Source organism: Myxocyprinus asiaticus, chromosome 1, assembly GCF_019703515.2.
Source record: "Myxocyprinus asiaticus isolate MX2 ecotype Aquarium Trade chromosome 1, UBuf_Myxa_2, whole genome shotgun sequence".
Lineage (NCBI taxonomy): Eukaryota > Metazoa > Chordata > Actinopteri > Cypriniformes > Catostomidae > Myxocyprinus > Myxocyprinus asiaticus.
The window spans coordinates 69,098,188-69,170,276 of record NC_059344.1 but is presented as its reverse complement, the minus strand read 5'-3'; the positions used below and the strand labels follow the sequence as shown (position 1 = coordinate 69,170,276).

Genomic DNA, 72,089 nt, shown 5'->3' with positions numbered 1-72,089 from the left:
AAAAGGCTCCCTCACATACAGCCCGGGTGATCTATATACTGTAGCAAGGGCAAAAGACAACAGAATTTTTATTTATATCTGATGGTGTCACATTAAGCATTATTAGTTCAAAAGACTTAAACTTATATCCTGTCCTCTCATCAACAAAGTGTTTCCTGATCGGGACATTCTCACTTCCTGTTCCAGTTGCTGCCGGCACACTGCACGAGTCTGTGTTTGTAGCCTGCTTAGCATTGCATATTCTTATATGTTCATCATTTTATCCTTTGCCATTTTACCATATGCTTAATTTTTTCTCCCCACTTTTCTAATGTTTCAACTGCATGTGTTTTACCACGCACAAGTTTCTATCTTTTTTTACTTTTTTTCTGCTTGTCTACATCTCGTGTCTCGACTGCATGCATTAGTTTTCTCCTCTGTGTTTTACACGGATTATTGCATTATTATCAAACATCTGCTGATCAGGAACCATATCGAATCACATCGATCTCAAACCCTCGCCGCTCCAGAACAACCATAAAAACAACAACAACAAACAATTGCGGTAAGTCATGGCATCTGTTCATGTTATTTCTTCCTGCATTACATGCCACATGTTTACTATAGCTTCTCCCATCAGCATTGAGGGATTTACATGTGATAAATGTAAGGAATTAGTGAGGCTGATGGAGAAGGTTAATGAGTTAGAGAGTGAGAAAGAGAAGCTGGTAAGCAACACACACACTTTGGTTCCGGCTGTAGAGCCCCCGCAGCAGGGCATTTGAGTGACGTCTTGGCGGCTTACTCGCTCAGCAAAGTGGCACCACTCTCCCATTCCTGTTAGGGTTTCCAATCGATTCTCCACACTCAGCGATGCACCCACTAAGAATCATTATGAAAGAGCCTTAGTAATAGGTGATTCTATTGTAAGGAACATGGTAATAGAGACTCCAGCCACTATTGTTAAATGCATTTTGGGGGCTCGGGCGTCTGACATCAGATCAAAAGACATGGGTTACGTCTCCATCCTCTGACTGGCATCGCCAGCAGGTGGGTGTGTCTTTAAGACCAAGCCTATACAATCTAGAGGGGGTCCAATAAAATTGATGTAAAATCTTGAATTGCATAAGGCACACCCTTGCATCTCTAGATGGAGACCTGGTGTTTTTTAGAATCCTAACCCACTCTCACTCCTCCAATACCAAGTTTAAATCTGTCTCCCATAATCTCTTCAGGGTAGTTGAAGCTCCATCCCCCAGACTCTGAATTAGCAGGGAGTAATACACTGATGTCTCCTGACCTTTTCCAAAAGCAGTAATCACAGCTCCCAGAGTATCTGCCGCTTTAGGTGGGGTGTATGCTACTCCCAAAAATAGTACAGAGCAGCTGTAAATACCTATAAAACTGAGATCTGGGGATCCCAAAATGTTGAACCAGATTTTCAAAGGATCTCAACCCTCCACTCTCATATAGGTAACCAAGTGTAGTAACCCCCCTCACAATCCACTCTGACCAGCAGAAAGGGGACTTATTAATACATATTTTGGGGTTAAGCCATAAGCTCGAGGCAACATTTAAATTTCATGTCCGAATTCATGTCCGAATTAAACACTTTGGACACTTTTGTCCATACCGAGTGTAAATGCGACATAATGGGGTGTAACTTATCTTCTCCAATTAGTTTGATAGAAAGGCTTTGCAATGGAGAAATAGGGGCAAGAACCTCCTGTTCAATACAAAACCAGGGAGGGGCTCTCTCAGGTGGAAGTGACCAATGAGCGAGATGTCTGAGACCGAAAGCATAATAACAAAACAAAATCTTGGGTAGGCCTAACCCACCTTTATTAATTGGCCTATGCAGTTTACTGCAATGTAATCTGGGACGTTTCCCATTCCAAATGAAGGACTTTACTATGTTATCAAATTGCTTGAAATAAGAGAGGTGAACATCTATAGGGAGTGACTGTAGCAGGTAGTTGAATTTTGGAATACAATTCATTTTAATAACATTAACCTTCCCAATCATCGATAAATGTAATGAAGCCCACCTGCCCACATCACTCAAAAACCTTTTTATTAAAGGGTCAAAATTAACTCAATCACACACATTTTCTGGAAATAAAATACCCAAATACTTAATGCCCTGTTTGGGCCACTGGAAGGCACCCGGCTGAAAAGCCGTTATCGGGCAGTACGCTGTCAGAACCAAAGCTTCGGATTTAGACCAATAAATCCCGAGAACCTAGAAAAGGAATTAATAATTCTGTGGAGGCAAGGCATAGATCTAGTGGGATCAGAGACAAATTATGAAATATAATCTGCGTAAAGCAGAAGCTTATGCGCCACACCTCCCACCATCACCCCTAGAAAATCATCCTCCTCTCTTATTGCAGCTGCTAATGGTTCCAGGGCAAGACAGAACAATAATGGGGAAAGAGGGCAACCCTGCTGAGTGCCCCTATCCAGAATAAAATAATCTGAAATTAATCAATTTGTTTGTACCGCCGCTACCAGGTGTCTATAAAGTAACTTAATCCATTCAATAAAAGTATTCCCGAACCCGTACATTTCCAAAATCTTAAAAAGATAACCTCATTCTACCATATCAAATGCCTTTTCGGTGTCAAGTGAGATGGCAGTGACCGGAGTCTGATCATTCGCCACTGACCACATGATATTGATGAAACGCCTAATGTTATCGGATGACCTACGGCCCCGAATGAACCCCACCTGATCTGTATGTATAAGAGATGTCATAACTTAATCGGTTAGCCAACATTTTTGACAAAATTTTATCGTCTAACTGGATCAGTGAAATTGGACGGTAACGCTTACACTCGCTTGGACACCAACTGGCGTCCATCCGTCTAAACTCAAACAGTCCATGCACCCCTACTTTTCCATCAGATTGCTCATGTTCGGTGCTTTTGTACAAATTTTGTGAGACAGAATTACATAACAGAAAATAATCTATAAAACAAACTCCAGGATAATAGGCAGATTAAACACAAAGAACGTGTAGATTCATTTGCAAAACTGTCTCAAAGGTGTGTTCCTCCACAAAACAAACTCCAGCCGCTAGCGGAACCAGCTCACACAAATGTTTTTTGTTTTTTTTGTTTGTTTGTTTGTTTTTTAAATAAATAGATAAATAAATAAAAATAAATAGATAAATAAATAAAAATAAAACCATTCAGTTTCCTCGATCAGTCAAATTAGTGTTCAATGAGCCTGCTGTTCATGAGTGCAGGAGATGACCTAATCATTCCAATGTCCTACAAAAAATGCTCCACAAAAGAAACTCCAACCAATAGGAGAAATAAGCACAAAGAAAGAGCAGATTCATCCACAACTGTCCTGAAGGAGTGTTATTCCACAAAACAAACTCCAGCCACTAGGCGGAACCAGCACACACCATGACTTCCTCAGTCTATCAATTTTATAAAAGACAACGCTTGTTGTGGGCATGTAGATATTTTGCGGCCATCCTTAGTATCTATTCTCAATTTGGCTGGAAACTTCAGTGTAAATGCGACCCTTCGTCGATGCAAAATTTCTTGAAGGAGTGTTATTCCACAAAACAAACTTCAGCCTCTAGGCAGAACCAACACAAAAAGGTGCCCATCTTTCTCAGACATTCAAGTGTATGTACAGCGATACAAGCTCACTTGGGGGCCATATGAAAATCACCAAATGGTTTACTCACCCCATTGTCTCTATGAGAGACAATGCTTGCTGTGGGCATGTAAATATTTTGCGACCATCCTTAGTATCTATTCTCAGCTTAGCCGGGAACATCAGTACAAAAGCGATCTTTCGTTGATGTAAGAGTTTCTTGCATTCCTTGAATCGGTCACGTTTCTCTCTTGTCGAATTTGCAAAGTCTGGGAACAAGAAAATGTTGTGATTCTTCCATGAAAGCTTTCCTTTGCTCCTCGCCTCGCACAACACTAGATCTTTATCGGATGATCTCCGAAATTTGGCCAGAATTGATCAGGGCCTGTCTCCCTCAGTGGATCTGTGAGCTGGAACTCTGTGAGCTCGCTCGATTTCCAGCTTATGGCCTGTTATGTCGAGCAGACTCGGGAACAGCTTGTCTAGGAATTTTACCATATCTCGGCCCTCCTCATGCTCAGGAATTCCAACAATTCGGACGTTATTTTGCCTATTATGATTCTCCAAATCCTCCAGTTCCAAAACTGTCTCTCGATGTCCCTGATTCTTGTAACAAACTCAGAGTATTTCGTTTCCATCGCAGTAATTGATCGACGTATTACAGCAAGATCCTCTAAGTCAGCAACAACTTTCGTTAGCAACTTTCGTTAGCAACACAGACACAGACAGGGATTGGACTCAAGATGGCGCCGAGTATGGCTGCTGCGTTGCGAGCTCCGACACAACATAATAGTGTTTTGTTTGTTTTGTTCACAATTCTTATGTTTTTTTGTCTTGGATGTTGTCTGCCTTATTGTCTATGACAGACAAACACTTTTGGACATTGGTTCAGCAATTTCACACCATAAACCGGACTTCACATTCCTCAATGCCGACCCGCTGTTTACAAACACGCCAGCAGAGCCCTTTGTCTGGGCTGCCTGGCCGCGGAAACACAAAAGGAAAAGGGGAAACAGAGCCTGCGTTCTCATCAGTGTAAGACGCCACGCAAATCGACCCCTGCTACCCACTATTCTACTGGCAAATGTTCAGTCTCTGGATAACAAGCTCTGCGAGCTGAAAGCGCGGATCTCTTTCCAACGAGATACAAAGGACTGCTGCATTATCTGCCTTACGGAAACTTGGATGTCTGCGAAGATTCCAGACTCAGACATTAAACCTGCGGGGTTCTCCATGCACCAAGCAGACAGAGCAAAAGACCTCTCAGGTAAAAGTAGAGGAGGTGGTGTATGTTTTATGATCAGCAAATCCTGGTGTGATCAGAGGAACATACATTCTATCAAGTCTTTCTGCTCTCCTGATCTGGAATTTCTTATGATTCTGTGTCGACCATTCTGGCTACCGAGGGAATTCACAGCAGTCATTATCACAGCTGTGTACATCCCGCCACAAGCAGACACAGACCGCGCACTCAAGGAACTGTATGGGAGTATAAGTGAGCAGGAAACCGCGCACCCTGAGGCCGCGTTCATTGTGACCGGGGACTTTAATAAAGCCAGTTTAAAATCAGTCGCACCAAAATACCACCAGCACATTAGTTTCAACACACGAGGGGACCGGGTTTTGGATCATTGCTACTCTCCCTTCCGGGATGGCTACAAATCCCTCCCCCACCCACCATTTGGCAAATTGGACCACTCTTCCATTCTGCTTCTGCCCACTTACAGGCAGAAACTGAAACAGGAAGCACCCACCCTCAGAATGATCCAGTGCTGGTCGGACCAATCAGATTCTACGCTACAAGACTGTTTTCATCACACGGACTGGGAGATGTTCCGGTCCGCCTCTGATGACGACATCGAGCTTTACGCTGATAGCGTAATGTGTTTCATCAGAACATGCGTAGAGGATGTTGTTCTGACCAGAACAATACGGATCTATCCGAATCAGAAACCTTAGATTAATAGCGATGTTCGCACGGCACTAAATGTGCGGACCTCCGCTTTTAATTCCGGGAACACGGAGGAGCATAAACAAGCCAGTTATGCCCTCCGAAAAACTATCAGAACCGCAAAACGCCAGTACAGGAGCAAGATTGAAGGACAGTTTAACACCACCAACTCTAGAAGCATGTGGCAGGGAATTAACATCATCACGGACTTTAAAGGGAATAAAAACTCCGCCATGAACACCGCTGCCTCACTCCCGGATGAGCTAAATACTTTTTATGCTCGTTTCGAGGGAAATAACACTGCCCTCGTGGAGAGAGCTCTCGCGGCTGAAGCTACAGAGGTTAGTTCACTCTCCGTCTCTGTAGCGGATGTAACCCGATCCTTCCGACGGGTGAATATCCGCAAAGCCGCGGGTCCAGACGGCATTCCGGGCCACGTCATCAGAGCGTGCGCGAACCAGCTGGCTGGTGTTTTTACGGACATTTTCAACCTTTCCCTCTCTTTAAAACATCCACCATTGTGCCTGTTCCAAAACAATCAAAAATAACTAGCTTAAATGACTGGCATCCTGTTGCTCTGACCCCCATCATCAGCAAATGCTTTGAGAGACTAATCAGAGATTACATCTGCTCTGTATTGCCTCTCTCTCTTGACCCGCTGCAGTTTGCTTCCCGCAACAACTGCTCCACTGATAATGCCATTGCATCTACAGTACACACTGCTCTCTCCCACCTGGAAAAAAAGAACACTTATGTGAGAATGCTGTTTGTAGACTACAGCTCAGCATTCAACACCATAGTGCCCTTCAAGCTAGATGAGAAACTCCGAGCTCTGGGCTTAAACAGCTCGCTGTGCAGCTGGATCCTGGACTTCCTGTCAAGCAGATGCCAGGTGGTTAGAATAGGCAGCAACATCTCCTCCTCACTGACCCTCAACACTGGAGCCCCACAGGGCTGTGTTCTCAGCCCACTCCTGTATTCCCTGTACACACATGACTGTGTGGCAACACATAGCTCCAATGCCATCATTAAGTTTTCTGATGACACGACGGTGGTAGGTCTGATCACTGACAATGATGAAACAGCCTACAGAGAGGAGGTGCACACTCTGACACACTGGTGTCAGGAGCACAACCTCTCCCTCAACATCAGTAAGACAAAGGAGCTTGTGGTGGACTTCAGAAGAAAAGACAGAGAACACAGTCCCATCACCATCAATGGAGCACCAGTGGAGAGAGTCAGCAGCTTCAAGTTCCTGGGTGTCCACATCACTGAGGAACTCACATGGTCCATGCACACTGAAGTCGTTGTGAAGAAGGCTCATCAGCGCCTCTTCTTCCTGAGATGGCTGAGGAAGTTTGGAATGAACCTCCACATCCTCACATGGTTCTACACCTGCACTGTAAAGAGTATCCTGACTGGCTGCATCTCCGCCTGGTATGGTAATAGCACCGCCCACAACCGCAAAACACTGCAAAGGGTGGTGCGAACTGCCAGACACATCATTGGAGGTGAGCTTCCCTCCCTCCAGGAAATATATACAAGGCGGTGTGTGAAAAAAGCTCGGAGGATCATCAGAGTCTCCAGCCACTCGAGCCATGGGCTGTTCTCACTGCTACCATCAGGTAGGCGGTATCGCAGCATCAGGACCCGCACCAGCCATCTCCATGACAGCTTCTTCCCCCAAGCAATCAGACTTCTGAACTCTTGATCTCCCATTATCAAATACATCAGCACTGCACTTTATTACCCTTACTCTTATATCTCACACCGGACTGTCATAAATTATATTACTATTATATTATATTCTCTCTTAACAACTGACTATCAACCGACAGCCTGAATGTCAATACAGTACAATACTGTACATTCTATATATATATATACTTTTTTAATATATTTTATTTTTTATTTTTTTATTTTTATTGAATAATGTGTATCTATATAGTGCGTATTGTATACTGTACAGTGTATGTTATTATTTGTATATTGTTGAGTGTAATTATGTGTATATCAGATGTTTAAATTGTGCTGTGTTAATCTGATGTTATTGTAAATTGGTATATGTCTCATCACTGTCACGACTGCTATGTTGATCGGAACTGCACCCAAGAATTTCACACACCATATGCACTTGTGTATATGGCTGTGTGACAATAAAGTGATTTGATCTGATTTGATTTGAGACATGCTCGCCAGTTGCCGTTGAATTTCTCCCACCACACCATCCAAACCGAGTCCTGTTGTGGCTTCTGCCACCTCTGTGAAACATCACTCTTGCAGTCTTAGGGTTTTGATGCCAGAAGATAGACTTTATTATCAGAGATAGCAAAGTCGAGTTGCTCCCAGCACAACTGACTTTCTGTATTCAAACGGGCCTATATACACATATTCACCTAGGGCGTGACCAATACACCCCATACATTTTGTTCTGTGTCTTTAGTCTGCTTAGAGAACATTAAACTGTGAGAGAGGACCCTCTCCATCTGGAATGTCTTTACGGGGCCTTATCCTATATTTTCTCTAGTGTCAAAACATGAGACTCAAGTTTACCATATATGAGTACCATATGTGATTACACATTCCATTTTCAGGGGCCTCATTCCCACAGGCCTCTAAACACACCCAAACACACAGTAAAATCCATGCTTGACCTTTAGAAATAATTGTAGACAAAAATGGCTATATTTACATTGATTATACTTAATTTATATTTAAATTGATAAAAATATTCCACAGTCCCTGGTCTGCAGGCCTGTCAGAAGTTTCAGCTTGTCTTTTAATATCTCCAGAGCCAGAGGATTTTGGATTCTTTGCCATGCTGACTTCAAAGAACAGACAAGTAGCAGGGTGTATTGAATCTCACTGGTTTATGACATAAAAATAATTAAAAACTAGCAAAGTGCACAGAGCTCGTCGTTTACACGTCCGACTCTCACATGGCATCACGTGACTACCACTAAAGATAATGTTAAAGAGGTGTGTGAATTGCAAAAACGATATCGGACACTGTAATATGCTCTGGCCCCCTCCCAGCTCGTCATGCTTACAAGGTTTATAGTAGATCAGTAGATCATCTATAGTAGATGACTGGATGTCTGAGTGGTGTCTCGAGAATAGCAAAGGGATTTAAAGACAGTTGGAAGAGTTTTTGGGGTAGACCTGACCTCCAGGGAATGTGCCGCTTTCCTCTCTATTAATTTGGCTTATAGTCTTAATAGTGATAGTATTTGACTAACTGGGGCCCAGGTCAGGAAGCAGACAAACTGGTTAATCTGAACATCTGCTAGCTGCCTTGAGATGTCACACAGGTCACATAAACTACAACACATAGAGACTGTATAACCTAGATATCATATAGAGACTGAGTCTGTTCCCTGAACTTCCAAACACAAACCCCTCACTAAATAATTTAGAATTTTTTTTTATTAAGGTCAAACTTTAAAAAAAAAAAAAATTGAAGATAAACATCATATAAAGATAGGGGCTACTAAACATTAGATCTCTTTCAACCAAAGCACTAATTGTAAATGAAATTATTACAGATCATAGTTTGGATGTGCTCCGTTTGACTGAAACCTGGCTTAAATTGAATGAACATTTTAGTTTAAATGAATCTACTCCCCCAGGTTATTGTTATAAACATGAGCCTCGTCTGAAGGGTCGAGGAGGAGGTGTTGCTACAATTTACAGTGAAGGTTTTGGTGTTACTCAGAGGACAGGATATAAGTTTAAGTCTTTTGAACTAATAATGCTTAATGTGACATTGTCAGATATAAATAAAACATCTCTGTCATCTTTTGCCCTTGCTACAATATATAGATCACCTGGGCTGTATTCTGATTTCCTTGGTGAATTTGCAAATTTTCTATCAGATCTAGTAGTTATTGAAGATAGAGCTTTAATTGTTGGTGACATCAACATTCACACCGGACTGTCATAAATTATATTATTATTATATTATATTCTCTCTTAACAACTATCAACCGACAGCCTGAATGTCAATACAGTACAATACTGTACATTCTATATATACTATATATACTTTTTAATATATTTTTATTTTTTATTTTTATTGAATAATGTGTATCTATATAGTACGTATTGTATACTGTACAGTGTATGTTATTATTTGTATATTGTTGAGTGTAATTATGTGTATATCAGATGTTTAAATTGTGCTGTGTTAATTTGATGTTATTGTAAATTGGTACTGTCACATCACTGGCATGACTGCTATGTTGATCGGAACTGCACCCAAGAATTTCACACACCATTGCACTTGTGTATATGGCTGTGTGACAATAAAGTGATTTGATTTGATTTTGATTTGATTTGATATGTCAACCACCAAGGCGGTCTGTGCTCTCGTTGTATGTCACAACTCACCCGCCATCTCAAGTCGCTGCGAGCCACTCACATCCCGAGCAACCTCAACACTACAGCGGACACGCTGTCATGGCAGGTTACCCTCAGGGGAGAGTGGAGACTCCACCCTCAGGTGGTCCAGCTGATTTGGAGTCGATTCGTCGGGCACAGGTGGTCCTGTTTGCTTCCCAAGAATCCTCCCACTGCCCACTCTGGTACGCCCTCACCGAGGCTCCCCTCGGCATAGACACGCTGGCACACAGCTGGCCCCCTGGCCTATGCAAATATATGTTTCCCCCAGTGAGCCTTCTTGCACAGACCCTGTGCAAGATCAGGGAGGATGAGGAGCAGGTCGTCCTGGTAGCACCCTACTGGCCCGCCCAGACATGGTTCTCGGACCTCACGCTCCTCATGACAGCTCCCCCCTGGCAAATTCCCCTGAGGAAGGACCTTCTTTCTCAGGGACGGGGCACCCTCTGGCACCCGCGATCAGACCTCTGGAATCTCCATGTCTGGCCCCTGGACGGGACACGGAAGACCTAAGCGGTGGTAGACATGATCACTCAGGCTATGGCCCCCTCTACGAGGTGCCTGTTTGCCTTTAAGTGGCGTCTGTTCGCTAAGTGGTGTTCTTCCCGACGCGAAGACTCCCAGAGATGCGCAGTCGGATCAGTGCTTTCCTTCCTGCAGGAGAGGTTGGAAGGGAGGCTGTCCCCTTCCACCTTGAAGGTGTACATTGCCGCCATAGCAGCACACCATGACACAGTCAATGGTAAGTCCTTAGGGAAGCACGACCTGATCATCAGGTTCCTAAGAGGCACCAGGAGGCTGAATCCCTCCAGACCGCGCCTCGTTCCCTCATGGGACCTCTCTGTAGTTCTTCAGGGTCTACAGAGAGCCCCCTTTGAGCCTTTGCAGTCAGCCGAGCTTAAGGCACTCTCCTTGAAGACTGCCCTCCTGACTGCGCTCACTTCCATCAAAAGGGTAGGAGGCCTGTAAGCGTTCTCTGTCAGCGAAACATGCCTGGAGTTCGATCCAGGTTACTCTCACATGATCCTGAGACCCCAACCGGGTTAAGTGCCCAAGGTTCCTACCACCCCTTTTAGGGACCAGGTGGTGAACCTGCAAGCGCTGCCCCAGGAGGAGGCAGACCCAGCCCTGTCGTTGCTGTGTCCAGTGCGTGCTTTACGCATCTATTTGGATCACACACAGAGCTTTAGAATCTCCGAGCAGCTCTTTGTCTGCTTTGGTGCACAGTGGAAAGGAAGCACTGTCTCCAAGCAGAGGATCGCCCACTGGCTCATGCCGCCCCTGGTAGGGCTACGAGCCCATTCTACCAGAGGTGTAGTGGCTTCCTGGGCCCTGGACAGGGGTGCCTCTCTAACAGACATTTGCAGAGCAGCAGGCTGGGCAACACCCAACACCTTTGCAAGGTTCTACAACCTCCGGGTGGAACCGGTTTTGTCCCAGGTAGTGGCACGCAACACAAGCGGATATGCCTGGGCTTGCACTTAGCACCTTCCACCTCCTTTTGAGCTGAAGACGTGCACCATTAATTCCCAGTAGTGTTCACAAGTTTGTTCCCTGGTTGACTTCCTCTAAACCCTGTGGCAGTCAAGTTTTTGGAGAGATTCACTTCCGGCTCAGTACACGTGCTAACTAAGAGTCCTGTTCTGGGCTAGGTGCTCCGCATGTGGCGGTTCCCTGTAAGGCTAACCCCATGCGATATATATCTTCCACTAATTCGTTTCCCTGTTGGCAAACTGCATCTTCCTTGGGCAGAGCCCCTCTGCCCCAGTCTCCATGTTTGTAGTAACTCCTCCCCCATTGGGCAGGATCTACCTTGAAGACTCTCCACATGGTTGGAAAGACCATGTGACGTACCCTTCCACTTTGGGTGAGGTGTGGTCTCCGCTGTGTCTTTTCCTTGGGAGGAACACCCCCCGACTAGACCTGGTGGCCCAGTCGGATAATCCCCCTTCTTTTTTAGGGAGTGGAAAAAAGAGAAGGGGAAAAGAGGCCACAACTGGGTTAAGCCTGTCTCTATCTCTTGGGTAATCAACTTGTCCCCAAAAAGGGCAAAAATTTTCATTGGCCTTTGTCTCGGGCCTTGTGTCACTACATCGATGCAGTGGTAGCTCAGCGGTTAAGGCTCTGGGTTACTGATCAGAAGGTCGGAGGTTCAAGCCCCAACACTGCCAAGATGCCACTGTTGAGCCCTTGAGCAAGGCCCTTGACCTTATCTGTTCCAGGGGTGTTGTATCATGAATGACCCTGCATTCTGACTCCAGCCTAGCTGGGATATGTGAAAAGAAGAATTTCACTGTATATGTGTAATAAATAAAGAAAATTATTAATTATAAATTAATTACATCTCGTTCCCTCCATCAGGGAATGGAGGTTACACAAGTAACCATGTCATTTTATCTTTACAAAAAAAATGCCTTCACAAGGTGTTCACCTGAAGGAAAAAATGGATAAAGGAGCTTGGACCGGATTGGACCGGAACACTGAAGTGTTGTGGACAACGACGGGGGTACGAGACTTAAAACATCTTTCTGAAAATTCAAATGTCATGAAAGTAGCCACAGCCATCTAGACAATGCTATGTGGCTACAGTTTTTTGGGAAGCTTAGCATTGCTGAACAGCTAGATGAAGGCTACAGGATTGGCATTAGAAGGCACAATGAAGAGGTGACGAAAAAATCGACACATCCTGTCTAGAATAATAGACTGTGAAATTTTGTGGCGCCTTTGAGCTGGCTTTGTATGGCCAAGATGAGAGTGAGAGCTCAGATAAGCCTGGGATATTCCGTGGGTTGGTGGATTTTGTTGCTTCCCTTGATGGAGTGTTGAAAGAGCACCTTGAGAATGGCACTGTGGTTAAAGGAACTTCGAAAACTGTGTAGAACGAGCTATTGGACTGTATGTTGTCTGTTGTGAGGGAACACATAATCCAAGAAGCACAAAGCAGTGATTTTCTCTCAATCCAGGCAGATGAGACGATGGATATTGCCACACAGTGCCAACTTGTGCTTGTGCTGTGCTGCATTGATGGACGAGAGTAGAACGACAAGATATACCCTTGCGTTGTGGCAGTGGCCGGATAGTTCTCTCAGAGGGGGGGGTGAGCTGGGCCTGCAGGCTTTGGTGGTAGAGGGGCCCACTGTTTTTTGGTTTGTATCTGGGGGCTCGCAGCAGTGGAGTGGGAGAGCTTTCTTCCAGCATACACTAGTTCCTCCATTTTCTCGAGAAGCTCAGGAGTGGGGATGTTGACAAGAGGGAGAAGATGTGTGGTGACAGAGACTGTGGCTCTGGTGTTTCTGGAGGCTGATGTATGTTATTGTTATCTTGGCTCCCTTGACTTTTTTCCCGGAAATCATCCTTGGGTCCTGTATCTTGGAGCAGTCTTAAGTCATATGCTCTGTGTGTGGGGCTCAGCCCAATGTTATTGTGTCTTCGCTGTGTTATTGTTGTATTTGTTGATCAAATGTCCATCCAGGTGCTGAAGTGTGATCCTGTGGTCATCTAGACACCGTTGTAGTGTATGTGTGCCATCTAGGTTGAGTGGATTTGTGCGCATTGTAGATGGATGAAGGAGGGAGAAGTAGATATTGTCCTTTAGCACTTTTGCACCAAGTTTGTTTGGGTGAAGGCCATCTGATTTAAACAGTTCTCTTTGACGCCAGAAAATATTGAAATTATCAATGTTGTTCAGTCCTCTCATGTTGCAGGTTTTGTGCAGCCAAGTGCACTTAGCACTTAGACTTAGCAACTGAGAAAACATATTTGTTAATCGGGCTGGGAGTGGTCTACTGATGAACAACTGAACTTTCAATCTCCCAAGTGTTTCAAAGAGTTCATTGAAATCCCTCTTAAGGAGTTCTGATTGCTCTTTCTGAATATAATTTTCCCCCAACATGTTTAATAACTCAATTCACAGTCTTATGGTTCAGTCACTTTTGCCATCTGTTTTCCTGGGTTTTTTAAGATCAGTATAGCATGTCGAGCAACATTTGATTTACAGGACTCCCCGGCTGTAGGCTGATACAGGAGGAGGACCTCCATGGTGACACTCTCCTGGGTATTCCATCAAGGTTGGCAATACTGCAAGTAGTTTTGTTTCAAGAACTGTGATTTTTTTGTAGAAGTCTATGGCAGTTTGTGCTGCAAGTGGAGTTTGATCTGAAAGGAGGCATTTTCTTTCTCATCTGTCTGTGTGAAGGCAGCTGTATTGTCCCTTTTCAGGAATGTAAACTGCCAGTTGTAGGAGGCTGGTAGACCGCTTTCACAGAAAAACTCCTTTTTTGTAGTAAAATATCAGTCACAAAGTCTCTGGTTGTATAGTGGGTGCCAAATTATGTCGTTTTGAGCACTTTGCTGAACTTCTGAAATGAAAATTAGAGATTAAAATGTAAAAGCAAGGGAGCAAAGTGCAGAGCAGTAAGCAGATGTGTCTGAACAGTAGCAAAGCAGAAAGCAGAAAAGCTATTGCCAATGAAAATATTCCCTAATTATGAAAAGACTCACAGGAATAATCAGATTCATTGTGCTTATCAAAGTAGGTGGGAGAATATTCTGTTCCGATACATGAAAGACACAAACTCTTTTTGGTCAAAGACGTGAGGTAAGCTATATATTATTTGCAAATGATTTCAAATGAGAGCTTCATATTTCGTTTGCTTCAGATAATAAAATTGCATCACAACCTTAACAGGGTCTTTTGTTTTAAAATCAGCTCAGTTAAATAAATATTCTTGGCAGATATTTAGTTTAGAGGACTGTCAAACCATACAGCTTTTCATTCCTAAAATACCATTCAATGGCTTTATTTATTTTGATTGTGAAATGGTCAAGTCATTTTAATTTGAATAACATTTTAAATGATGCTGCAATCATCATATTTGATGATAAGTCATCATTGTGCAGTTTTAATGAATAACGGATAGGGTTTGCTGAACTGTGTTGAGAGACTTTAAGAGAGACTAATTTCATTAATTTGTGTTTTTGCACATTTTCTATACAAATGTGTGTTATACTAGTCTCTATGGACATTACACAGCCAAAGACAGGGTTACACTAAGATATGATCTGTTGCTCTGTCTTAACTTGACAAAATGTTCATTTAATTTTGTATTTGTGTGTTCTCGCACAAAATACTGTTTCAAAAGTAGACACAAGACGTAAACAATATGTGTGATAACATGATTTTAGTGTGATAAAATCACTTACTAACCTTTTCTGTGTAAAGTTATATCCAATTTTACAACTTTGTTACCATGACGATGTAATGTCAATGTAATGGTAGCCAGCTGGTAGGTGGCTGTGCAGTGTGTAAACCTCAGTCCCCTGGCCTCAAGAGGCACACTAGCGACTGACTTTAGAGGCTTTAGCCTCGTCATTATTGCACCTGCCTCTCATGCCAGAGACGCCAGTTCGAATCCCGATCTGACAGAGTGTAACGGTAGCTGTTACACTGTGACATTTATATTCTACCTAAAAAATGGCACAGGCTCAATACATTTGGTAAGAAAGCATCTACTACATGAATTAAATTTAAGTGAAATATAATAAAGTTTTTGTAACATGGACAGCATACATTTTAAAAGTAATAATGACTAATAATATAAGTTTAATTCACATTATACTGGGTCTCATTCACTAATATTGTGTATGCATGTATTTGTGCCTAAAACCTGTGTGTGACCGTTTTCATGTAGAAATCTTAATTCAGGCTTTTCTAAACTACAGCCCACTATTTTAAATTTTAGAAATAGAACAGAATTTGGCCTGCTATTGAGAAATTATATGAAATTCATATTCTGAACTGGATGTTGCTATCATGTCCTGCCACATTTCACAGCACTTTGTCTGCACTAGAGCGTTCTCTTCACTGTCACGATCAGCTTCATCCACTGGAAGAGTTTAACAGGAGTCAATCAGTTTGTTCTGATATTTCATTGAATCGAGAAAAATTATACACTGGCATCCCAGTGCCACTTAAGATTGAGGACATGGGTAAGAGTGTTAATACACATAAAAAAATTGTATTTGAAATGCAAGTTTCAACAGAACAGAAACTATCATTTAATTCCTGAAAAATAAAGAGTACATCCATACATTTATTCATAACAATCAAACCAATCAAACTGCGAGTTGGAGGCAAGTGGTGTTAAATGTTTAGCTCCATTTTGAGTGCTTGTTCACCATCTCCATTTCTTTATGGTCCAGTGTTGTGGCTGATGGCCAAATGAATTCAGATTTGAGTCGTGGACCATCATCCACCATGAGATATCCTCTAGTCGGCTGTAAAATATCAAATATCTTTTATATCCTCCGACTAAATAGAATAATTTCACTATCTGTCCAATTTGAAACTATTTTTGAGTTACTGAATCATCTTTGACGTCAGCACATCCTGACCTTGTGCGTGCTCAAACCATTAATGTTACGACTCTGTTCATACATAGCATCAAAACTGATTTTATTAGGTAATGTTACAACTTCTCATTCAGGTAAATAGCCAGAGCTAAATTTACAGGTATTTTTGTGAATGTGCCTACACTAAACTGCCTCTAAACTGAAAATTCCTGTTAATTTTCTGGAAAGGGCTGTAAAATCAATTGCTAGTCGAGTATCCAGTATGCAAGGATCCTTGTGTAAGGAGCACTATTTGTGTGGCCCGAAGAGATGCTGCCTATGTAGAATGTTCCAAATCAGTCACTTATGAGGTTCCATAGAAGGCAGCTTTCCTTGAAAGCAGGAGGAAGCAAGACAGCTCACTAGGGTTTGGAACGTACCCAGTGTTGCTTTATCTACTGCCAGTGCACAGTTTTATGTAAGTGTTTGATAATTATAGGAAAACAAGAGCAGGAAACTTGCAGGTTTACCTTTATTGTTTCTATTTGCACACTGACATTTCACAAGCATTTCATATTATATGATGACTTGCTACTGTCTCTGGTCGTTATTCTTCACTCCTCTGCTTCTTTGCCCTGGAAATGAGAATAGATTAGATCATATTATAAGAGTTAATATGAGAAGGCCTCACCATCATTTTAAAATGAGTTGAGGAATGAATTTAGTCAATGAATGATAATGTAACAGCACAAAAGGATTTTACTAAATGGATTTGTCCTGACTTAATCAATTTTAGTTTTAGTATCGGTTTGAAAGTTACCTTTCCAGCTTCACGACTCTTGACTCTCAGCTTGTTGACCTGGGACTCAGCGATGTCAGCACGCTCTTGAGCCTCCTCTAGCTCATGCTGCACCTTCCTGTACCTGGACAGGTGAGTGTTGGCCTGCTCCTCCTGTGATTTTTACACAAGCAATCCAGCTCATTGCATTGGATCATTTGGGACAGAATGTATGTAAAACTCACTTCACTTGATATTAGACTCACAGCATCCTCAGCCTGGCGCTTATAGGCCTTCATTTTCAGCTGGAGCTTGTCTACCAGATCCTGCAGTCTAGTCACATTCTTCTTGTCTTCTTCAGTCTTTGAGTGTAAATATTGTGAATGGTCTTGGTTAAACTATGTATATTATCATATAAGGTGGTAGATTTCAAATTCCTGCAAGTTTTACCTGGTAGGTGAGCTCTTTCACTCTCCTCTCATATTTGCGCACTCCTTTTACAGCGTCAGCACCACGTCTTTGTTCAGCTTCAACTTCAGCCTCCAACTCACGCACCTTCATTAAAGTATTATTTTTGTAACAAGGAATTTCTACCATGTCCAGAACAACCAAGAATCAATTGTGCTAAGCTCTTGTGCACTCAAACCTACCCTGGACTCCAGTTTCTGGAGCTGTTTCTTGCCACCTTTCATGGCCAGACTCTCAGCTTCATCTAGACGGTGCTGCAGATCTTTGACAGTAACCTCCAGGTTCTTCTTCATCCTTTCCAGGTGAGCGCTGGTGTCCTGCTCCTTCTTCAGCTCCTCAGCCATCATGGCAGCCTGAAATAAGAACCAAATAAAATGTAGATAAAAGCTGTACAGACAACTTTCCTGGAGGCTCCCTATGGTGGCATGTGAGACTGAACACAAGTCAAAGAACTATTAAAAAACTTAAAGTAAAATATAAAAAAAGATTAGATTGAACACTCACATCAGTGATGGCCTTCTTGGCCTTCTCCTCTGCATTTCTGGCCTCTTGGACTACATCATCCACCTCACCTTGTACCTGAATCAGATCAGCCTCAAGCTTCTTCTTTGTGTTAATAAGACTTGTATTCTGTGGAACAGAAGCAGATTTCATTCAGTAAGGCTTTTATCTGTCATGTAATTGCACTTTTCCAGTTTGGTATTATAACAATTTTTCATACTTGAGAGTGCAGCAGTCCAACACGTTCCCTGGCATCAACCAACTCCTGCTCTGCCACTTTGCGGCCTCTCTCTGTTTGATCCAGTGCAGCTCTCAGCTCCTCAATCTCTGCTTGCATCAGATTATTCCTGCGCTCAACCATGGCAACCTGCTCCTTCATGTCCTCCTGTCCTCTGATAGCTTCATCAAGATGCAGTTGGGCATCCTGTGATGTTTACAAAGTCAATATTTTTTCTGTAGGTACTTGGTCATGCTTTTGTTAGTTTAAATTCAGACATCCAAACATTTCTTGGAGTCATCTAGAAAGATACCTTGAGCTGGCCTTGGACGTTCCTGAGCTGTTTCTGGGCCTCAGCAGCCTGGCGGTTGGCATGACTCAGCTGAATCTCCATTTCATTAAGATCTCCCTCCATCTTCTTCTTGACTCTTAGGGCATCATTTCTGCTCCTGACCTCAGAGTCCAGAGTGCTCTGCATGGATTCAATTACTCTTTGGCTGTTCCTCTTGATCTGTTCTATCTCCTCATCCTTCTCAGCAAGCTTCCTGTCAATCTCACTCTTAACTTGGTTCAGCTCAAGCTGGACACGAAGAATCTTGGACTCTTCATGTTCCAGGGTGCCCTAATGAATTGTAGTGAAGAGTTTTATCAGCTTACCAGAAGAATAGTGTTATGGTTCACAGTGTAAGAAAAATGGATTCTTGTATGGGTCAGTTGCTTGAGAGTTTTTAGTAGCAGTACCTCAGCTTCTTCCAATGCAGTCTGTATTTCTGATTTTTCAACCTCCACTGTTTTCTTTGCCTTTTCCAGTTCATGAATACTCTTTCCGGTCTCTCCAAGCTGCTCAGTCAGGTCAGAGATCTCTTCTACACAATTTTTAGATTCAACATTTAATGTAATTATTGTGGACACCTACATTTTTTCCCCTGTACTGCTAAAACAATGTTATTTTAAAGAAACTTACGTTGAAGATTCTTGTTCTCCCTCTTCAGGGTCTCCAGCTGGTCAAGAGCTTCTTCATAGGAGTTCTTCATCTTGAAAATCTCAGTGCTAAGAGAACGAGCTTCTTTCTGAGCACCTTCCAGTTCAGCCTGGCTTTCTTCATACTTCTGTTTCCACTCTGCCAGGACCTGTGAATGAAAGAAATGTAGTCATCATTAAATCAATCATTAAAGTGCATGGACCAAAGTTTAGTTTTGTAGATGATTCTATGTCTTCCTTGCCTTGTCAAAGTTTCTCTGCTTCTTGTCAAGATTGGCAGCCAATGCATTTGCCCTCTCCACATCAATCATGAGGTCCTCTACTTCACCCTGCAGTCTCTGTTTGGTCTTTTCCAGAGAGGCGCACTTTGAATTCACAGCCTCAATGGATTCTTCAGCTTCCTGCAGACGTTGGGCCAACTTTTTCCTAAGAAAAGATTTATGAAATGAGGATGTCTAAGTCTATGAAATGTGGGTTGCTCAGTACATTTTGATTTACTTACTTTGCTTCCTCAAGCTCCTCAGTGCGCTGAATGGCATCAGTCTCATATTTGGTTCTCCACTGAGCCACCTCAATGTTGGCTTTAGACATTGAACGCTGCAGTTCAGTTTTGGCCTCCTGTTCCTCCTCAAACTGCTCTCTGAGCAAATCACAGTCATGGCGGGCAGACTGAGCCACATGGGCCAGGGCGTTTTTGGCCTTAAAATCAAAACTGAAAAGCCTTAGGTTTTCTTTCATTACACAGAGCTATTTTCATAACTGTTTGCATGTTAATGAAGTATGTGTATGCAGAAACTTTTGTTTCTTCAATATGCTCACCTTAACCTCTTCTTCTATATGTCTTTTGAGTTCCTCAATCTGCTGAGTGTAAGCTTGTTTACTTCTTGTCAGTTGAGAAACGAGAGCTTCTTTCTCATCCAACTGACGCCCAAATTCACCTGAAATTATAAAATGTATAATTTATGGAGTAGTCACAAAAGAGTATTTATGATGTTGATAATACTGTCAGTTAAGAATAATTGTATCAGTTTTTGTTCCTATTTAACTGTGTGCATGGTATGTTACATGTTTTATTTACATACCATTTTCAGTTTGCAGCCTTGCCTTTTGGGAATTGATATCATTAAGTTGGCGTACATGCTCATCATTCTTGGTTTTTAGCTCACTCACTTGGTCCTCCAATGTACGACACATCTTCTCAAGGTTTGCCTATGTACATACGCCATTATTGTGAGTGTATTGTTTGGAGAAATATTTGACCTCACTAATATTTGTTTTGTTTGTTTGCAAATGATTTACCATGTCAAATTATTTACCATGTTTCAAGATCTTGAATTTGTTTTTAAACAGTTTTCTTTTAAATGTTTTCAAAACATTTACCTTTGATTTAGCCACAGCTTCCATGTTGCTTGATAAGTCATCAATCTCCATCTTGTATTCACTCTTCTCCTTCTCCAGCTTCTGCTTGACACGCTGGAGGTTGTCGATCTGTTCCCCCAGCTCAGCCACACTGTCTGCCTGCTTCTTACGGAGAGCTGCTGCTGTAGCTTCATGTTGTAAGGTGGACTCTTCAAGATCACGACGCAACTTCTGGAATTCAGCTTCACGCTTCTTATTCATCTCAATCTGGGCAGCAGTAGCACCACCAGCTTCCTCAAGCCTTTCACTGATCTCTTCAAGTTCTCTGGACAGATCAGCTCTCTGCTTCTCAACTTTAGCACGAGCAGCTCGCTCAGCCTCAATTTCTTCTTCCAGCTCCTCAATACGGGCCTATTTATGAAAAAATAGAATTATCTTGTTAAACTGGTAACATGTCTTGCCTAGCGATGCATCTACTTTACAGTTTAACCTAGAAAGGATATTACCTGAAGTTCTTTGATCTTCTTCTGAAGCTGTGCTCCCAAAGACTGTTCATCTTCAATCTTGCTGAGAAACTGGCTTATCTCAAAGTCCTTCCTGTTTTGAAAAAAATGTGTTTGGTAAAATCTGTTATTGAAATACCTGGCACAGGTATTCTATCTCAATGATTCTTGCACACATCTAACTTCCACTCACTTTTTGATCTTCTCCTCTGATTGCTGTTTTTCATTCTCCAGGTCCATTATGGACTCCTGTGCCAGTTTCAGATCACCCTCAAGCTTCCTCTTGGCTCTCTCAAGGTCCATACGGAGCTTCTTCTCTTGCTCCAGTGAGCCCTCAAGCTATTGTCATAGAAATCACAGTGCATTACAATCTGGTATACAACAACAGAACAAAGCAATATTCATCTTTATGACTGAATTCTGAAGCCAATCATCTTACATCATCCACTTGCTGCTCAAGCTTTATTTTAGCCTTTGTCAGAGTGTTGACTTTGTCTTCCTCTGCCTGAAGGTCATCAAGAGTCTGCTGGTGTGCCTCTTGGAGGGCTTTCTTCTCTTTGGTCAGCTTGGCAATGCTCTCATCCTGAGAGGCCATTTCCTCAGTCAGGTTTTTCACCTAAACGGAAATACTGTTCAGTGGTTTCATTCACAAGAGCCTGAACAATAGGCAGTGTGTAGAATATGTGATTCAAATGTGAACCTTATTTTCAGTTGCATGTTTCTCCTTCTCCACTTTTGCTAAGGTGAGCTCCAGGTCATCAATATCTTTCTTCAGCTCAGAGCATTCATCTTCCAGTTTCCTCTTCTTAGCAGTCAGTTCAGCATTGATTTCCTCCTCGTCCTCCAGTCTCTCAGTTGTCTCTTTGAGTTTGGCCTCGAGCTGGATCTTGCTTTTGATGAGACCTTCACATCTCTCCTCAGCATCAGATAGGTTCTCTGTCTCCTACAGTGTATGTGACAACAACAATTTTTTTCAACTGATCTTTGATTTGAGCTTTTGTTGATGCATTGAGAATTTTGAGTAATGGCAAAATAACATTAACATGATACTTACAGCTTGAACCTGTAATAACAAATCATTCTTTTCTTGAAGTAGAGATACCATCTTCTCCTCAAGATCCTTTTTCTTGGCTAATGCCTTTGCTAAATCATCTTTTGTTTTCTCAAAGGTCTCTTTCATGGCTGCCATTTCTTTCTCAGTCTCTGCACTCTTCAGAAGAGGCTTGATCTTGAAGTACAGCTTCATCCATGGCCAGTGTTTCACATTCATAAATGAGCGGATGTTGTATTGAATGGTGAAAATGGACTCTCTATGGGAGTGAGTTTGAATAGTTTTGTTTGACCAAAATGTTAATCTTATTTTTAAAATGATATGTGGGCTTTCTTGTCATATTACAAACCTCCTCTCCATCATCTTGACAAACTCCCTCCTCATGAGGAAGCCACGACAAAGGGCCTGGGTCATGGTAACTAGCTCAGCTAGTTTCTCATCTCTCATCTCCTCAAGGGTACCCAGCAGACCAGCTTTGAAAAACACCTTCAAGAATATTGGGATGATGTTAGTGGCATAATATTGAAGCTTAGATTTGGCATTAGTTATTTGACATGTAGCTCACCTTAGTGTGCCCAAACTTGTACTGGGTGTGGTCAACATCAATTGAGCCCAACAGTTTCTCTGAAGCCTTTTTGTTGTCAATAAACTGTCCCTCAGGGATGACACTAGCATTTAATACTTTGTATCTAGAAGATATTTGGGAGGATTTTATGTTTGTTTAGAAATGTTAAAAACAGCCATAGAGTTATTTCTTCTTGAGGTGAAGAGGAAGGGCCAAATGCATTTATGTTTACCTCTGCTTGAAGTCACCATAGAGGATTCTGCTGGGGAAACCCTTTCTGCAAATTCTGATACCCTCTAGCACACCATTACACCTGAGTTGGTGGATAACCAGGAAGTTCTCCATCAGACCTGAAATTGAGATGTTTTTAGGTTTCAAAGATGTTATAAAACTGTAGGGCATTGAACATTTCATGAATCAAGTTTACCTGGAGTCTTGGACTCATTAGGAATCAAGCAGCGCACAAAGTGAGGGTGAGTGCTCCTCAGGTTAGTCATCAGCTTTCCCAAGTTCTCCTGTGGAATTGTTCATGTCATTAATCTCTACACCCTGATATTTTCAAATGAAATGTTTTCATTATATGTTACGATTTTGTGTATACCCTAAACAGTGCAGACACAGTCTGGAAGGAACCACCCTTCTTCTTGCCTCCTTTCTTTCCACCACTTCCCTCACCTGAGGATAAATAATGATTAAGGTGTACCTTTTAATAACAGATCATTTATTGTCATTAACAGATACAGTATGCAGATTTCTCAAATTTATTATGTATGAACACTTTCTGATGTTGGCTTGGAAGTCACAAATGGTTATATTGAAGGCTGTTGAGATCTATACCTTCAGATGATGCGTGAGAGACATACAGGAATGCCAGCAGTTTGAGTGATGACTTCTGGTAGAGCTGTACAACTGAATCATTCAGTGGGTCCTTGTTCTTGTCCAGCCAGCCCATAATGTTGTAGTCAACAGTGCCGGCATAGTGCACCAGAGAGAAGTGGGCCTCTGCCTTGCCTTTGGCAGGCTTTGGCTTTTGGAAGGCTGCACTTTTGCCGAGATGCTGATCATGCAGCTTATTTTTGAAGCTTGTGTCCGTGGCCTTGGGGAACATGCACTCCTCTTCAAGGATGGAGAAGATGCCCATTGGCTGTTCAAGAAATATTGATGCTCAAGTACAAGCAACATGTCCATTTCATTTTGTGAATACTCATTTTATTTTTTATGATAGTCCATTATCTTACCTTCTCAATAAGCTCAATGCAGGCAGCCAAGTCCATACCAAAGTCAATGAACTCCCACTCAATGCCTTCTTTCTTATACTCCTCTTGCTCCAGCACAAACATGTGATGGTTGAAGAACTGTTGCAGTTTCTCATTTGTGAAGTTGATGCAAAGCTGCTCCAAGCTGTTGAACTGATATTTAAACAGAGGCAAGTTCTTACTACCCACTATTAGTGTCACCTTCTGATTCTTAGAGAGAGATTAGTAACTGATACTGACATCGAAGATCTCAAATCCAGCGATGTCCAGCACACCAATGAAGAACTGTCTGGGCTGCTTTGTGTCCAACATCTCATTGATACGGACGACCATCCACAAGAACATTTTCTCATAGACAGACTTACAGAGAGCTGAGACAGCATTGTTCACCTGAGAAATTCAAAAGTTAATGTAGTTATATTAGTTTACTTGTCACGACAAATGACTACTAGGGGTTGCGCTGACTAGTCAGTTAGTTCTGCCACTAGCCGACACTTTGGCCCTGTGTTGACTAGTTGATGATCAGTGGGAGGAAAATTCCTCAGTCGTAAATCTCTTTTATTTTTGTTATGTTTGTATGGAAATCTGAAATGACCAAATATATCTCCCATTACATTGATGTGAAAATATGGCTGAAACTAAACAAGTGTCATCCAGAGGCTGATAGTACTTATAAGCCAGTGGAACGTGCGTGTTGCTGCACTGTTCATGACAACACAAACTGAATCCGGCAATAGAGACACGCTAGCATCCATTTCTCACCAGCATCAACTGAGTTGCGTGGGACGCACTTTACAGCAGCCCGTCAGACTGCTGATTCATACAGTGTGTGGTGATACTTTCTGGATGACTCGATAAAATGAGTGTTCATACTGATTAACCAGAAATTTGACGTTGCTGGAGGCCCTAATGTCTACGAGACATTTCAAACTTTTTCCACATTTAAATTAGGTTATGTAGGTAAGTCTTCACCTGTGGGACCGTCTGTCCTTTGGTCACAAACTCATTTCCGACCTTTACTCTTGGGTAGCACAAAGCTTTCAGCAAGTCAGCAGAGTTCAGGCCCATGAGGTAGGCAATTTTATCAGCCACTGAGGAACAACAGTTTTCCAGTCAACTGTCAGCACTGAAATGAAGGTTTTCATAATGATATGTGGAGTGACTTTGTCCTAATAGTACATCTTACCCTCAGTGCCGTCAGGTTCAGCCTGCTCCTCTCTCTGCTTCTGCTTGAACTTCATGTTGCCATGATGCATCACAGCACCTGTCAGCTTGTAGATGCTAATCTTCTCATCAGCAGTGAAGCCCAGAATGTCAATGGCGGTCTGTTTGTTCACACAGAAAATAATAGAGAATTGAGAAGAGTTTGTTATACTGTTGGTAATGCTGTATTCTGTTTTTCTGCACGTATTTGTCTTTATTTCTACTATTCAATAGGTTCTGAAGAAGAAGAAGAATGTGTTTGTACACTTACATCTGTGGCAATGAACTCCTCCACATCATTGATACTCTTGACAGCGATTTCACCCTGGCTGATCATTGGATAGTCATATGGATTGGTGGTGATCAGCAGGGCCTCTGTAAAGAGTTGAATTGCAATATATAAACAATGTTACAAAACAAAAAAAAAATATGTATTTATTTTTTATTGAATACAAAATTCTGTGGATTCCCCACCGAGCAGTTCTGGCTTGTGTCCAGTCATGAGCTGGTAGAAGATGTGGTAGCTCCTCTCAGCAGACAGCTGGAATGTTACTCTTGACTTTTCCAGCAGATCTTTGACAACAGAACATTAACTTTAAGTGACTCATCCACATGTTAGCACAAAAATAAAGCATGTATCTGTCTCGAAACAATGCAACTTACAAGTTTCAATATCAGCTGAAGCCAGTTTTCCAGTGGAGGCAAAGTGAATCCTGATGAATTTACCCTAAGAAGATTTGAAAAAATAACAACAGTGTTGAACAGCTAGCTTTGAAAGGTTAACTGAAATTTCTAATGTTTCATCTGATCAGAGCAACTCACGAAACGGGAAGAGTTGTCATTCCTCACAGTCTTGGCATTACCATAAGCCTCCAGCAGGGGGTTAGCTGCAATGATTTGGTCTTCTAGCGAACCCTGGTGGATACACATATAATTTCACCATTTACAATAGTGCTGTCACTAAACTTTGACTGTTATTTGACTCTACATTTTTCCTGACCTGCATTTTGCCAGGAACATGTTCTGCCTTCTTCGCTCCTGATACAGCGATTGTCGCAAAGTACTGGATTACACGTTTGGTATTGACAGTCTTTCCAGCACCAGATTCTCCACTGTGACACAAAGACATAAATGAGGCAAATGAGGCATAAGGCATATAAGTTTTAAACAATTACTGTAATTATCATAGCGTACTTACGTAATCAGGATAGATTGATTCTCCCTGTCTGAAACACAAGTTAGGGTTATTATGTGAAACTGTAAACATTGAAACTTTTATTTGCATTTGAAAATATTTAATAAGCATTCCATAACATAATTTAAGTTACCCATGAGGGACCTTAATAATACCATAAAATTATGCATTAAATTAAGTCATTTTAAATGTAGGCAGCAAAATAGAGGATCCCTTGAGTTTAGCACAAGATAAACAAACTTCCAATACAACTTTAATTGGATTGCATTGCAAAATGTTTGTTGGACTACAACTGCAAATTTACGTCCACACTTACCAGTGAGCATGAACTGATAGGCGTTATCAGAGATGGAGAAGATGTGAGGTGGGGCTTCAATCCTCTTTTTGCCTCTGTATCCAGCAACAACAACTGAATCGTACACTGGGAGCCACTTGTATGGATTGACAGTGACGCAGAACAAGCCAGAGTAGGTCTGAAACAGAGATAGATTGTCCAGTTTCACACTTCAGGGTCCTCCTCACCCTCTTTCCATGAATAAAAAGTAATTCACTTTGACTTACATAGATCATCCATGCTGCGTAACGCTCTTTGAGATTATACAGCACAGCAGGCTCATTGAGGTGGGTCATCATGGCCATGTCCTCAATTTTGTCAAACTTGGGTGGATTCATAGGGAAGATTTCATTTTCTTTCACCGTAAGAGTCTAAAAAATTGCAAAATCAGTTATTAACATAGACATTTACTGTCACAATATTTGAATGGATACACTGAAAATAGATTTACAATCAAAAGCAACATCTAAAATTGTTCTACAGAAGTTCAAGAAATGTATCTAATATACTTACTTTCCCACACAGAGTTTTGACGGTAGCTTTGCCACCTTCTTTGCTAACAAGAGTACCCTTCAGGTACATGTTATCTGGCTCAGTCACAAAGAATGCTGTTTTGGCATCAAAGGGGGTGTTTTGGGCCTCTAACCTCTCTCTTTCTGGCTTGCGGAGGAAAATGGCCGCCGGGCCAAAACACTCCATTTCACCGTCTCCCATGTTTGCAGTTTACTGTGGGAAATTATGTGTTGAGAATGCTAAATAAAACATGTGCTAAGGTTCAAGCAATAGGAACAGACAATGCGATAATATAGAGTAAATAGAGATCATTGTAATGTATGTTTACAGCTGATTACATTAGTAGAGTATTATTATTATTATTATTATTCTCTGTCGCCTGTCAATGACTGTAGTGTCAGAGACACAGAAGTTTGGAACTAGGATTTGATTGATTGAATAGCCTAACGTCTCCTTTTATGTTCCACAGAAGAAGGATAGTTGTGTGTTTTGAAAGAACAGAGGGTAAACTACCTCTGGTTAACAAATACTAAGTGGATTAAATTCCAGAATTATTTTTAGGCTTAAAAGCCTAACAGTATTTGAAGGGAATGTCCTTTCAGTCAAGACATTTAATTATGAATATAGCTGAGATTTTGTTCCACAGGAATGTTTCTGCATCGATGATGATGAGTTTTCTTAAAGGTATGAGAAGGCATCTCTTCACTTATTAGCCTCTTCTGAGTTTAAAGTGTTTTATCAGTAAAACACACAAGTGTCATACCTGCGGTTCTGTCCAGAGAGAAAACGTGTCTGATGTTTCTGGGTGATACTAAGAGAAGGCACAAAAAGAACTTGTTAATTCCATACAATGAATATTTGTTAACTTTAGTATAAAATTAGGATCAAAACGTATTAAATATATGGTGCACAAAAACTTGAAAATGCAAACTTATTACCCTGTATCAGGCTATTAATGTATATAACCTGTAACATGAAAAACACTAGCATGTGATTTTAAATTAATAGTAGAATGAGAACATGATAAATTCACCCACCTTTGAGTTCCAGTGAGTCCTTAGAGGAGTCTGAAGCAGCTTCTTATATAGGCAGAATAATGTTCACTCAGCAAAAGACACTCGCTGTATTTGGTCATGTATTTTAGCTCTGTTTAGACAGGAATGTCTGTAATTATGCTTGTTTTCTTCATCATTATCATTTCACCCACCAAGGATATGTTACTGCCATATTTTAACTGTGCATTGTTAGTCCAAAGATTATTATTGTTTTTATTTATTATTTATTAGAAAATATTGTGTGAGAGAGCATCATATAGATATATAAGTAGATGAGATAATGGCAGTAAATACTTTAGTAAGATGAGGTGCATTATCACTAGATGAACTAAATCAATATTTGAAAACAAGCCACCAATATCTTAATCAAGAATTGCTCTCTGTATATATGGAGATGACTTGTGGTGAAGCGCCTTAACCTTGAGAAAGCGTTGTTATGTGAAGGGTATCATTTACTGGAGTTCAGACATTGTCAGGGTCTTATGTTGAGCATAATCTCCTTAATGGACCTTGGCACCACATTAGAGCCCAGTTTAGCTGTGGAGAAGCTCTCAGATGTCACTGGGATTCTGTTCCAGAGGCCTTACAAGCCTTTCATATGACAAAGCAGCACATTTGGGCACAACGGTTGTCATTCTGTGAACATATGGTGACTGGATTCACAGAGGCCTGACAGAATAATATGCTCTGTTTAGTGTCTAGAATGAGGACATTTGTTGCAAACCTTTGAAAAGGTATGAGACGTATTCTGGTGAAATGACTCATTTTACATTTTAAAAATGAAAAGTAATCACATGCTCCTAACAGAAATGTCAGGAAAGATTCAATTAATCTAATATAACCTTCACTAATATTTGATTTCATAATTTTGGATTTTATTTGCTAAATTGTTTTTGTTTTCTTTAGGTCAACATTTTTAATTAATAACAGAAAAACACTGTTACTAGAGAATTACTAATCGATAGCAATGTGTGTTAAGATGCTTTATTTGTTCAGCCATGATAATAGTTAATGGTAGTGAAAATAAGCAGGATAAAAACAGCCAGTAATATTCTTTAGATGAATAAACAATGAGATTAATAACACAGAGTACAACAGAGTTTATTTTAGTATTGCAAGTAAGACCGATTTAATGTAAATTTGGAAACACTTTACACTCAGGCTGTATTTGTTAGGTACTGAACAATGAACAACACATTTACAGCAGTGTAATGCCATGTAGTAATTAGCAATTGTTAATCCTAATTTCTACATAGACATTTTTACATTTTAAAAGTTGTATACATTAGTTAATGCAATATGAACTTAGATTAACAAAAAATGAACAATTGTATTTTGATAAATAACACTAACCAAGACTTAGAAATGCTGAAAATATCATTATTCATTGTTAGTTCATGTGAATGAATGGAACCTGATTTTAATGACTTTAATGTGGAGATGAAGTGTTGGGGCTCATTTCGATGACCCTTGACCTTTGTATGAATTTAAATCATCAACAAATGATCAGATTAATCATGGAAATGTCTTATGTTACAAACACATTAATTATTGTTAATTAAACTGATAAACTGTCTGATTTGATCTCTTGTACAGGTACTGGTTCAGAGTTGTTATAATTATAATTATAATTTTCTATTATAATTTTCTTTATTTATCACACATTATACATTTGCACATATACAGTGAAATTCTTCTTTTTTCACATATCCCAGCTAGGCTGGGGTCAGAGTGCAGGGTCAGCCATGATACGGCGCCCTTGGAGCAGATAGGGTCAAGGGCCTTGCTTAAGGGCCCAACAGTGGCATCTTGGCGGTGCTGGGGCTTGAACCCCTGACCTTCTGATCAGTAACCCAGAGCCTTAACTGCTGAGCCACCACTGCCCCCCAATGTTTGGTATCATACACAGCATAAATCTTCTTCCTTATTGATCATTTCCAGCTTGTTATCTCACCTTTACACTTTGCTCATGTGTACTGGGATCTAATGGGCTGTTTATTTGTGTAATGTTCTAGTCTATGGTAAACTGCATTTTAAAAAGAGAAAGTATGTTGAAGATGATCATAAAGATTACTCTACTGATTTCAAGATCAGTTGTCCTCATGAGGTCGTTGTGAGCAGTAACGAAAGCATCGGTGACAGTGTCATGAAAGTGTCTTCAGAATGGTGTGGTGATGGGCGTGCAGCGTGTTTAAACTTGTCCTTGTCCTCTTGCTTTGCCTTGCATGGACAATGGCATGTGTCAAAGAAACTTCTTCACTGAACACTATTCATATTCCCTATGCAAAGATGGCAAGAGGCAGTGGAAGAAATTGTAAGGAGTTGATACCTGATAAAATGGTATCATATGGCTGATAAAATTCTGAGGCATCTTCTCCATATGTGTGGTCATATTAGGACTTTACACAAATATAGCTGGTCGGTCAGCTATGCTATCACAGCTTTGCCATTTGTCAACAGATGTCACAAGTGTAATTGTGGTGTTGAATGCTTTGATATCAGATGGTTGTTTGATTTAATCTGCTCAGTCTTGGACACTCATATTTAAAAGAAAATCACAGGTACAGAAACTGTTCATTCATTTGGAAAGGATTATTATTATGCTGTTCTTGTTTTGATTATTTGTTCTGGTTTTCTGTTGTTGATAGACAATAATGGGACACAGCTGAACTTTAGCCAGATAACCAGGTTTTGTTTGACCTTTTATTAAAAACTTTTAATTGCTTGCTTGAGCACATTGTCATTGGCTGTAATTATTATAATTTGTAATAGATATTACAGAAGTTCTTTGTGTTTTAAGATATAAGCTAAATGTTTTTGACATTTGTTAAAAGTTTTTACTGTTAATAGTAACATTTTGAATAATATCAGTAATAATAAATATTATATAATGCAGATAATATGGAGATGCAGAGAAGATGAAGAGATAAGTCACATTTTCTGGATAGCTTTCGGCAAGTCTCGCTTTGGTTTTCATGAGTATGTGCGGAAGGAAAGGTGACTATTTTAACAGTTGTATCTCATTTTTAGCAAGGAGCATTTTATTAGGTTTATATTAAAGTTTAGTCTAGAATTTAAAAGGTCCGCTCTTGGCCCTTTATTGCATGTGCTTTATTTATGACATTTTACACACACACACACACAAAATTAATGTACACATTTCAGAAAACAAGCTAGGAATAAATCTTTAAACAGAGTAATAGTGTATATGAAACATGATTAACTAGCCAAATAGCTTCTAAAATATGTTTACTGAAAGTGTTTTTAATTTTTTATTAAAGTGATGGAAAATGAAGACTGTATAAGGAGAAGAAGCACACGGTCTCAGAAGAGAAAGATCTCATGGCTCTTCATCATGTCATGCTCAAAGAAGGTACAAAATAAATTCTAATTTTTCATGTTCTCTGATGTTATTGGATAACAAAACCTTAATTTGATTTACAATTTAATAATACTCCTTACCCTAAATAAAATAAAATGTAACATTTATGTAATACTTCCTCCACATACTGTATAAACATATGTTTGGAATCTGCTTTACACACAGCTGCAAACTTGAGGAAGTCATGTGCTACTAATTGTTTAACAGGACATTTCTGTGTAATAACTGCACTGATGTTTAAGCTACGGAAAAGATGCAAGAGGCAGCGTTTGTGTAATGTGGTAGTGTTTTGTTCAAACTAGTATTTAAAGGAATCCTGACAGACCTCAAGAATAAGGATGGCCCGCTGGCCAGTAGAGGGAACTGTCACTTTCTCAATCAGGCCAGTGCTGTGTTGTCACTACATCTTACAGCCGTTAATCATATACATGTGTTTTAATGTTTATATTTTTATTTTAATTTACACATTTGATTCTCTATAATGTATTGAACATTGTTGATGAAAATTCTGTTGATTTCAAAATGACTCCAAGGTAAAGTTAACAAGCTGGCTAAAACACACTCAACACTTATGGTCCTAATAAAGTGCCCGATGTGGTCTTCTGCTGTTGTAACCCATCTGCCTCAAGGTTCAACATGTTGTGCATTCAGAGATGATATTCTTCTCAGCACAATTGTACAAAGTGGTTATCTGAGTTACTGTAAACTTTGTCAGTTCAAACCAGTCTGACCATTCTCTGTTGACCTCTCTCATCAACAAGACATTTCCATAAACAGAACTGTCGCTCACTGGATGTTTTTTGTTTTTGGCACCAATTCTAGAGACGGTTGTGTGTGAAAATCCCAGAAATACTCAAACCAGCCCGTCTGACACCAACAATCATGCCACGCTCCAAATCACTGAGATCAGAGTAAAAAATAATAAAAATACTTACCCAACCAGGCTAGCAGAAAAAATCTTTAGTTTTTAGCCCTGAGATTTTACACTTAATTGAATGGTTAAATTTGAGCATTCCGTACCAGAATAGAGTCTGACCTAAATGTGAGTTTGCTAAAACAATGTTTAAATAGATGTTTGTCTATTAATTAATATTATCCAATAGCCCACGTGGTCTTAGTGTCATCAAGTTATTGCATTTTGATTAAAGATTATGAAGCCAAAAACTAATTTATTTGCAGAAACATGCACAGTTTGTTAATCAATGTGCTGATGCCCACACACACACATACTGTACAATATATATATATATATATATATATATATATACAGTGTGTGTGCATGTGTGTTTTAAAAGTTTGAGTCCACCCAAAATTATTCTGTTCATACATTTTTATTATGAATTACATTATCAGCATAACAGTTTGATTAAAAACCTGATTATCAATGTTACTTAGCATGATTTGTGAATTTTCCACAGAGCGTCTTGTGTGCTTCAATGGAAAAAAACCTGACCAAAACAGGACATGTCCATTCGAAGGGACAGAGAAACTGATGAGGAACAAAAGGGAATTTAATGTAAATATTTAAACTCATTGCAAGATATGATCCTAGCATTAAAAACAGAGTAAAGACAATTCCTAAAAATGCAGCTGAGCCCCGAAGTATAGTAGGAAATGCACTGCTTCTCCGTGATTAAAGTCAGCATGAAATCAAAATGTACACTATTTATTTTATTAATGCATGTTACTGGTCTTATTATAAACGACTCATCCATGCTTATTTGCTATTTTATAAAAACAAATTGACCTCGTAATCTTTAATTAAAATGTCATAACTTGCTCTTCCGGTGATATGACTGACTCTTCCTTGCTGATGTATGTAAGGCCATGCTGCATTTAAGTCAGTTTTAACCCCACCACTTCAAGAGTCATATAAACAAACCTGGTGTGAAAGCAGCTGATGCAGAGATGAAGAGGTGTATTTTTGTCTGTTTTCCTCTCAAAATCCTGTTCCCTACCCCAAACTACCTTAGTACAGGCCCACTGGCTTGAATTTACCTTTCAAAAGAGGAAGAATAATGTCGAATTCACTGTTGTGTTTGAGACATTTCACAACTGAATGCTTCCAGAGTTGATCACTACTGAATACAACGCAAGTCAGATGCATCATTCATATTTTTAAATGCATGTATCTTGGGATGTACAGCATGAGTAAGGGTTCTTCTGTATTTAGTGTATTGTGATTGAAAACTTTGTGATCTTTTAATCGCTTGTTTCTCATTCATCTTCATTGAGCTCCAGCCTCGTCATTAGCAAAGAACGCAGTGTGCTGTTTGTGGGTTGGATATGGATTAATGTTGTTAGTTTGATTATTGTTCGGTTCTCAAGTCAGTCTAGCATGGTGGAAAAAGTGTATGTGTGTTGACTGCAAACTCGCATCCAGGTCTGCAAAGCCCACTTTTCACAATCCAGTCAACAGCTGATGAATAAAATCAAGTCCCCACCCTATATTATTTTCTGTTCAATAAGACTTTTGACTCAGAAATACGTCACAATACGAAAAAAAAGTCTGTCGCAACTTCCGTTTCATGCTGACTTTAAGGACAATACAGCTGAGCTGCTCGAATCTCTGTTTAAACCACAATGTCTCAGGGATCTCTGGAAGAGCCTTGATGTAGCCCTGCTTAACCCAAATAAAGATGTCAAAGGTAGGCTAAATGTTATTAAGCTATTTTTATTATTTTACATTAGATTTTATAGATAGGTCTGTATTCTATTTATTTGTGCTTGCATTATTTCTTTGGTAGATTTGTTGATTAGGCATCAGCATGTCTTTTATAGATTCCATAGAAGTTTTATTTGTCACAACTTTTTTTCCTGCAAGCTGTAGCTCTTGCCACTTCTCCTTGCTTATTCAGTCTTCACTTCTGTGTTTGTACTTTTTACTATCCATTCAATATCATGCCTAATGGTTATGTAGGCCAATATGTTCAGTTTATGTCTTACTAGGGTTTTTTTTTTTTTATGGTAAGCTATTTAGCAGTTCACTGTTGATAAAACATGGAGATGTGATTTTGTCCATATGATACCTTGTGTTCATGTGATATGATTTTTGAATTTTTTTAATCATGTTTTAAGTTGTGTAGTTTAGTGCTTTTCAGAAAACATGTGCAGCCATTAGTGAGCTGCCAAAACGTTGCCCACAAATTTTTATTGAGGCCCTTCCAAAAGTCTTTTTCTGGCTAAACGCACTGGACTACACTGCTCCACCAAGCATTGCACTTCAGGAACAACTTTCACTCTATGTCAGCTTTTCAAAAGCCAGGACAGACATGTCATCCAGCAGTTGCCGGTTATGGCAAATTTACTCAAACACTATAACAAATATTCTATAATACTCTCCCACAAAGACAAAAATACAAAATTGCAAACTCAAAGTTTACCACAATCCACAAAATAAATGATAGAAAATTTAGGAAACTCACACACTACATAGAGACTGCTCTCACTCTGACACCAGCTCCGTCCACTCTTTCCCAGCATGCACTCAGAGAGAGAGAGAGAGAGAGAGCTTAACTTTTTCCTTTACCTGTAGACAGGGCATTAATACCAACCACCCATGTTATGTAAATGCTTATTAAAAACGCTTAAACATTGTTCTTGTAAATGTAAAATATAAAAGAAATTCACAGGGAAAAATCCTTCTAAAATCTCCCTTTATGCCTTAGATGTTGTTGGATCCTAGTATCATCCCTATGCAGTAGTAGAATTTGTATCTTTGAATCTCCACACACAGAAATCCTTTTCATACTTAGGGTTAGGTTAGGTTACCCTTTCTTGGTTGACATGGGTGAACGGGAATGAAAAAAAGTTAAAGTGTGAAACATAACTTTCATTCAAGGATAGTTGAATTAGGAAGTTTTAATTCTGATGGTACCAAAAATTAGTTCATGAGTCCACATAATTTTTCACATTTGTGCACAGTCATTATCACTCACGAATGCAAGTGAAAACCTTGCACTCTAGGGCCTGTTGTATTATGTTCTTTACAAATCTGTTTGTGATTATGATCCAAAAATTTATTTCTCCTTCTATACCCCTTCATAAAAATACAGTTGACATTTAATTTGTTTTGTAATTTAGCAGAATATTGTCTCAAAAATTAAACAAATGTAAATTAATTTATGTGAAGGTAACAAGAAAGAAGAAGCTTGTGTTACGATAAACTGAATTTAATAGACACTTAAAGGGACAGCACAAGTAAATCATTTTATATGCTTGCTTGTAGGTGTGGTGTCTTCATTCTGTGGTCTCACATTCATTCTTCATCCTTGCTCTTCAGTATATCAAAAGACAAAAAAAACAAATGCAATTTACATTGCTGAAAGGTTACACAATAAAACATTATTCAATTGAAAACATTTTTTCATTTACTTAGGGTAAGTATGATTAGAAAATTTACAATACCTTTCCAGCATCACGACTCTTGACTCTCAGCTTGTTGACCTGGGACTCAGCGATGTCAGCATGCTCTTGAGCCTCCTCCATCTCATGCTGCACCTTCCTGTACCTGGACAGGTGAGTGTTGGCCTGCTCCTCCTGTGATGGTTACACAAGATATCCAGCTCATTTCATTGGATAGTTTGGGACAGAATGTATGTCAAGCTCAAGACACTTTATATTAGACTCACCGCTTCCTCAGCCTGGCGCTTATAGGCCTTCACTTTCAGCTGCAGCTTGTCTACCAGATCCTGCAGTCTGATCACATTCTTCTTGTCTTCTTCAGTCTTTGAGTAAATATTGTGAATGGTCTTAGTTAAACTATGTACAGTATATTATTATATTAGGTGGTAAATTTCCTGCAAGTTTTACCTGGTAGGTGAGCTCCTTCACTCTCCTCTCATATTTGCGCACTCCTTTTACAGCGTCAGCACCACGTCTTTGTTCAGCTTCAACTTCAGCCTCCAACTCACGCACCTTCATTAAAGTATTATTTTTGTAACAAGGAATTTCTACCATGTCCAGAACAACCAAGAATCAATTGTGCTAAGCTCTTGTGCGCTCAAACCTACCCTGGAGCTGTTTCTTGCCACCTTTCATGGCCAGACTCTCAGCTTCATCTAGACGGTGCTGCAGATCTTTGACAGTAACCTCCAGGTTCTTCTTCATCCTTTCCAGGTGAGCGCTGGTGTCCTGCTCCTTCTTCAGCTCCTCAGCCATCATGGCAGCCTGAAATAAGAACCAAATAAAATGTAGATAAAAGCTGTACAGACAACTTTCCTGGAGGCTCCCTATGGTGGCATGTGAGACTGAACACAAGTCAAAGAACTATTAAAAAACTTAAAGTAAAATATAAAAAAGATTAGATTGAACACTCACATCAGTGATGGCCTTCTTGGCCTTCTCCTCTGCATTTCTGGCCTCTTGGACTACATCATCCACCTCACCTTGAACCTGAATCAGATCAGCCTCAAGCTTCTTCTTTGTGTTAATAAGACTTGTATTCTGTGGAACAGAAGCAGATTTCATTCAGTAAGGCTTTTATCTGTCGTGTAATTGCACTTTTCCAGTTTGGTATTATAACAATTTTTCATACTTGAGAGTGCAGCAGTCCCGCACGTTCCCTGGCATCAACCAACTCCTGCTCTGCCAATTTGCGGCCTCTCTCTGTTTGATCCAGTGCAGCTCTCAGCTCCTCAATCTCTGCTTGCATCAGATTATTCCTGCGCTCAACCATGGCAACCTGCTCCTTCATGTCCTCCTGTCCTCTGATAGCTTCATCAAGATGCAGTTGGGCATCCTGTGATGTTTACAAAGTCAATATTGTTTCTGTAGGTACTTGGTCATGCTTTTGTTAGTTTAAATTCAGACATCCAAACATTTCTTGGAGTCATCTAGAAAGATACCTTGAGCTGGCCTTGGACGTTCCTGAGCTGTTTCTGGGCCTCAGCAGCCTGGCGGTTGGCATGACTCAGCTGAATCTCCATTTCATTAAGATCTCCCTCCATCTTCTTTTTGACTCTCAGGGCATCATTTCTGCTCCTGACCTCAGAGTCCAGAGTGCTCTGCATGGATTCAATTACTCTTTGGCTGTTCCTCTTGATCTGTTCCATCTCCTCATCCTTCTCAGCAAGCTTCCTGTCAATCTCACTCTTAACCTGGTTCAGCTCAAGCTGGACACAAAGTATCTTGGACTCTTCATGCTCCAATGTGCCCTACAATGAATGTTTTTTTTTAGACAGTTCATATGTTTATATCCCTTGATGTTATTAGCAGCATGTTTGTAATGATTTTGAAACAAAGTTATTAGCAGAAATCCAGTTCATTTAACAATTCAAACAACTCTATATCTGATGTGTTAAGATTACTGTAAAACAATAGTATCATAATGTTAGTACTGTTACAAAGGAATAGTACCTCAGCTTCTTCAAGTGCAGTCTGGATCTCTGCTTTCTCTGTCTCAACTGTCTTTTTGGCTTTCTCTAATTCATGAATGCTCTTTCCGGTCTCTCCAAGCTGCTCTGTTAGGTCGGAAATCTCCTCTAAAGGATTCAAAGGACAGAATGAAAAAATTGGCTGTTTTTTATTTATTTTTATACTTGATGCACAAATAAAAGTGACATTTACGTTGCAAATTCTTGTTCTCCCTCTTCAGGGTCTCCAGCTGGTCAAGAGCTTCTTCATAGGAGTTCTTCATCTTGAAAAGCTCTGTGCTGAGAGAACGAGCTTCTTTCTGAGCACCTTCCAGTTCAGCCTGGCTTTCTTCATACTTCTGTTTCCACTCTGCCAGGACCTGTGAATGAAAGAAATGTAGTCACCATTAAATGAATCGTTAGTCCATTGACCAGAATTTTTGTAGATGATTCCATGTCTTTCTTGCCTTGTCAAAGTTCCTCTGCTTCTTGTCAAGGTTGGCAGCCAATGAATTTGCCCTCTCCACATCAATCATGAGGTCCTCTACTTCACACTGTAGTCTCTGTTTGGTCTTTTCCAGAGAGGCACACTTGGAGTTCACAGCCTCAATGGATTCTTCAGCTTCCTGCAGACGTTGGGCCAACTTTTTCCTGAGGACAGATGTATGAAATGATGCTATCTCATTCTAGCAACTGTGGGTTGCTCAATATTTTTTGCTTTACTTACTTCGATTCCTCAAGCTCCTCAGTGCGCTGGATGGCATCGGTCTCATATTTGGTTCTCCACTGAGCCACCTCACTGTTGGCTTTAGACATTCCACGCTGCAGTTCAGCTTTGGCCTGCTGTTCCTCCTCAAACTGCTCTCTAAGCAAATCACAGTCATGTCGGGCAGACTGGACCACATGAGCCAAGGCATTCTTGGCCTACAAGGACACATATTTTGAAATTTTAGAAAAGTCTGATATCTTTGTGATGGTTTACACATGAGATTTCCATGAAAAATCAAAAATAATTTTGTGTAACTCTACCTTGACTTCCTCCTCAATATGCCTCTTAAGCTCCTCAATTTGCTGTGTATAAGCCTGTTTTCCTCTAGTTAATTGTGAGACAAGTGCTTCTTTCTCTTCCAATTGGCGGCTAAATTCACCTTGAAAACAGGTTAAGAAAGTTAGCATGGAATATAATGGAGAACAAATGTTTTATTCAAACATAATATTTGTTTTTTTCATATTTTAGCTAATTGTACTGTGTCTTACCATTCTCAGTCTGAAGTCTTGCTCGTTGTGCATTGATGTCATTCAGCTGATGAATATTTTCATCATTCTTGGCCTTGATTTCACTCAGTTGATCTTCAAGAGTTCGGCACATCTTTTCTAAATTTGTCTAATAAGACACAAACACATACAGATGTTAAATACACAAGTGTTTTAAGTGTATTATTGTTTATTTACCCTCTTGTAACATTGATGTGATTACCTTTGATTTAGCCACAGCTTCCATGTTGCTTGATAAATCATCAATCTCCATCTTGTATTCACTCTTCTCCTTCTCCAGCTTCTGCTTGACTCGCTGGAGGTTGTCGATCTGTTCCCCCAGCTCAGCCACACTGTCTGCCTGCTTCTTACGGAGAGCTGCTGCTGTAGCTTCATGCTGTAAGGTGGACTCTTCAAGATCACGACGCAACTTCTGGAATTCAGCTTCACGCTTCTTATTCATCTCAATCTGGGCAGCAGTGGCACCACCAGCTTCCTCAAGCCTTTCACTGATCTCTTTAAGTTCTCTGGACAGATCAGCTCTCTGCTTCTCAACTTTAGAACGAGCAGCTCGCTCAGCCTCAATTTCTTCTTCCAGCTCCTCAGTTCGGGCCTAATTAATGAAAAAAGTAGAATTGCCTTGTTAAAATTTGCCCACCAATGCATCTACTTCACATTTTAACCTAGAAAATATATTACCTGAAGTTCTTTGATCTTCTTTTGAAGCTGTGCTCCCAAAGACTGTTCATCTTCGATCTTGCTGAGAAGCTGACTTATCTCAAAGTCCTTCCTGTTTTGAAAAATATTTGTTTCATAAAATCAGCTATTGAAAACCTGGCATGGGTATTCTGGCATAATAATTTTTTCACACATCTAACTTCCACTCACTTTTTGATCTTCTCCTCTGATTGCTGTTTTTCATTCTCCAGGTCCATTATGGACTCCTGTGCCAGTTTCAGATCACCCTCAAGCTTCCTCTTGGCTCTCTCAAGGTCCATACGGAGCTTCTTCTCTTGCTCCAGTGAGCCCTCAAGCTATTGTCATAGAAATCACAGTGCATTACAATCTGGTATACAACAACAGAACAAAGCAATATTCATCTTTATGACTGAATTCTGAAGCCAATCATCTTACATCATCCACTTGCTGCTCAAGCTTTGTCTTAGCCTTTGTCAGAGTGTTGACTTTGTCTTCCTCTGCCTGAAGGTCATCAAGAGTCTGCTGGTGTGCCTCTTGGAGGGCTTTCTTTTCTTTGGTCAGCTTGGCAATGCTCTCATCCTGAGAGGCCATTTCCTCAGTCAGGTTTTTCACCTAAACGGAAATATTGTTCAGTGGTTTCATTCACAAGAGCCTGAACAATAGGCAGTGTGTAGAATAAGTGATTCAAATGTGAACCTTATTTTCAGTTGCATGTTTCTCCTTCTCCACTTTTGCTAAGGTGAGCTCCAGGTCATCAATATCTTTCTTCAGCTCAGAGCATTCATCTTCCAGTTTCCTCTTCTTTGCAGTCAGTTCAGCATTGATTTCCTCCTCATCCTCCAGTCTCTCGGTTGACTCTTTGAGTTTGGCCTCGAGCTGGATCTTGCTTTTGATGAGACCTTCGCATCTCTCTTCAGCATCAGAGAGATTTTCAGAGTCCTGATTATTGAGATAAACAAGTTTAATGTCTTGAAGTTTGTTCTAGACTGTACTGTGTATTATACAGTACTATAGTTTTATGCCTGTGAGGTCAATATGACTACAATAAGAACTGAAATACCCACAGATGCTACTTGCAGTTGAAGGTCATTTTTCTCTTGTAGGAGTGACACCATTTTCTCCTCAAGCTCCTTCTTTTTGGCCAATGCCTTTGCTAAATCTTCTTTCATTTTCTCAAAGTTCTCCTTCATGGCTACCATTTCTTTTTCAGTCTCTGCACTCTTCAGAAGAGGCTTGATCAACAAAGCAGTCATTATCACTCTTTGGTTCTGGTCAGTAATATTTTTAAAATAATATTCTAAATACATTTTACCTCCTCTCCATCATTTTGACAAACTCTCTCCTCATGAGGTATCCACGGCACAAAGCCTGAGTCATGGTAACCAGCGATGCCAGTTTTTCATCTCTCATCTCCTCAAGGGTACCCAACAGACCAGCTTTGAAAAACACCTACAAGAATATTTGAGTGACAACAGAAGATAATAATGAAGAAACTGTTATCCTTTATGAAGATTTGACATTAGTTATTTGATGTGTAGCTCACCTTAGTGTGCCCAAACTTGTACTGGGTGTGGTCAAAATCAATTGAGCCCAACAGTTTCTCTGAAGCCTTTTTGTTGTCAATAAACTGTCCCTCAGGGATGACACTAGCATTTAATACTTTGTATCTAGAAGATATTTGGGAGGATTTTATGTTTGTTTAGAAATGTTAAAAACAGCCATAGAGTTATTTCTTCTTGAGGTGAAGAGGAAGGGCCAAATGCATTTATGTTTACCTCTGCTTGAAGTCACCATAGAGGATTCTGCTGGGGAAACCCTTTCTGCAAATTCTGATACCCTCTAGCACACCATTACACCTGAGTTGGTGGATAACCAGGAAGTTCTCCATCAGACCTGAAATTGAGATGTTCTTAAGGTTCCAAAAAATTAGACAAAAATGTGAGGCATTAAAAGCTTCAGGGATCAAGTTTACCTGGAGTCTTGGACTCGTTAGGAATCAAGCAGCGCACAAAGTGAGGGTGAGTGCTCTTCAGGTTAGTCATCAGCTTGCCCAAGTTCTCCTGTGGGATTGTTTATATCTTTTGTTTATACATAGTATGTATTTATATGTATTGAAACTGACATGACAGATAATCTGTATACCCTAAAAAGCGCAGACACAGTCTGGAAGGAACCACCCTTCTTCTTGCCGCCCTTCTTTCCACCACCTCCCGCAGCTGTTTAATGTCAAAGAGATAAAAGTGTTTTTTTGTGTTGCTGTGCATGGACTCATTTACTAAGTCTCTATTTGCAATAAATATTAACCCTTCAGTCCATCTGTCTTGCATGTTTGTAATATTTTATATAATTCTGAAATTTGCTGATCAAGAGGTATGTCTTAGTCTTGCATTTAGCACAAATGTAAGAAATTCCAATGGTCTTACCGTCAGATGCATGAGCGGCATACAGGAATGCCAGCAGTTTGAGTGATGACTTCTGGTAGAGCTGTACAACTGAATCATTCAGTGGGTCCTTGTTCTTGTCCAGCCAGCCCATAATGTTGTAGTCAACAGTGCCGGCATAGTGCACCAGAGAGAAGTGGGCCTCTGCCTTGCCTTTGGCAGGCTTTGGCTTTTGGAAGGCTGCACTTTTGCCGAGATGCTGATCATGCAGCTTATTTTTGAAGCTTGTGTCCGTGGCCTTGGGGAACATGCACTCCTCTTCAAGGATGGAGAAGATGCCCATTGGCTGTTCAAGAAATATTGATGCTCAAGTACAAGCAACATGTCCATTTCATTTTGTGAATACTCATTTTATTTTTTATGATAGTCCATTATCTTACCTTCTCAATAAGCTCAATGCAGGCAGCCAAGTCCATACCAAAGTCAATGAACTCCCACTCAATGCCTTCTTTCTTATACTCCTCTTGCTCCAGCACAAACATGTGATGGTTGAAGAACTGTTGCAGTTTCTCATTTGTGAAGTTGATGCAAAGCTGCTCCAAGCTGTTGAACTGATATTTAAACAGAGGCAAGTTCTTACTACCCACTATTAGTGTCACCTTCTGATTCTTAGAGAGAGATTAGTAACTGATACTGACATCGAAGATCTCAAATCCAGCGATGTCCAGCACACCAATGAAGAACTGTCTGGGCTGCTTTGTGTCCAACATCTCATTGATACGGATGACCATCCACAGGAACATTTTCTCATAGACAGACTTAGAGAGAGCTGAGACAGCATTGTTCACCTGAGAAATTCAAAAGTTAAGATTGTTCTTTTAGTTTTCAAGAAGAATTTCTCAGAGAAACTTTTAATAGTTATGAGGTAGGTAAGTCTTCACCTGTGGGACCGTCTGTTCTTTGGTCACAAACTCATTTCCGACCTTTACTCTTGGGTAGCACAAAGCTTTCAGCAGGTCAGCAGAGTTCAGGCCCATGAGGTAGGCAATTTTATCAGCCACTGAGGAACAACAGTTTTCCAGTCAACTGTCAGCACTGAAATGAAGGTTTTCATAATGATATGTGGAGTGACTTTGTCCTAATAGTACATCTTACCCTCAGTGCCGTCAGGTTCAGCCTGCTCCTCTCTCTGCTTCTGCTTGAACTTCATGTTGCCATGATGCATCACAGCACCTGTCAGCTTGTAGATGCTAATCTTCTCATCAGCAGTGAAGCCCAGAATGTCAATGGCGGTCTGTTTGTTCACACAGAAAATAATAGAGAATTGAGAAGAGTTTGTTATACTGTTGGTAATGCTGTATTCTGTTTTTCTGCACGTATTTGTCTTTATTTCTACTATTCAATAGGTTCTGAAGAAGAAGAAGAATGTGTTTGTACACTTACATCTGTGGCAATGAACTCCTCCACATCATTGATACTCTTGACAGCGATTTCACCCTGGCTGATCATTGGATAGTCATATGGATTGGTGGTGATCAGCAGGGCCTCTGTAAAGAGTTGAATTGCAATATATAAACAATGTTACAAAACAAAAAAAAAAAATATTTATTTATTTTTTTATTGAATACAAAATTCTGTGGATTCCCCACCGAGCAGTTCTGGCTTGTGTCCAGTCATGAGCTGGTAGAAGATGTGGTAGCTCCTCTCAGCAGACAGCTGGAATGTTACTCTTGACTTTTCCAGCAGATCTTTGACAACAGAACATTAACTTTAAGTGACTCATCCACATGTTAGCAGAAAAATAAAGCATGTATCTGTCTCGAAACAATGCAACTTACAAGTTTCAATATCAGCTGAAGCCAGTTTTCCAGTGGTGCCAAAGTGAATCCTGATGAATTTACCCTAAGAAGATTTGAAAAAAAATAAAAAAAATAAATAACAATGTTGAACAGCCAGCTTTGAAAAGTTAACTATAACTTTATAATGTTCCATCTGATCAGAGCAACTCACAAAACGGGAAGAGTTGTCATTCCTCACAGTCTTGGCATTACCATAAGCCTCCAGCAGGGGGTTAGCTGCAACAATTTGGTCCTCCAGTGATCCCTAGATGTAATTGTAGGATTATGTTGAGATAAAGAACAATAACATACTATAATCTATGCAGTTATCTTGAAGAGGTGTTCACAAACCTGCATTTTTCCAGGCACGGGTTCTGCTTTTTTGCCTCCAGACATTGCACCAACAGTTGCCAAGTACTGAATGACACGTTTTGTGTTTACAGTCTTTCCTGCACCAGATTCTCCACTAGAGGTTCACACAAGATCTTTATTTAGTTACAAAACTCCATGATTTTTGAAAAATATTTAAATTGAGAATCTCAGTTTTATCTCAACAGAAGAGCATTTACTTACGTAATCAGAACAGACTGGTTCTCTCGATCTGAAATAAATTGGGGTGTGTAAATGGTCTTCAGATTTCCAACATATATAATGAAAGCTTCCCTTTTTTCATCATGTGCAACTTGTACAACAAATCCTTATTTGTTAGCACACTTCTAGAATCCACTTACCAGTGAGCATGAACTGATAGGCGTTATCAGAGATGGAGAAGATGTGAGGTGGGGCTTCAATCCTCTTTTTGCCTCTGTATCCAGCAACAACAACTGAATCGTACACTGGGAGCCACTTGTATGGATTGACAGTGACGCAGAACAAGCCAGAGTAGGTCTGAAACAGAGATAGATTGTCTAGTTTCACACTTCAGGTTCCCCCTCACCCTCTTTCCATGAATAAAAAGTAATTCACTTAGACTTACATAGATCATCCATGCTGCGTAACGCTCTTTGAGGTTAAACAGCACAGCAGGCTCATTGAGGTGGGTCATCATGGCCATGTCCTCAATTTTGTCAAACTTGGGTGGATTCATGGAGAAGATTTCATCTTCTTTCACTGTGACAGTCTGAAAATCAGTTATCAAGATGAATTAGACATTTTGTACACACGTTTCAAAATATTTGAACTTGAACCTCTGAAGATTCAACCACAGTAGCATATAAAGAGATTACTCATTATTTATTTTGTTTTACTTACTTTTCCACTAAGAGTTTTGACAGTGGCTTTTCCACTCTCTTTACTAACGAGAGTACCTTTCAGGTACATCTCATCAGCATCTGTCACAAAGAATGCTGTTTTGGCATCAAAGGGGGTGTTTTGAGCCTCTATTCTCTCTCTTTCTGTCTTTCGGAGGAAGATGGCCGCCGGGCCAAAACACTCCATTTCACCGTCTCCCATGATGGCACTTTACTCTGTAGTAAAATTAACAACAAAATTCCCATTTGAATTTCTGTTTGGGTTTAAATTGTGTTATCATTTTGTTTTTTTCACCTCACTTTTCTTTTATTTTAATGTCTGCTGTATCATTGCTGCATCAAATTTAATTTGTTGAATTATTTATAATGTTAACTGGTCAAACTTCCACTAAAATCTCACTATACTGTCAACATCAGCAAAATGGTAAAACATTGAAAAAGGTTTTGAGAAATGTAACTTGTTTATTTTAGCATTTTACCTTATTTGTTGCACAGAGAGGAAAAGTAGCAGCTGAGAAGTTTCTGAAAAAGAGTGAACCATTCAGAGTTGCATTATAGTTTCCCAACATAAGTTAGTTTGAAAATATTTATAATTTCAGTTCAGACAATAATTCTTAAATTAAAATGAAATTTTTAAAATGTTCCAAAGAAATGTTACTCAGAGCTGCAAATGAATGTCGTAACTCCCCCACCTTTCTGCAGGGTCACTGTGAGTCTCAGGGGTCAGGAGCTGCCTTTTATATAGTTTCATTACTCAACACTCAGCAGAACTGGCCCGCTGGATTTGGTCATGTAATATTTTTTGGTGTGATGTTTCTCTGTCCCCGTGGAAAATAGCGAGATGCTCTCATTCATTGACTTTGTGATTTACTTAATCATGACAGGAATATAAATTTTAATACGATTTACCTCAACTATACACACCTTTTTCATACATAATTTCATAATGTTGAGATGTTTTCATTTAAAATAAATAGCCTACTGCTGATAGACATAAATAAATCAGACTTTTGGAAAATATATATAAGTGGCATAAGAATTCATCACAATCCATGCTTTAAGTCAGTTGTAATTGTCTTTTAAATAATTTTCTCTTAATGCGGAAAAGTTTTCCAGTTAGAGAAGTTTTAATTTGATGTCACTGAGGTTGTATGTCAATGTTGTGTCGTTTTGAGAATGGAACCTGGCACATATGCAAAATTCTTGGATCAGATGCAGAGTATTTAAATGTCAGTGGTATTCAGTTTCGGGGGACCACAAGACAAATTAGCTTCCTCTGTCCAGGTGAATAGAATACTAATTGTTTTTTCTTAAAAAGACTTGACAATTTTCTCACCTAGAACATTACAGTTTGTAATAACCACATGATGCTGGACAATATACTGAAAGTTATGTTGCCATTTAAAATTCTTGTGTGTTCAACAAAGTTGAACATCTGTTTGAATTAGAAATATAGTATCTAGTCTCTAAGCTTTTTGAGCTAATATAGTACATTTGGTTGAGTTGCAGTTTGTCATACTGATGTCTGAGAAGTAGTGGAGAGAAGCATTCACCAGCTTTGTATATACTTGTTTTTCTGTTCCATGCCATTAAGATTTTGATACACAAGTTGTTAGTAAGCGGTGAGAACATGATCAGAGTACACTGGGAGCCACTTGTATGGATTGACAGTGACGCAGAACAAGCCAGAGTAGGTCTGAAACAGAGATAGATTGTCCAGTTTCACACTTCAGGTTCCCCCTCACCCTCTTTCCATGAATAAAAAGTAATTCACTTAGACTTTCCTGGTAACTAATTTAAATTGCTCTGGCAATTTACAGGAATTCTTCTATCATTTGCCAGCAGGAGATCAAATTAAAATATTAAAACCTAAAAGATTTATTACCAGAGCTGGAATTAACAGTTTGTCTTTCCAAGTGAAAAATAATATCTCTGGCAGATTTTTTATTGGGCAATACAAGTTCAGTAGGCATTGCATGTGATAAAGTGGGTTCATAGTGATATTATGACTCCCAAAGTTATTAACAGCTTGTTCTTATATGGAAAAATCATAAATATAGCACAGCAAGGGCTGCTGTTATTAGGTTTAGGTCACTTATCCAGGCAACAGTGGATAAGTGGACCTTTATCTGACACCAGCAAGATCTCACTGTAAGTTTTCTGCTTTATTTACCTTTTTAGGTTGTGTGTGAGGGCACTCAGCCCACCTTCCTGTCTGGCCTTGCCACTAGAGGTCTTCACGGGTCCACCCTAACCCGAAGACCCGAGACCCTTACGGGTTCGGATCCACGTTTTATACGGTCAGCCGGGTCCGGGTCCCAATCTATTGCTGCGGGTCCCGGGTCTGTTTAACATTGTGTAATACCAGAGTCAATCCGAGAACACCCGGCCGTGATCAGACTGTGCTGATGATGATGGTGCTGTGTGTGTGTGTTGTAACTAAGTTGCAACATTGTAAAATTAGGATGAGAAAGTGCGAGCGGGAAATAAGATGAAAAACGGAGAGCTGAGTGATGTCAGAGGCAGAGCAGAGTTAAGGCACACAATAGCAAAATAGCAATGCTAAAGTTAGCAGCCGTGGCAAGTTATTATAGTTCAAAAGGGTAAACAATCAAAGTGATCTTATGCGAGATACAAAAAAAACTGCAAAGCTGATTCTAAACAAGTCACGTTTGTCATCAGTCACCGTGACAGCAAGTGGACTTTTGAAGCTGAAATAATGAGTGGATTAGCTATGCTGTTTCAATCAGCAAGAGAGGAATCACAGAAAACCTGGATGTATTTGACCAGCTTTCTTGGCAAGGAGGATGGATTATATGCGTCACAGCCAGGCACAGGGGAGAAGACTACTAATGTTACATTAGGTAAGACACAAAGTTCTGTTTTCACAACTTTTAAATTAACTTGTTAATAGCAATCAGCTGTGAAATCGGTGTCGATCGAGTCTGTGTCTCGGCCGGGTCCGGGTCCCGGTCCCAGCTTTCAAATAATAGACTGGTCCAGTTCGGGTCTGGCATTTCTCAGTTCTGCATGGGTTACGGGTCCAAGCTTTAAAATAATAGAAGGTTCTGGTTCGGGTAGTACATTTCCAGGTCTCTTTGGGTTCGGGCACAAATTTTTGGACCCGTGAAGACCTCTAATTGCCACACTATTTGCAGTGTACAACATATTCAGCCTTGAGTACCAAGACGAGGTGGCATGTACATTGGAGTTTATTCAAAGGTAAAGGGTGAATTCTAACAACCTCAACCTGACATTTATATATGTAGATATGTTATATGTTTTGTATCTGTTGAGTCCACTAATATTATATGGTGGTAGGAAAACTTCCAATCCAAAAACTAGATTATATGCCTCAAAAGCTAAAACCTGCATTAAAATGTGGTGTGTTTCCTGACACTTTCAGGCGCTTTGTAGGCATTAACCCTGAGAGAGGGACAAAGAAGTCAAAAGGAAAAATGACATCTAAAACCACGGGGCGACTTGTACAGAAGAAACAGGTTGCAGTGAACCCACACGTCTCCACTCTAGTCTGCAAACTGATGGACTACCAGTGGAATTTCTGAAATGGTAAGAAAAAGCAGACACACACACACACACACACACCAAGATCTCTCTCCCTATACTTTTATTATAACATATTTAAAAGCGACCAGCTACAGAACTACACAACACTACTGAAAACAAAAAAACAAATACATCCCTGTTATACACACACTGTCCCACATACACCCACACACACATACACACTGTCCCACAAACTATCATTACTCAAGACATATTAAAAAAAAAAAAAAAAACATCTGTCTATCCATCTCTAACTATATCATCCCTCTATAATCCCTCTATCATCTCTAACTATATCTATCATCCCTCTATCCATCTCTAACTATATCATCCCTCTATAATCCCTCTATCCATCTCTAACTATATCATCCCTCTATAATCCCTCTATCCATATCTAACTATATCATCCCTCTATAATCCCTCTATCCATCTCTAACTATATCATCCCTCTATCCATCTCTAACTATATCATCCCTCTGTCCATCTCTAACTATATCATCCCTCTATCATCCCTCTATCCATCTCTAACTATATCTATCATCCCTCTATCCATCTCTAACTATATCATCCCTCTATAATCCCTCTATCCATCTCTAACTATATCTATCATCCCTCTATCCATCTCTAACTATATCATCCCTCTATAATCCCTCTATCCATCTCTAACTATATCTATCATCCCTCTATCCATCTCTAACTATATCTATCATCCCTCTATCCATCTCTAACTATATCATCCCTCTATAATCCCTCTATCCATCTCTAACTATATCATCCCTCTGTCCATCTCTAACTATATCATCCCTCTATAATCCCTCTATCCATCTCTAACTACATCTATCATCCCTCTGTCCATCTCTAACTATATCATCCCTCTATCATCCCTCTATCCATCTCTAACTATATCTATCATCCCTCTATCCATCTCTAACTATATCTATCATCCCTCTATCCATCTCTAACTATATCATCCCTCTGTCCATCTCTAACTATATCATCCCTCTATAATCCCTCTATCGATCTCTAACTATATCATCCCTCTATAATCCCTCTATCCATCTCTAACTATATAATCCCTCTATCCATCTCTAACTATATCATCCCTCTATAATCCCTCTATGCATCTCTAACTATATCTATCATCCCTCTATCCATCTCTAAATATATCTATCATCCCTCTATCCATCTCTAACTATATCATCCCTCTATAATCCCTCTATCCATCTCTAACTATATCATCCCTCTATAATCCCTCTATCCATCTCTAACTATATCATCCCTCTGTCCATCTCTAACTATATCATCCCTCTATAATCCCTCTATCCATCTCTAACTATATCTATCATCCCTCTATCCATCTCTAACTATATCATCCCTCTATCCATCTCTAACTATATCATCCCTCTGTCCATCTCTAACTATATCATCCCTCTATAATCCCTCTATCCATCTCTAATTATATCTATCATCCCTCTATCCATCTCTAACTATATCATCCCTCTGTCCATCTCTAACTATATCATCCCTCTATCATCCCTCTATCCATCTCTAACTATATCTATCATCCCTCTATCCATCTCTAACTATATCATCCCTCTATAATCCCTCTATCCATCTCTAACTATATCATCCCTCTATAATCCCTCTATCCATCTCTAACTATATCTATCATCCCTCTATCCATCTCTAACTATATCTATCATCCCTCTATCCATCTCTAACTATATCATCCCTCTATAATCCCTCTATCCATCTCTAACTATATCATCCCTCTGTCCATCTCTAACTATATCATCCCTCTATAATCCCTCTATCCATCTCTAACTATATCATCCCTCTATCATCCCTCTATCCATCTCTAACTATATCATCCCTCTATAATCCCTCTATCCATCTCTAACTATATCATCCCTCTATCATCCCTCTATCCATCTCTAACTATATCATCCCTCTGTCCATCTCTAACTATATCATCCCTCTATAATCCCTCTATCCATCTCTAACTATATCTATCATCCCTCTATCCATCTCTAACTATATCTATCATCCCTCTATCATCTCTAACTATATCATCCCTCTATAATCCCTCTATCCATCTCTAACTATATCTATCATCCCTCTATCTATCTCTAACTATATCATCCCTCTATCATCCCTCTATCCATCTCTAACTATATCTATCATCCCTCTATCCATCTCTATATCATCCCTCTATCATCCCTCTATCCATCTCTAACTATATCTATCATCCCTCTATCATCTCTAACTATATCATCCCTCTATAATCCCTCTATCCATCTCTAACTATATCTATCATCCCTCTATCCATCTCTAACTATATCATCCCTCTATCATCCCTCTATCCATCTCTAACTATATCTATCATCCCTCTATCCATCTCTAACTATATCATCCCTCTATCATCCCTCTATCCATCTCTAACTATATCATCCCTCTATCATCCCTCTATCCATCTCTAACTATATCTATCATCCCTCTATCCATCTCTAACTATATCATCCCTCTATAATCCCTCTATCCATCTCTAACTATATCTATCATCCCTCTATCCATCTCTAACTATATCATCTCTCTATCCTTCTCTAACTATATCATCCCTCTATCCATCTCTAACTATATCTATCATCCCTCTATCCATCTCTAACTATATCATCTCTCTATCCTTCTCTAACTATATCATCCCTCTATCATCCCTCTATCCATCGCTAACTATATCATCCCTCTATAATCCCTCTATCCATCTCTAACTATATCTATCATCCCTCTATCCATCTCTAACTATATTTATCATCCCTCTATCCATCTCTAACTATATCATCCCTCTATAATCCCTCTATCAATCTCTAACTATATCTATCATCCCTCTATCATCCCTCTATCCATCTCTAACTATATCTATCATCCCTCTATAATCCCTCTATCATCTCTATATCTATCATCCCTCTATCCATCTCTAACTATATCATCCCTCTATAATCCCTCTATCCATCTCTAACTATATCTATCATCCCTCTATCCATCTCTAACTATATCTATCATCCCTCTATCCATCTCTAACTATATCATCCCTCTATAATCCCTCTATCCATCTCTAACTATATCATCCCTCTGTCCATCTCTAACTATATCATCCCTCTATAATCCCTCTATCCATCTCTAACTATATCATCCCTCTATCATCCCTCTATCCATCTCTAACTATATCATCCCTCTATAATCCCTCTATCCATCTCTAACTATATCATCCCTCTATCATCCCTCTATCCATCTCTAACTATATCATCCCTCTGTCCATCTCTAACTATATCATCCCTCTATAATCCCTCTATCCATCTCTAACTATATCTATCATCCCTCTATCCATCTCTAACTATATCTATCATCCCTCTATCATCTCTAACTATATCATCCCTCTATAATCCCTCTATCCATCTCTAACTATATCTATCATCCCTCTATCTATCTCTAACTATATCATCCCTCTATCATCCCTCTATCCATCTCTAACTATATCTATCATCCCTCTATCCATCTCTAACTATATCATCCCTCTATCATCCCTCTATCCATCTCTAACTATATCTATCATCCCTCTATCATCTCTAACTATATCATCCCTCTATAATCCCTCTATCCATCTCTAACTATATCTATCATCCCTCTATCCATCTCTAACTATATCATCCCTCTATCATCCCTCTATCCATCTCTAACTATATCTATCATCCCTCTGTCCATCTCTAACTATATCATCCCTCTATCATCCCTCTATCCATCTCTAACTATATCATCCCTCTATCATCCCTCTATCCATCTCTAACTATATCTATCATCCCTCTATCCATCTCTAACTATATCATCCCTCTATAATCCCTCTATCCATCTCTAACTATATCTATCATCCCTCTATCCATCTCTAACTATATCATCTCTCTATCCTTCTCTAACTATATCATCCCTCTATCATCCCTCTATCCATCTCTAACTATATCTATCATCCCTCTATCCATCTCTAACTATATCATCTCTCTATCCTTCTCTAACTATATCATCCCTCTATCATCCCTCTATCCATCGCTAACTATATCATCCCTCTATAATCCCTCTATCCATCTCTAACTATATCTATCATCCCTCTATCCATCTCTAACTATATTTATCATCCCTCTATCCATCTCTAACTATATCATCCCTCTATAATCCCTCTATCAATCTCTAACTATATCTATCATCCCTCTATCATCCCTCTATCCATCTCTAACTATATCTATCATCCCTCTATAATCCCTCTATCATCTCTATATCTATCATCCCTCTATCCATCTCTAACTATATCTATCATCCCTCTATCCATCTCTAACTATATTTATCATCCCTCTATCCATCTCTAACTATATCATCCCTCTATAATCCCTCTATCAATCTCTAACTATATCTATCATCCCTCTATCATCCCTCTATCCATCTCTAACTATATCTATCATCCCTCTATAATCCCTCTATCATCTCTATATCTATCATCCCTCTATCCATCTCTAACTATATCATCCCTCTATAATCCCTCTATCCATCTCTAACTATATCTATCATCCCTCTGTCCATCTCTAACTATATCATCCCTCTATCATCCCTCTATCCATCTCTAACTATATCATCCCTCTATCATCCCTCTATCCATCTCTAACTATATCTATCATCCCTCTGTCCATCTCTAACTATATCATCCCTCTATCATCCCTCTATCCATCTCTAACTATATCATCCCTCTATCATCCCTCTATCCATCTCTAACTATATCTATCATCCCTCTATCCATCTCTAACTATATCTATCATCCCTCTATAATCCCTCTATCCATCTCTAACTATATCATCCCTCTATAATCCCTCTATCCATCTCTAACTATATCTATCATCCCTCTATCCATCTCTAACTATATCATCCCTCTATAATCCCTCTATCCATCTGTAACTATATCTATCATCCCTCTATCCATCTCTAACTATATCATCCCTCTATAATCCCTCTATCCATCTCTAACTATATCTATCATCCCTCTATCCATCTCTAACTATATCATCCCTCTATAATCCCTCTATACATCTCTAACTATATCATCCCTCTATCATCCCTCTATCCATCTCTAACTATATCATCCCTCTATAATCCCTCTATCCATCTCTAACTATATTTATCATCCCTCTATCCATCTCTAACTATATCATCCCTCTATAATCCCTCTATCCATCTCTAACTATATCTATCATCCCTCTATCCATCTCTAACTATATCATCCCTCTATAATCCCTCTATCCATCTCTAACTATATCTATCATCCCTCTATCATCCCTCTATCCATCTCTAACTATATCTATCATCCCTCTATAATCCCTCTATCCATCTCTAACTATATTTATCATCCCTCTATCCATCTCTAACTATATCATCCCTCTATAATCCCTCTATCCATCTCTAACTATATCTATCATCCCTCTATCCATCTCTAACTATATCATCCCTCTATCATCCCTCTATCCATCTCTAACTATATCATCCCTCTATAATCCCTCTATCCATCTCTAACTATATCTATCATCCCTCTATCCATCTCTAACTATATCATCCCTCTATAATCCCTCTATCCATCTCTAACTATATCTATCATCCCTCTATCATCCCTCTATCCATCTCTAACTATATCTATCATCCCTCTATAATCCCTCTATCCATCTCTAACTATATCTATCATCCCTCTATCCATCTCTAACTATATCATCCCTCTATAATCCCTCTATCCATCTCTAACTATATCATCCCTCTATAATCCCTCTATCCATCTCTAACTATATCTATCATCCCTCTATCCATCTCTAACTATATCATCCCTCTATAATCCCTCTATCCATCTCTAACTATATCTATCATCCATCTATCCATCTCTAACTGTTTCTATCGTCCCTTTTTATTTAAATTGTCCTCTTTGTTCTTTTCAATATTTCTAGCCACTCCTTGGACCCTCTGATTGATCAGGATCTGGACCTGAAGCATTTTCCATCTTCTTGTTCAGAAGTTTAGCAGTTTAGTTAATTTAGCTCACTTGGGGCCTTGTTGTTTGGCCATGTTGGCCTGTTCATGAAGTGTTGAAATATTGTGTCTTTGTGACATTTGAAACTGTTTTATGATGAGCATGTTGATCAACTCTATTGTTTGAAGGGCCATGTTGGCAAATATAGGAAGTTGTGAAGTGAATAAAAAAATATTTCATGTACAAAATTAACTTTGCATTGTTTTTAGGACCATGTTCTCACATAGTGTCCATTAATGTATGTGAATGTGAAAGTTATATTTTAAATTTTGACCAGTTTTTCAAGATTTATCAATACATTGCAAATTATTTTTTAATATGTTTTGTGAAATAATAACTGAATTAAGTTATTATACAACATAGATGGCAAACTATGGCAAAAAAAAAAAAAAATGCAATTAATAAGTAGTTTAAATTAAAAATTCAGCTGCCAATAATTGACATTCAGCAAAATATACTGGACATACAGTTTTTTATGTATTTCCTCCAAAAATAGCAAATTCACACAATCAAGTAATATACTGTAAAAATTACAGCATTAAACTGGTAAATGCATCCGGTAAATTACTGTATTATTTTTAAAATACAGTATTTTCCTGTATTCTGTAATTACAGTAAATAACTAATTAAATCACAGTAAGGTCACTGTAAAAATTACAGTAACTGGCTGGCAATCCTGCTGCCAGTATTTTACTGTAAATTTTACATTTTTTTTTTTTTTTTTTTTAACAGTGCATGGTACGCAGAAGCTGTCAGTACCTCTGTGTCAGGAATTGCGCATCATTCCAGATACAGAATATCGTGGGAGTATCTGGCCAATTGCACGGTCACTCAAGGTGTTTTTTTTTTTTTATGTCATATTTGATACTATCAGGAAGGTTGAGCACATTTGCTGAAAAAAACAAAAAACGCAACATTAAAAAAAACAGGTCTCTAGGGTGCGAGCAAATGCGAGTGAAAATTACTGAGTGTGAATGTTGAAAAATTTTGGCCATACCAATGCAAGTTAAATCTATCATCAAAACTTAAGAAATATACCATCTGAATTAAAGTCCCTATGCATCTCACCTTATATACAAATTGTTTCAAACTGCGATTACAATTTTTTAAAAATTAACTAAAATCATGGACGAACTTGGTGAGAATTTTATATTAGACTTTATATTAGAGTTTTGATAGTCTGGACAGCAAAAAAACACATGTAATCTGATTTTTCCGAATCTGATTCAAACCACATCGAGAGGTGATTTCAAATGCGATTTAAATCTGATTTTTTCAGATGCGTCTCAGTCCGGACACTCTGGCTGCTCAAATCAGATTTCAAATGGTCTTTTGCGTCACTCTTAATGTGACACACAACGATGACGTAAAAAAAAAAAAAAAAAAAAAAAAACACGTGACGGAAATGCCGGATATATTCATAAGCCGGCCGTGACTGCAGCACGGAACATCACAATATTTACCAGTCTCTGAGTTTTTCTTGTGCTACAGAGGAGTTCTGCAGCACGACTGGACAGAGTGCTTATTTGGAGAACGAGATGATGCACCTCCATTTTTCCCGCATCTGTTTTGAAAGCATCGTCACGTGGGTACACCTACATCGTTACCACAGCAACCCATGCAGATAGGTTGGTTATGTCTTAACGCGCAAATCTGATTTGACCACTTCAATTAATAGTGCGGACAGTCTGCCAGAAAAGATCTGATTTGAGAAAAAATCTGATTTGCCTGCAGTCTGAACATAGCCTCCGAGGCACGTTGCCTGTTGTAGCAGCTGATGCTGACTCAAGGGTGGTACTTAAAGCTAGGGTGTGTAATCCAGAGAGGCTAGCAGTTAGCAAGCTAGCTTTGAAAGCATAGAGCCCGCCCTCGCTTCAGAGGTGTCTCCAAAGCCACGCATCCTCTATCACACATGAATACACACACAGATTTAATTCTGCTTTTAGCACACTCTTGATCCAGACTTTTTTCCTTGTAGAAGTTACTAACATGGTCTTTCTTTTCTTGTTTCCTTTTACTGGTGGTTCAGGAGGAACATAAGGTAGCTGCGATTTGCCTTCCATTCTCGTGCTTGCTCTGCGCAGCATCAAGGTACCCGTGCTGATGACGTGCGATTGTCTGCGCGAACAAGTTGCATGGCGGTATGCAAATATAGACTGACAGACAGGAAGGACATCCTATCCTTACATTCGGACCGAATGCAATGATTGGTCGATAATTTTTTTAATCCTGTCCCTTCCACAGAAGATATATCTAGATATTTACATTTAGACCACTTAAATTATTGATTGCTATCAGGATATGAAGAGACTTTCAACCAGTATAACAAAACATTTTTCTTAAAGCTTAAATTGTTGCAATGGTGGAAAATTCTGGGGGGTATGATTAATTGTGTTCATTTTATTAATGTTATTTTTTTATTTTTAAGCGATATCACATGAGTATGAGCGCTGCTGTTTTAAATATCAGCAAGGCTGATTGGGCTGTAGACACAAGGCCACAGATGCTCATATTCAGACCAACAGCACAACTGTGATTGTGCAAAAAGCTGAAGTGTCCCAGTGCCATTTAATACTTTACATCAGCACTCTTGAAATGCTGTTTGGCCAATTAGCCCTTGTAATTATGTTGAAGTATGATTTTCAAGTTTGGTTTAGTTGCTAGTACAAGCAACTGAACCATGCTCGTTTTCAAAAAAAATTGCAAGACTCTGAAGGTTGCAGACCCTTGGCCACTGAATATGTCAAGGATCTTGACACTCTTGTCTTTGTATTTTACTTTTGTGTCAGGATCCTGTCATCTGTGCTTTCACACTTGGTTCGATTGCTTGGACCGAACCAGAGTTCGTTTCCTCCCCCCTCCCAGGCTCTGTTCACATCATATTTTTTGGGTCCGAACCGAGGTCCGATTACGTCATCAACCTCCACTGAAAGCGAAGATTTTCAAAAACGCTCTCCATAACTTTGGAAGAAAATGACATTAGAAAACTGAAAAAAACAAAAACCAATTCATGTGGACATGGCCTCAGTCTTAAAGGAATAGTTTACCCATAAATGAAAATTTGCTGATAATTTACTCACCCTCAAGCCATCCAAGATGTATCTTACTTCATCAAAACAGAATTTAAGGCTTTTAGGATTTCATTTCAGGCCTCCTCCTCTAAACAATGCAAGTGAATGTCCTCCATTTATGATGGTCTAAAATGCATATTTAAGGTGCATCAAAATAATCCACACGACTCCAGTCGACAAATAAAGTTTTTCTGAACCTAAATTATTAATTATTTTTAGAAGCAAAACAATACTTATATACTTTTTAACTACAAATGCTCACTTCCGTACATCTCTGTGATGTGTGCTCATGAGAGGGATGTCGTAAGCTCGTTGGTAAGGTCACATGGAGGCAGGAAGCACGTCATTGTTTACATTGTTTTTTTTTATTATTTGGAAATTATTTATTTTATTTTATATTGTTTTGGTTTGTAAACGGTGCTTGGTCTGTGCAAGTTTCTCTTGTAAACAATGACAGGGGTCACATCAGCCATTAAGTAGAACATGAAAGAGAAGTTCTGCATAGTTTTATATTTTAAACCCAGTAGTAGTAGTGCATTCATGCACTCAATGAATGATGCACAATTTTCTGAAGTGTATGCTGACGGGAGCATTCTGTGATTGCTTGAAGTTTTGCTGCTACATTTCTATCGAGTGTTAGTAAAACTGAATAAAGACTGAGTATAATTATTGTTTATTTTACCATACTTCAATGCAGTGGTAATTTAGTATTCAATTTAACACTACATCAGGAGTCTGGTTTAATAATTATTCAGAAATTATAGATTCTAAAAGCTTATTTTAATGTTTGCCGCAAAGTGGACACATTAGTTTTATTCTCAGAACATTATCAACAATATTTACACGCTCATGAGTCATGATGCGAGTCTCGTCAATGGTTTGTCTGGCATCCCATTCAGCGCACAACTGAATAAAACAGGCTGATAAATGATTACTGCCAGAGTAACATTCACATACAGTTGTGAGGGACTTCAGCATTTTACAAATAACACAAAGAACAAAGATGTTCCTCTCTCACTTGGTTTTGCTCGCATGTCCCCTTCGTGTGTGAATGATGCGAAGATCTATTGGGATTTTACTAAAGTTATGGACTCAAGATGGCGCCGAGTATGGCTGCTGCGTTGCGAGCTCCAACACAACATAGCAATGGTTTGTTTGTTTTGTTTACAATTCTTATGTTTTTTGTCTTGGATGTTGTCTGCTTTATTGTCTACGACAGACAAACACTTTTGGACATTGGTTCAGCGATCTCACACCGTAAACCGGACTTCACATTCCTCAATGCCGACCCGCTGTTTACAAACACGCAAGCGGAGCCCTTTGTCTGGGCAGCACGGCCGCGGAAACGCAGGAGGAAAAGGGGAAACAGAGCCGGCGTTCTCATCAGAGTAAGACGCCGTGCAAATCGACCCCCGCTACCCACTATTCTACTGGCAAATGTTCAGTCTCTGGATAACAAGCTCTGCGAGCTGAAAGCGCGGATCTCTTTCCAACGAGAGACGAGGGACTGCTGCGTTATCTGCCTTACGGAAACTTGGATGTCTGCGGAGATTCCAGACTCAGCCATTGAACCCACGGGGTTCTCCATGCTCCGAGCGGACAGAGCGAAAGACCTCTCAGGTAAAACTAGAGGAGGTGGTGTATGTTTTATGATCAACAAATCCTGGTGTGATCAGAGGAACGTACATTCCATCAAGTCTTTCTGTTCTTCTGATCTGGAATTTCTTATGCTTCTGTGTCGACCATTCTGGCTACCGAGGGAATTCACAGCGGTCATTATCACTGCTGTGTACATCCCCCCACAAGCCGACACAGACCGGGCACTCAAGGAACTGTATGGGAGTATAAGTGAGCAGGAAACCGCGCACCCTGAGGCCGCGTTCATTGTGACCGGGGACTTTAATAAAGCCAGTTTAAAATCAGTCGCACCAAAATATCACCAGCACATTAGTTTCAACACACGAGGGGACCGGGTTTTGGACCATTGCTACTCTCCGTTCCGGGATGGCTACAAATCCCTCCCCCGCCCACCATTTGGCAAATCAGACCACTCTTCCATTCTGCTTCTGCCCGCTTACAGGCAGAAATTGAAACAGGAAGCACCCACCCTCAGAACGATCCAGTGCTGGTCAGACCAATCAGACTCTACGCTACAAGACTGTTTTGATCGCACGGACTGGGAGATGTTCCGGTCCGCCTCTGATGACGACATCGAGCTTTACGCTGATAGCGTAATGTGTTTCATCAGAACGTGTGTAGAGGAAGTGATTCCGACCAGAACTGTGCGAATCTATCCGAATCAGAAGCCGTGGATCAACAGCGATGTTCGCGCGGCACTTAATGTGCGGACCTCCGCTTTTAATTCCGGGAACGCGGAGGAGCATAAACAAGCCAGTTATGCCCTCCGAAAAACTATCAAAACAGCAAAACGCCAGTACAGGAGCAAGATTGAAGGACAGTTTAACACCACCAACTCTAGAAGCATGTGGCAGGGAATTAACATCATCACGGACTTTAAAGGGAATAAAAACTCCGCCATGAACACCGCTGCCTCTCTACCGGATGAGCTAAATACTTTTTATGCTCGTTTCGAGGGAAATAACACCGCCCTCGCGGAGAGAGCTCTCACGGCCGAAGCTACAGAGGTTAGTTCACTCTCCGTCTCTGTAGCGGATGTAACCCGATCCTTCCGACGCGGGTCCAGACGGCATTCCGGACCGCGTCATCAGAGCGTGCGCGAACCAGCTGGCTGGTGTTTTTACGGACATTTTCAACCTTTCCCTCTCTTTGTCTGTAGTCCCCACATGCTTTAAAAACATCCACCATTGTGCCTGTTCCAAAACAATCGAAAATAACTTGTTTAAATGACTGGCGTCCTGTTGCTCTGACCCCCATCATCAGCAAATGTTTTGAGAGACTAATCAGAGATTACATCTGCTCTGTATTACCACTCAATCTTGACCCGCTGCAGTTTGCTTACCGCAACAACCGTTCCACTGATGATGCCATTGCATCTACAATACACACTGCTCTCTCCCACCTGGAAAAAAAGAACACTTATGTGAGAATGTTGTTTGTAGACTACAGCTCAGCATTCAACACCATAGTGCCCTCCAAGCTAGATGAGAAACTCCGGGCTCTGGGCTTAAACAGCTTGCTGTGCAGCTGGATCCTGGACTTCCTGTCAAGCAGACGCCAGGTGGTTAGAATAGGCAGCAACATCTCCTCATCACTGACCCTCAATACTGGAGCCCCGCAGGGCTGTGTTCTCAGCCCACTACTGTATTCCCTGTACACACATGACTGTGTGGCAACACATAACTCCAATGCCATCATTAAGTTTGCTGATGACATGACGGTGGTAGGTCTGATCACTGACAATGATGAAACAGCCTACAGAGAGGAGGTGCACACTCTGACACACTGGTGTCAGGAGCACAACCTCTCCCTCAACGTCAGTAAGACAAAGGAGCTTGTGGTGGACTTCAGGAGAAGAGATAGAGAACACAGTCCAATCACCATCAATGGAGCACCAGTGGAGAGAGTCAGCAGCTTCAAGTTCCTGGGTGTCCACATCACTGAGGAACTCACATGGTCCATCCATACTGAAGCCGTTGTGAAGAAGGCTCATCAGTGCCTCTTCTTCCTGAGACGGCTGAGGAAGTTTGGAATGAACCGCCACATCCTCACACGGTTCTACACCTGCACTGTGGAGAGCATCCTGACTGGCTGTATCTCCGCCTGGTACGGCAATAGCACCGCCCACAACCGCAAAGCACTGCAAAGGGTGGTGCGAACTGCCAAACACATCATCGGAGGTGAGCTTCCCTCCCTCCAGGAAATATATACAAGGCGGTGTGTGAAAAAAGCTCGGAGGATCATCAGAGACTCCAGCCACCCGAGCCATGGGCTGTTCTCACTGCTACCATCAGGTAGGCGGTATCGCAGCATCAGGACCCGCACCAGCCGACTCCATGATAGCTTCTTCCCCCAAGCAATCAGACTTCTGAACTCTTGATCTCCCACGATCAAAATACATCAGCACTGCACTTTATTACCCTTACTCTTATATCTCACACCGGACTGTCATAAATTATATTACTGTTATTATATTATGTCTCTCTTAACAACTGACTATCAACCGACAGCTTTAATGTCAATACAGTACAATACTGTACATTCTATATATATATACTTTTTTATATATATTTTAATTTTTATTGAATAATGTGTATCTATATAGTATCTATATAGTAAAAAACAAAAAAAAAACAAAAACAGCATATTGTATACTGTACAGTGTATGTTATTATTTGTATATTGTTGAGTGTAATTATGTGTATAACAGATGTTTAAATTGTGTTGTGTTAATCTGATGTTGTTGTAAATTGGTATATGTCTCATCACTGTCACGACTGCTATGTTGATCGGAACTGCACCCAAGAATTTCACACACCATTGCACTTGTGTATATGGCTGTGTGACAGTAAAGTGATTTGATTTGATTTGATTTGATTTGAAGTTCATCAGCAAAAGGTTTGCTCGCAGACTTGGCACTAAACAGCACACGCAGCCTCACGAATGGACACAGAGTGACTGCATTACACTTTTCTTTGAGCATAATATTGCACTATTGAGCACTTTAAGGTTTTTTTTTTCCCCAAAAAGGAGAGTGCGCGCACTCGCATGCATGGTTGCCAGATTGCATAAGTTATGTCATAAGGCCAAATATTTTTATTTGTGCAAGTATAAATCTCTGATTGGGGTGTTGCATCCATTATCTGGCAACCCTGAGTATATTAAACACTTGTGGATGCGTGATTGGTCCCAAAGCCAGATAAAAGATCTAAAAAAACATTCATGATAAAATCGACCCGTGGGCAGTAGTATGCCCTGGTCTGCAATTGAGGGTGCTCGGCTTGTTCAGAAATTGGACTACACAGGACATGCTGTGTTTTGCGCTGTAGATTCAAAAAGAACGGCTCTTATAACGATGTTATTGATCGAAGACTAGGAAAAACCTCCAGCAGCTTGGTCCAAACACTTGGGATAATAACGCGACCGATCATTGTTTGTCCACCCATGACATGTGGCTAAAAAAGCCATCATTAAACCTGAATTTGTACAATATATTACGAAAATTCAGGTTTAATTTCTGCTGTATTTATATCAGCAGACATTCTGAATATATACACATCAACCTGAACATATATGCTGAGTATATAAATTTAAACAGATTATTCGGGATGCCCAAACAGTGTGTAGATGCTAAAGCACTTTTGAAGCGTATCAATACTAATTATGCCTCTCATCCAGTGCATTTCATGTGAAATTAATTTTCCTGTACCATGAATTAAATAGATGCTTTGTAATTTCAGTATAATCTTAGGAACAGTAGGTTTTGATTTATCTAAGGACTATTGTTTTGTAAATGTACAGTAGGGCTAATCATTTCTTGTCTTAACATGCCTTGTGTGGTTGTGATTCAAATAACATACCTTATGTTGCAATGTTCATGCAGACCATGCAACTCTTTCACTAGAAAGAGCAGAGTCAATGTGTCCTCTTTGCACACTTCCCTAGAATGAGAGCATAGTAATAAATCAACATACATGCTACACTTTTCAGACAAACACTTCCAAATTGCTTGATAAAAATAAAAAATAAAAAACCACTGTAGGGGATTCTGTATAGCCTGTGAAAGTACTCACTAATGACTATCAACCTAAAAAATGTAAAGGTAAACCAAAGCTGAAAATGAATTCACTAGTTTGCTAAAGAACACATTAGCAAGACAGTTACAGAAATCAAAGATGCATTACCTGGAATTTGTTAAAAGATAAGCTATGTTTCATACTATTCCTCACCTTGGATGCACTGCCTCATTCACATCCAGTCAAGTCATGTTTAATTGAACAACTATTTCACAATACACATTGTTTCAAAAGTAACTGTGGCAAGGAATGGGAAAACTCCACATGATGTTAATTTGGTGGAAAAACAAACTCCTTTAAGATGTTAGCTTTGCAGAGATGTTTTAGATCTATTACATGCCATGAATAGAACAAATTGGTGTAATTGAATTTGTTGTACAGACATGAGAATCCAGTTAGCCCATTTTCATCTTATACAATTTTGAAATTGCAAAGTTACCAAATCTCTCCCTAAACATGTTAACTTGGCAAGTTTTAATGACCAAAAACCGATGTCTACCAATGTATGAGCCTAATCTCTAATTGTTAACACTGAAGTGTTCCACTGATGAACACAAATTAAGATTTTTAAAAGAATTTCAGCTCTGTAGGTCCATACAATGGAAGTGAATGGGTGCCAAAATTCTGAAGTTCCAAAATCCACATAAAGTGAGCATAAAAGTAATCCATATGACTCCAATGGTTAAATGTGTTAACCATGTGTTCAGACACAATATGATAGGTGTGGGTGAGAGAAAGATCAATATTTAAGTCATTTATATCAAATTCTCCTCTCTGCCCATTAGGGGGTGATATGCATTAAGACTGTGAATCACCAAGATCAGAAGAATGGGAAAGTGAAACTGAAGTGGAGATTGATCAGTGAGGATAATTTATAGTAAAAAAAAAAAAAAATGGCTTAAATTTTGATCCGTTTCTCACCCACACCTATTATATAGCCTCAGAAGACATTATTTAACCACTGGATTCGTCTGGAGTATTGGCCTTTATGTTGCCCTTATGTGGATTTTGGAGTTAAGATGTTGGCACCCATTCACTTGCATTATATGGACCTGCAGAGTTTAGAAATTAATCTCAGTTTGTGTTCAGAAGATGAAAGTCATACACATCTGGGATGGCATGAGGGTAAATGAGAAATTTATTTATTGACTGAACCATTCCTTGAACATCTTACAATGTCCACAGTCTGTCATAACATGCTTAAAAGACTAACCTTCTGTTCCACTTCCTCAATCCTAGTCCAAACCAATGTTGGATATTGCTCCTTCAGTCCATTTCTAAAGTAACTCCAACTGCTGTGTCCATCTGTCATGGATGCATGGAAGTTCAGGGTCAAAGTAACCTTTTACAAAGTCAAGTCATTTTTATTTGACTAGTAAATCATACCAAAACAGAAAATTAAACTGCAATGTCTTAAGAGTCATACTTGTGCACCAGTGTCCAGTTGTCTTAACAGTTATGCCAGGAGATTGTGACATTCCCTTGAAGGGTGACGTGGTGTGCAGATTCTGCATGAATGCAAGAAACTAAACATTTCTCAGATGCTGTGAAACCATCAACAATTGACATTTCAGATATGATAAATTTCTATCAGAACCTAATAAAGTTCAATTTGGCTCCTCTGCAACTGGACTCAGGAAGGCCAGCATAGGATAAAGTTGTTGATGGAACAAATAGAAGGACAGGCTCACCATCCCATAGAAACTTGATCTTGGTCTTTTAGTTCCTGCTCTAATGCAGTGGGGGCCTTCTGGTGACTCAACTTTGTGACGCAGCAGCTGTACCTTGCCATTCACTCGTTTCATAGTCTGGTTGTAGGTCAGAGACCCAGTGGCGTATCCAGGACATTTTTACTGGGGTGGCCAAGATGGGGCACAGACCTAGTGTGGGGTGGCGATACCGGGAGAACCTTTATGAATGGCACATGATCAAAATGTGTAAATATCGCATTGCTTTGCTTCAACATCTACACATGTAGAATAAATGAATTCTTAAACTCATGTTAGCATTCACTGAATTGTTTGTATTCAATATCAGACTGTTGTTTTGACATTTGACAGTTTTCTATTCCTGTTCTATTTCAGCCTATTACAGTTTCTGGGAATCTCTGGTTATTTTAACATAACATCCAGTTTTAAATCAGTAATTGTTTAGGAGAAGTCAGTTAGACATTTTTAAGAGCTATTCTCATTGTAGAGAATAACATCAGGTATAGTGTATAATCATATAAAGATACAAGTACAGGTGAAAACTGATTGAGGCGCAATTCAATCAATCATTCAATCAATTATTCATTCATTTATTAGCTATAACTGCACTGTCCAGCAGAAATATTGTTAAATTGGGTACAAATCAGTGTGTGAAATTGGTTACGAGGGCTTATAGGTGTCTGTTTGGAAACCCCAAAATTGCAGATTGAGCTCTGAATACAGTAAAAAACAAAACTCTATTTACAGTGTCTATTCAGGTTTATTTTCCACATGTTCTGATAGCTTCAATTACTTTGAATATTACCAAATAAAACAGTTAGTCAAATCATTTGTGGAATTTAAGTGCAATTTGCCCTGCCTCTGCATATTTAAAATGTCAAATAATAAAAACTTTGAAGATTTTATTGGTCTGACTGACCAATAACTCATGTAAAGATTTAAAGTACAGTCACAGCACAAACCCTTCCATTTCATATATATATAACTTTAGCTATTGAACATATACATCTGTAAAAGGCTTTACACACCTCTGTCATTAAATCAGAAAACATGGCATTTCATATTTCATGTCAATATAAAGATAACATGCTGAATGTGGTGTAGGGTCTTTACTCTTTAACCTAGCTACTGTAACAATGAAAAAATGTTCTCACAGTCACATGGAAATTCGGGATAAATTAAACGATAGATAAGATGAACATACCTCTCAAATAACAGCTCTCTTTTTGACCACAAATCGACGTCGTCAACTCATTGGAAGTTGGAGGTAGACGCTAGCTCGTGTCAGCTTTGTGCTTCTGACCGACCGTTATACTCCAGACCTGGCGCCCACTGCCCGCGACCTGCGGCACCTGCCTGGCCACCCGCGGCCTGCCCTCCCCCCACTGATCAAAGATCAGCTCACACAGCTTCAGTCCCACCACTACTATAATGGTCAGAAATATAAAACTGACCCTGGGTCAGTGTGGCTCTAAATCAACAAATGACCTGAGATGTCATCTTTGATTGACAGGTGTTTCTATTGGTTCTTCGTTCTTGTGTTGATGAACATGATGAACTACCAATCAGTTCTAGGGTGGCCACAGGGTGGCCAATGAGATTTCAGGGGTGGCCCAGGCCACCACAGGCCACCCCCTAAAATCGCCACTGCAGAGACTACTGGTGGTGCAGCAGGCTCTGTTGATAACACAACAGTACCCTGCTCACCCCATCTGCCTCACATGGTATCAAGTCAGTCTTCACTCCCCATCCCTCTGCTTTCAAGATCCGTAAACAAAGATTTTGTAATGCCATGTCCACATCAATGACTACTTCATGGAAATATCAAAGTAAAACACTTGTATATAATTTTTGTAAGAAAAGATTTCCACTTTACATTTGATAGAAATTCAAAAATGTACATATGACTATAAAGTTTAAATAACCATTTCAAATAATCAAATTTTAACTCACCCCATAAAACTTGTGCTGATCCCATATACCTTGACAGGGGTTGCCACTGACCAAGACAATCAAGATTACTTTCTCTGCTGTAGGTTCAATGGACCTCTTTGTGCCAGCATGAGGATCTCGGTCAGCCACTGTCCCTCTCCAGAATGCAGTTTGGGACGCCGAAATGAGCCCACAATTATTGTCAGGGAATTTTCCTAAAGTCTTTTAATTTTGGCAATCAGAAGTTTATTTATCGGGGAAGTAGTCTCCTCAACAGAAGTCTTCCAATGGTTATCCTATTACACAGTTTTATACCATCAAGATTTCACAATATCCACAAGATCTCACTGCAAAATCATTAAAAATGTTGCTGCAAAATTATGAATTAATGGCTTGATGCAAATTCAATCATTAGAAAAGGAGCTTGCTTCAAACTCAATTTAGAAGAGTCATGATTTACACAAAAGCTTGCTGCAAAAATCAATTACACAAGGGCTCGCAGTGAAATCATGAAGAGTTGGAACTAAAGTTTTCTGCAAACTCATGAATTGAAACGCACAAGGATTTAGAAAACAAAAGCTTGCTGCAAAAATCAAGAATTAGAACAAGCATGCAGCTAGATCATTAATCAGAGCTCAGAGTAAAATCTTTAAAAACACTTAAAGACAGCGCTGCAAAATCAACAATTAGAACAAGTGCTTACGGCAAAACAATGAATTAGAACACAGCAGCTCACTGATATATGAATCAAAGTTTGCAGCAAAATCATGAATTAAGCAGCTCTGAGAAATCATTAAGAGCTTGCTGCAAAATCATAATTTAGAAAAGCAATGATTCAGAAAAAAGCTTGCTTCAGAATCATGTTGTTGTTGTTTAGGCGTTTATTGCCATATCTGCATCAAGGGCTATATCATGGCAAGTACAAGTTATAATGAAATGATCAAATACAACAAAAGATCAAATACATAAAAAAATAAATGAAATGAAATTAAAGATTCTTCCACTGTATTTGTTAAATTCTAAAACTTTTTCCATGTGATACTGTACTAGACATGTCTTTCAAAATATTATCTGAAAAGAATTGAATTACATTAAAACAGTCCAAAAGAATGTTTCTTTTTCCCCACAGTCAAAGTAATATTACAATGATGTCATTTTGGTGGATGCTGCAAAATCATGAAGTGGAACAAAAGCTTGCTATAAAATCACAATTTAGAAGAGCCATGATTTAGAATAAAGCTTTCTGAAAAATCATCAATTAGAACACAAAAGCTTGCTGCCAAATCTTGAATCAAAGACCTTGCATTAAAATCATAAATTAAAATGCTTACCACAATAAGTAGCTGCAAATTCAAGAATTAGAACAAAAGTTCCCTCAATTCTCACCAAATATGAATTAGGTGTGGTCAGAAAATGAAGCAATTTAAAACAACCACAAGGGACCACAGTGAGAACTGATGCAAGAGATAAAACAGGTGGCATGTTTTCTCTTGAAGAGCATTTGTCAGCATCTTGAAAGTAAAGCCACTATTAGCATACAGATCAATAAAATGCAAGCAGCATTGAATCAAAACTTCCAGTTGTCCAGAGACTGATTAAAATGGCATTTTAACCAAAATGTTTGTCACACATTGATGACCCTTGAAAAATAAATCCACAGCAGTTTAAAAAAAAAAAAAAAAAAAAAAAAATACATTAGGTATATTGGTTTACTTTAAGTATTTCAAGTACATATTTGAACTCTGGCGTTTGCATGAAGTGTTTGATTGTATAACCACACTTTTCTCTAGAGTAAAACATCATTTAGATCCACATTATGGAACAGTGTTTCCCATGGTAATTCTTAAGTTAACCACAAGATGGCGCTATTGGGGTAAATATGGAGAGAAATGTTGCAAAACTCAAGAGCATGTACAATAAATATTTGCAAGTTGAAACGTGCACTGGTAGCCACAGTGTGAAAACATAGATTACTATATCACTCTACAATGTCCTGAAAAAATATTCACACCCCAACCAATTCACATTTTACAAAAAAAAAAAAAAAAAGCATATTGAACTTTTGTTCTGTGCAAGACATTCTGAAGATATTTAATATCTGAAAACATTTCATCTAAAAATCAAAGTCACTTTAAAGTTATAATATTTATAATAACCTAAAATATGTAGTTTGCAAAAATATTCAACTCATCTGCTCTGGTAGCTACATTTTACACAGCTGAAAAATAAGTCACCCAACAATTGGCCTCACCTTGAGACATTAAATTAACAAACATGTCTTCATTTAAAAATAAAGTACCACTCAGGATAAGGATCATATTGGTTGGGTGCAGATCTAAAGGAAAGTGGTGACAGAGCATTGTACAGCAGGAGGAAAGATAATACTCAAACTACATCAGATTGGAAAAGGGTACAAATTAATATCAAAGTGTTTGGAAATCCCATTTAGCACTGTTAGATCAATTATCCAAGAGTGAAGGCTACAATCACACCATCCAGACACTACCTCAAGAAAAGGTCATCCCTCATAACTCACAGAACAACTTCAATATTTGTGTGGGAAGCCCAGAATAGACAATCAGTCTCTTTAGTAGAGTCTGTGGAAAATGTGCTTCAGAGTGCTTCAAACTGGCCTCAAAACCAGTTATACGGTCAACAATTGCCAAAAAAAAAGAAAAAAAAAAGATAGATATATATATATATATATATTATTTCTTTTATTTTTATTTTTTTGAGCAATGCATTTAATGTGTGCCATGAAAAAACTAAAGTTTAAAATTATGGAAATACACTTTAACTGCTGGTAATTAGACCGCTATTTTTCATTAACATTGATTTGCAATTCAACACATTCTTAATAAAGAACCAAATTAAAAATATTCCACTCAAATTATTACAACAACTCTCTCACGTCGCAATTTCAAATGTTCGTACCTAAACAGCGTTCATGTGTGACACCAGCGCTTATGAATGTTGCTGCAACAGAGCAGAGCTGTGATTTGCCGGGCTGATGGGAACAACAGAGTCCTGACAAATCAGAAAATCTGAATCAAATGAATGATCATCCAATAAAGAAGAAGATGCTCAACCAAACAAAACAGACAGCGGTGATGTGATGACATGAATGAATAGGTCGATAAATAAACTGATATAAATTGGGTAATTCTTAAAAAATGTAGACATTCTGACTTTCAATATATTAAAGTTTTCCATTCAGATTCAGATCAGTTTTGGCCCATAAAAGCTGAGGGCAATTTTTTTTTTTTTTTTAACATTGTGACATTGTTTTTAATCATAAAGGACAACTTTATTGTTGCTCTTTAATTCATTATTTTATATTGTTTCAGGAATGAAGCAAGGGCTGTAACACCAAACACAAATTATCCAAATTGTCTATGATGGTGTCAAAAGTATCACAAAACACACACCACTGATCTCACTCAAATTAATAAATAAAAATCTTTCAAATGAACTTTAAACAATGTAAAAACATTACATATTTATATGAACTATGTGAAAAAATTACAGTTAAAATGTAAATTAATAACTTTTTTAACAAGGTGGAAAAATCACTATATACACATTTGAGCAGCCTCAAGGGTGGCAATATGTGGCCAGAACAGACACTGTTGGCTACTGACATTTTTATGGGTGTATTTCTAAAGTAGTGGTGAAGAGAGAAGTTTAATTTTCATCTATTAACAGATCAAAGACTTACTTTATGCACTATCTGTATTTTATTATTGCTTGTTAACCAGACAAAAGTTATTTGAAGTGCTTCTCCCTCTACATCACGTGGATATCCTTTTACAAAACGAAACATAATGTGGACAGTAACTCTGGTGTGATCAAAGGAAAAGAGAATACAATTTTGAAAATTTCAAAATCTGCAGAGATTCAGAAAAGTCAAACACAGAGGTGGGTGACAATGTTGTGATATCTTCTATGTCATAACATTCGTATGCCTTCAAGAAAGAACTTCAGCGTATGCCAGACATGTATGTCGAACCTTAGATACCAGAGAAACCTCTTACCAAAAGAATGAAAGACAAACCATCCTTTCTTGAGATGCAAGAAAAAAATCATATCTCTTCTCTCCAAGAAAATCAACGAGAGCTCAAGGCACCTAGAGAATCTTTTTCGAGAGAACTCTATCAGTATTGGCACATTGGAAAGTCAATTAACTTTGTGCTGAATTAGGTTTAGGACTTCAGAATCAGAATGAGCTTTATTGCCAAGTATGCTTACACACACAATATGTTATGAAAAATGTTGAGTGGGCTCACATTAACTCATCCAATCACAACAGAGATGAGTTTGTTTATAGAATACTTTAGATATAATAAAATGCCAAATGTGCTTGAAATTAACAGGAAATATTTGACTTTTTCTGAAGTAGTTATTTTGGGTATGCATCATCTTAATTTGTTACTCAAAAAAGCATCTTACTGTCTCAAACTTATTTGCATTAGTTGACTAAGTGTGCCCTTTAAATATTGCCCCGGTATCTACACAATATCACTTTAAACCACATAGGGGCCTTTTACCCCAAATGAAGGAGCCTTCTACCCCAAGTGTGAC

The 72,089-nt window shown here is 39.4% G+C and overlaps 1 protein-coding gene across 1 annotated transcript; it reads right to left on the bottom strand.

Moving 5' to 3' along the window:
* Nucleotides 1–16,745: 16,745 nt before the first annotated feature.
* On the bottom strand, nt 16,746–63,725 carry LOC127440364 (uncharacterized). The gene is given in 80 exon segments (XM_051696902.1): nt 16,746–16,908; nt 17,094–17,225; nt 17,318–17,413; nt 17,502–17,606; nt 17,702–17,872; nt 18,024–18,149; nt 18,241–18,444; nt 18,551–18,859; nt 18,979–19,103; nt 19,202–19,367; nt 19,461–19,644; nt 19,721–19,917; nt 20,038–20,156; nt 20,301–20,427; nt 20,599–20,988; nt 21,084–21,174; nt 21,274–21,419; nt 21,520–21,696; nt 21,781–22,023; nt 22,135–22,390; nt 22,481–22,617; nt 22,697–22,820; nt 22,929–23,046; nt 23,124–23,211; nt 23,298–23,371; nt 23,534–23,840; nt 23,935–24,105; nt 24,193–24,342; nt 24,925–25,043; nt 25,139–25,277; nt 25,427–25,530; nt 25,630–25,728; nt 25,819–25,882; nt 25,978–26,076; nt 26,078–26,267; nt 26,354–26,381; nt 26,667–26,823; nt 26,912–27,055; nt 27,198–27,401; nt 27,961–28,008; nt 36,042–36,173; nt 36,266–36,361; nt 36,447–36,586; nt 36,647–36,803; nt 36,954–37,079; nt 37,171–37,374; nt 37,481–37,789; nt 37,992–38,116; nt 38,202–38,367; nt 38,455–38,638; nt 38,715–38,911; nt 39,017–39,135; nt 39,245–39,371; nt 39,465–39,854; nt 39,941–40,031; nt 40,130–40,275; nt 40,376–40,552; nt 40,637–40,879; nt 41,005–41,239; nt 41,241–41,389; nt 41,484–41,607; nt 41,716–41,833; nt 41,913–42,000; nt 42,083–42,156; nt 42,364–42,667; nt 42,762–42,932; nt 43,020–43,169; nt 43,263–43,381; nt 43,477–43,615; nt 43,765–43,868; nt 43,971–44,069; nt 44,160–44,223; nt 44,332–44,424; nt 44,511–44,625; nt 44,733–44,760; nt 44,891–45,047; nt 45,136–45,279; nt 45,411–45,625; nt 45,889–45,931; nt 63,652–63,725. Coding segments are annotated over 78 exon segments (11,754 nt in total). The 5' UTR covers nt 45,612–45,625; nt 45,889–45,931; nt 63,652–63,725; the 3' UTR covers nt 16,746–16,887.
* Between the last annotated feature and the right edge of the window lie 8,364 nt (nt 63,726–72,089).